The sequence below is a fragment of the Leptopilina heterotoma genome, unplaced genomic scaffold (genome assembly GCF_015476425.1).
Source record: "Leptopilina heterotoma isolate Lh14 unplaced genomic scaffold, ASM1547642v1 Lhet_51, whole genome shotgun sequence".
NCBI lineage: Eukaryota > Metazoa > Arthropoda > Insecta > Hymenoptera > Figitidae > Leptopilina > Leptopilina heterotoma.
Window position 1 is genome coordinate 1752001 of NW_025111110.1, and position 71232 is coordinate 1823232.

A 71232-nucleotide genomic window follows, 5' to 3' on the forward strand; every position below is an offset into this window, starting at 1 on the left:
CCAGAGAAGTTAGTGATAAGAATTACAGATATAACTGAAAATATTATTCCTAATCACAATTATAGCTTCATTCATCATTAAATCTTCAATTTACAATCTAATAAATTATTGTAAATTAAATTTATTATTATATTAACTAATTAATTTCGATTAACTATAATTAAAACAAATTCAATAAAATATAACTATTATATATCTTTTTTTCATACAAATTTTTTCCAGTAAATAATTTTCGTTAAAAAAAAATACTGGAAAATTATATTATGTAAACAAAAATAGTTAATTTTTATGAACTTTTAATTTTTTTTATTGCCTGCTATAGGAGAATGGAATTTTCATCGTCGTCCCTGAGACCCAGGTATCTATCGGTCTGAAAACATCAGGCACAACCCAGACATGTCAACTGGAAGTGGTCTTGTTTTTTGAATCCCCTCAGTGTGTCAGTCAGTGTTGTCTCATCAAAAGTTAAACTAAGGAGGTTCAAAAAAAAAAAAAAAATATGGCGCTTTTAATCAAAATTGCCCAATTAGAGGTGCGTTCAATATTGTCAAGAATATTTAACACTTTTCACATTGATTTTTATTTAATTGTTGTATAAATATTCCCTCAGTTTGAAAGGATCGATACTCTAATAGAATAATAAATATTATTTCATTCTTGTGGAGCTGGAAATTTATTTTTTACCTTTAAAGCAATTTTTTTTGCATTTAAAAATAAGTTTTTAAATTTGAAAACAATTTTTCCAGTTAAAAATTAATTTTTTAAGTTGAAAAATAAATTTTTACACTCGGAAATAAATTTAAACGATAAAAAATAAATTTTTTTACTGCAAACACAAGTTTATAAAATTAGAAAATTAATTTTTAAATGTAAATAAATTTTTAGAAGTAAAAAATAAATTTTTACATGCAAAATTAAACTTTTTCATTCAGAAACAAATTTTTACATTCAGAAATAAATTTTTACATATAGAAATAAATTTTTACAATCAGAAATAAATTTAGACAATAAAAAATAAATTTTTTTAAGTAAAAATAAATTTGTAAAAGTAAAAAATTAATTTTTAAAAGTAAATAATAAATTTGTAAAAGTAGAAAATTAATTTCTACATGTAAAAATAAACTTTTACACTCAGAAACAAATTTTTACAATAGTTATCAAATTTTTACACACAGAAATAAATTTCTACAATCAAAAATGAATCTTTTAATGCAAAAATAAATTTCTGAAAGTGAAAAATTAATTTTTAAAAGCAAATAATATATTGTAGAAGTAAAAAATAAATTTTTACATTCAAAAATAAACTTTTACATATAGAAATAAATTTTTGCAATCAGAAATAAATTTAAACAATGAAAAATAAATATTTTAGAGTAAAAATAAATTCCTAAAAGTAAAAAATTTATTTTTAAAAGTAAATAATAAATTAATTAAAGTAAAAAATAAAGTTTTACATGTGAGAATAAACTTTTACATTTATAACCAAATTTTTACAATAACAAACAAATTTTTACATACAAAAATAAATTTTTGCAATCAAAAATACATTGTTTAAAATTAAAATCAATTTCTAAATGTAAAAAATAATTTTTTAAAAATAAAACATAAATTTCGTTACCTACTTTAATTCAAATTCTCTTTTAAAATTGTTAATCAAATTTATTTTTACTCAGTTTTAATATTAAACTTCACTGAATTTATTTATTTATATAAATATTGTTAAACATTATTAACATATTATTAACATTAATATTATATAAAAATTTGTAAATTGAAATAAGATTTAATTTATTAATTTCCCAATTGTAATAAAAGCTGACAATAGTTGGTAATAATTATATTTTGCTTCTTGAAGTTAATTTTTAAAAAAGGTTGCAAACAAAAAGAAATTGTTAAACAAATTCAAAAATATGTTAATTTACAAGATATTTTTATTCATATGATTGTAATTCAAGGCCGTGGGTTTAAAATTTGATTAATCGCTATTAAAGTATTTGCATCTCTTACAATCTCTGAGTAGATTATAATCGTCACTTTCAATTTCAATCAAATATCAGTGCTTAATTTTTTTTAAATAAAAATACTAAAAACAGAATTAAATCCTTAGAAGAATTCTTTCTTTCTTTGTTAATACAAATTACAAATTATTAATACTTCAATTAAGTAATTTATTAATTAATTTTAGTTAATTTTAATTTTCATTAAGTATAATTAATATTTGAGAATATTAATTGTTCTTTATGTGAAAAAAAATATTTTGCAAATTAACATATTTTTGAACTTGTTTAAAAATCACTTTTTGTATTTGAAATATTTTTTTTTTTAATTTTGAAACTATTTTTATAAGGTAAATTCAAGAAGAAAATTGTAATTATTACGCTAATAATTTTCGAAAATAATTATAATTAGGAATTAAAATTTCTAATATTAATAACTAAATCTTATTTTATTTTCTAATAAAAGTTGAATTATTCAGATTAATTTTATTTTTTTTTAATTTTTGTAACAAATTATGCAAATCGAATAAATATTTGTTCAAAAAACAGTAATAAATATTTATTACACTGCTATGAAGTAATTACAAATGCAATTATCATTCATCATTTTTTAAAATATTTATTTTTTGTCCTTTTTTTTCTTTTTCTTTCCAGAATAATTCACTTTCTCGAAAAAAATATCATTGAAAATATTTACTATTTTCGTAACTTGTAATTTAATGTAAATTTAAATTTTTTTCTTTTTCATTTTGAATTGAAAATTTATTTTTCGCGAAACCTATAAAAGTGTTACATATTCGACAATGTTTTTTTTAAGTCATCTCTGACCTACATTTTAAAAATTCTTTTTATATTTATAACTCCTTCTTGACGATATGGTAATTTATAACTTTCTGAAAAATTCTCTCTATACTGTTTAATATTTTATTTTTTTCCAAACGAAATGTTTAAAAGAAAAACAAACCCTCTACTTAATTTTATTTTAAATGTTGCAATTTCTTATCGCCTCCGGATGTACTGTAAAAATATATTTTCGTTAAGCAACATAATGATAAATCATCTGTATAATAATTATTATTAGCTTTCGAGAAAAACCATTCGATAGCACAATAAGACATATTATACGAAAGAAAAAAAATCATCTACGCTCGTAATATAATGTAATAATACAAATTGTGTAATTTGATTATTGGAGTAATCGATATTTTCCAATGAAAATCGAAAAACATGAAATAAAAACGTAAAATTATTTAAATTGCATAAATAAATAAATATATGTAAATATTTATTGACGTAATTTAAATAATTGTCCGAATATTTGTTGTGGAATTTTATCATTGCTAGTTAAGAGGAAATTTTTCTTTTTGCGTAACATCAGTTTAGAGAACAAACAAACTGGTTCGATGGCTTTTGATTATAAGCACGGTTGTCAGTGCAAAAATAACTGTGAATGAGAAATAATATCTCAAATCTAGTGTGTTATTCAAACAGTACAAATAGAAAGCGAATTTTCTTTTTAAGTATTTGCAGTGTACCAAAATGAAAAGTGTTCGGTTTCTAAGAAATGGACAATTATTACAAGTAAAGGGTTCTTTTTTCTTAAAATGAAATTAATTAACTGAATAATAATAATATTATTCTGTTTTTGTAAATAAATAAATAAATAATAAATTTTACTGTAAATTAACTTTTAAATTAATTTTACTGCAAATTAACTTTACAACTGTCAATCAATTTACTGTAAATTAATTTATTACCAATTAATTTTACTGTAAATTAACTTTTCTGTAAATTAATTTTATCCCGAATCAATTTTATTTTATTTACTGATTAATTTATTAATACAGTCGACTCTCCCCTTTAAAAAAACTGTTGAAACTTAAAAAAATCTTTATGCGGATCGGCCAAGTCAATTTCTAAACATTTTAGTCGAGATACTACTTCCCCTTTTTTGAATTTTGAAAATCTGATATCAGATTCGTAATCAGCGACCCCAAAAACCCCTGAGTAATAAATATTAAGCGAATCCGTTAAGTTTCTAAAAATTCGTCCGCCATATTGACTCCGCCATTTTGAATTTTGCAATTCTGACTCTAAATACGAAATCGTTATCAAAAAATCTAAAATGTGTCTGTGTTATCAAAGGTTTTATTTGTCAAATATTTTTAAGCACTATAATTTTTTCTAGAGACACAAAATCCATTTTAACTAACCTAAAAATTAAATTATCGAGAGATGACTGTATTATTTATTTAATTGAATTATTTTCGCAGACAAGAATGTCAGCCAGAGCCTATGGATCTTCAGCTCCGGCTGTAAAAATGTTCATCGATGGACAGTTTGTTGGTACGTCTGTTTAAATTTTTGAAAACTCAATTATTTTTCCCAAAAGTAATTTAAAAATAAATAATACTTTCTAAATTATTAATATTTATTATATTGCTTTTTCATAGAGGAAGGAATGTATTTATTATTCTGAATTATTTATATTGTCAGAAGGTAAAAATAATTCTAAATATGTTTGTGAAAAATTTTCAGATTCAAAGAGTACGGAGTTTACGGATGTTCACGATCCAGCAACAAATGAATTAATTTCCCGAACACCAAAATGCACAAAGGAAGAAATGGAAAGTGCGGTTGCAAGTGCAAAAAGTGCCTATCACAAATGGAAGAATACCAGTGTTTTAACGAGGCAAACTTTAATGCTCAAGTATCAAGCACTAATTCGTGAGCATTCGGTTAGCTTCAAATGCAATTTTAAACTATTCCCTTTTGTCACAAATAAACGAACAAATAATTTTCACCTAAAACTCTCTCTCATCTACAATAAGGAGAAAATCTAACCGTCTTTCCTTTTATAGAAAGAAATTGCTGCAAATTTAGTCAGGGAAAATGGAAAAACAATGGCTGACGCTGAGGGAGATGTTTTAAGGGGCCTCCGTAAGTAATCAAATTAGTTCTTAATTTAATAATTGAATTAAATCTTAATTCAGCTGGTACCACCAACTATGTAGAAACGAGGCGTTCCAATGGAACGTGAATTAGAACCCATGTAGTTAAATTAATTTTTAAGTTAAGTTAATTCAATAATTAACCACTTTGGTAGCAAGGTGTTCCAATGGAAAGCCAATTAAAACCGAAGTAGTTGATTCCTTAATATTATTAACCACTTTGGTGGCGAGGCGTTCCAATGAAACACCGATTAGAACCAAAGTAGTTGCATTAAAAACCCATTTTTAAAAATACTTACCCTTCTTTTCTTTTCAGAGGTTGTTGATGCATGCACGGCAATTCCGTCCCTCCTTTTGGGAGAATCTATGCAAAATATCGCCACAGACATGGATACAATTTCTCATAAAGTTCCACTGGGCGTGACAGCGTCAATTTGTCCATTCAATTTTCCAGCAATGATTCCACTATGGTCATTTCCAATCACAATTGCCTGTGGGAATGCTGCAATTTTAAAACCATCCGAAAGAGTACCAGGAGCGTCAATGATATTGGCCGATCTCTTCAATAAAGCCGGAGCTCCTCCGGGACTTTTAAATATCATTCACGGACAACATCAGTCCGTTGATTTTATTTGTCAACATCCGGACATCAAAGCTGTCTCCTTCGTTGGCTCCGATCAGGCCGTGAGTTTGCAAATTAATTTACTGTTCGAATCCAAATCGGGGCTAGATCTGGCGTCCCTATTATTGGCATGAAACACCTTTTCAGATCGAGGCCAAGTCTGACCCCGATCTGGGAAGGTGTTTCATGGCCAAAATATGACAATTTCTACACGGGTACCTTTGTATAGTTACCCAAGGAGCACGTAAGCTTATCTTGACATCACTGTAATATTACATTGGAGATTCGTTATATTACACTGTAATATTACAGTGATCTTACTGGGATATCAAAATGTCCGCCTGGAGGTAATATTACGTTGTTATATCAAGAGAATATTACCTGGTAATATTAAGGTAATATTAACGTAATGTTAAGGTAATATTCAGATAAAATTAGAATAATTTTATAATTTAGAAAAAAACATTTCACAAAGCTGGACTTGAACCCTGAACCTTGCGCACAGTAATCAAGAGTCTTACCACTGAGCCAAACTTACTTGTAGTGTATTAAGATTTTTGATAAAATATGAAGAACTTTAAAAAACTTACAAAGATTATATACCGTCGAGAATCTTAATACACTACAAGTAAGTTTGGCTCAGTGGTAAGACTCATGATTACTATGCACATGGTTCTGGGTTCGAGTCCAACTTTGTGAAATGTTTTTTTCTAAATTATAAAATTATTCTAATTTTATCTGAATATTACCTTAACATTACGTTAATATTACAGTGTAATATTACCTTAATATTACCAGGTAATATTCTCTTGATGTAACAACGTAATATTACCTCCAGGCGGACATTTTGATATCCCAGTAAGATCACTGTAATATTACAGTGTAATATAACGAATCTCCAATGTAATATTACAGTGTTGTCAAGATAAACTTACGTGCTCCTTGGGTAGTGAAATTTTCGCGTCTCGGTAATTAGACACAGTGAGTACAACTGCATAGAAGTATTGCCTGTGATAACACGGAGGATAAAGCGTGTCTAGGCTTCCCCACTCCGAGAAGTAGCGCGTTCTAGGATTCCCCCACTGTACGGTACCCCTTCCACTTTTTCGTGCGCGGATATAAAAGCCGGACTCCTGAGCGGCAGAGGCACTTCGTCGCCGACTTCCGACGAGACTCGACCTCTCCCTCTATAAAACGTCGCGCGTTCTATGGTTCCCCTACCGTTCGACTCAGAATGCCCCCTCTACTTCTCCGAGCGAGGATATAAAGACCGGGCTTCTGAACGACGAGCACACTTCGTCTTCGACCTTTGACATGAGTTCTACTCTTTATTTTTCACACATAGGACGTTTATCTCCATTCGAAAAATGTCCTAAAGACACCTTATGCCATAAAATCGTTTCTTGGTCCCAATATGTGTTTAAACCGTTCTTAGGGCATCCCTAAAAAATCTATATTACAATGAAACGCTGATAGAGTACAGAGATTGGTGATGAGGTGATACTACTGTTGACACATGGGGCCCCGCATTCTTGTAAACTATGTCTAAAAACTTTATACTAAAGGTATGTCCTGAAGACGTCTTTTGGACCCAAATTCTTTTTAGAAAGTCCTTCAAAAGAACATAACTCTCCTAATAATCCCCGATAGAGATCATAAAGACACTTAAAGTCCCAGTACCCACTGCGAGCCAACAATCTCTTCCCTAAAATCCAACACCAATATTTATTCAACAATCGAATACCCAACTTTTTTTCCACTTTCAGGGGGAGTACATCTACAAACAAGCGAGCGCTCACGGAAAACGAGTCCAATGCAACATGGGAGCAAAAAATCACTGCGTAGTGATGCCGGACGCCAACAAAAACAAAACAATTTCACAAATCGCTGGTGCTGCATTCGGAGCTGCCGGACAACGTTGCATGGCACTATCAGTTGCAGTTTTCGTAGGCAAATCACAAGACTGGATACCAGAACTCGTCGAGGCTGCAAAAAGACTAAAAGTAAACGCCGGACACATTCCGGGAGCTGATCTTGGTCCCGTAATTTCGCCCCAATCAAAGAAGAGAATTTGCGAACTCGTTGAATCGGGTGTTAAGGACGGCGCTGGTCTTCCACTCGACGGAAGAAATATCGTCGTGTCCGGCTTTGAGAAAGGAAATTTCGTCGGTCCCACCGTTCTCACGAATGTTAAGGTAAACTTTTTTCCTTATTACATTTTAACTTTAACAAAAATAAAAAGATGCATCATTTTTGTCGATATTTTCCATACTGACTCTCGAGGAGAAATTTTCAATACTTTCAGACGTCGATGCGTTGCTACACGGAGGAAATATTCGGACCAGTTTTGGTGTGCATAAACGCGGACACTTTAGACGAGGCAATTAATATCATTAATAATAGTAAATATGGAAATGGAACGGCAATTTTCACGACTAATGGAGCCACGGCGAGATCTTACGTTAATAGAATTGAAGCAGGTCAAGTAGGTGTTAATGTTCCCATTCCCGTGCCATTGCCTATGTTCAGTTTCACTGGAAATAAAGGTTCTTTCCTTGGTGACAATCATTTCTACGGAAAATACGTAAGGATTTTTTTCATTTTCTCTTAGAATAGAAATTTTTTAAAAAATGTTGTTAAAGAACGAGAAAGAATAGAAATTTTTTTTCTGTTTAGCAATTTTTAATAAATTTTTCTCTCAAATTTTTGTTTTCTATTTTTTAGGGAGTTAATTTCCATACGCAGACGAAAACTGTCACACAATTATGGAGAAGTGGAGATGCTACTGATATTACATCATCAACTGCAATGCCCACAATGCAATAGTAATTTTAATTAAGAGAATGTCGAACAGTTTCTTTTTTTCGAAATACGCTACTTTTAACAGCTCAAAAAAAAACGAACTTAGTATTACAATCATAAGCATAATTTAACGTTTTTTGTTCAAAGAAGGCAATAATTTTCAGAAAAATGTAAGAAAAGCGCCAAATGCAATTTTTATGTCTCCTAAAAATTTTTACTAATTAACTTTTACTAAAAATTTATTTTATTTAGATTTATATAAATCAAAATATCTTTTAGTATAATTTTTTATCTTATTTTTCTACTTTCTTTCAACATAAATAATTTAATAAGTATTTAATTTTTAACATTGCAAATAAATTATTTAATTTTTACTAAATTGAAATCAGATTAAAAAAATAAATTACAAAAAGAAGTATTTACTTTCTTTATTTTTTAAAAACTTTTTTGCACTTTTCCTATATTTTTTACTCAAAAAAAAATTATTGATTCTATCAACGAGGAGAAAGAAAACTAGAGCTGCTAAAAATATAGATTTGTAAGAAATCTAAGAAGAAACATATACATTACGACAGCTATTTACGCCCTCAGGTATATTCACATCAAAAAGTTATGAAAGTTTTATATTCACAAATTCTGTTAGAAAGACAAAAGGAGATTAAGCATTTTTTTCTTTCATGAAAACGTCTCCGTATCATGCAATGTCTTCCACTATTTATAACTGTTACCGAGTATTTTTACTTTAGTCCAAAAATTATCTCTGCAATGAAATAATTCGTTTGAATCAAATAATGAAAAATTTGACAATTAAAATTAATTTTTAATTATATTATAATTAATAATTATATTAATTGAAAGTTTATTTGGATATATAAAGAAATTAATAATTTTAGAAAGCAAAAAGTAATTATTTTCTAGTTGATTAAATAATTCTAATACTAATTTTAATGAAAGTAGAAGAACTGAGAAAAAGAGACACTACTTTCTAATCTTATTAATTTATTTCCAAATAAATTACAATTTCTGACATTAGTTTCTATTAATAAAATTTTTTATTGACAAAAAGTTATTTTTTTGGTTAATAAAATTTTACATTAACAAAACGATATTTTTTGTAAATAAAATTTTTTATTAACAAAAATGCACTATTTTTATTTTTTGTTAATAAAAAATTGTTTTATAAAATTAAATACAAAATTGCCAAATATTTCAATATTTGACTCAAAAATTCCTTCAGTATACTCTTGTTAAATGTTAGACCGCAGTACAAAGATTTAAAGAGAATTAAAAAAATACAAAGTGTGTTAAAAAAATGATACAATTTAAAAGGCTGAGTTACATTTTTTATAAATAGATATTTAATATTTTTAATAAACATAAGAAATACGTGAAAATAAAATAATCGAAAATATTCTAAATTACTTTAAGAAATTCAAAAAAGAGAATATCAAATAATTTTGATAAACACAAAAAAAAAGAAGATAATTGTTTAAAAGAAAAATTGTAAGATAATATTGTATGTATAAAGAAAAAATAAACAATAATAATTTTTTAAAAGATTTAATTATGAATTTTCAGTTTTTAAAATTAATTACTTCTTACTAAACTCATTAAGAAAATAAAATTCATTTATAATATTTCTATTGAGAAAAAAAATTAGTTTTTCATTTCTTACTAAATTTATTAAGAAACAAATATTAAATTATAATTTTCCTACAAAACTTGTTAGGAGAAAAAATTATTAATTTACATTTTCTCACTGAACTTACAAAGAAAAGAGAAGAAAATTAATTTCTAAGTTCTTACTAAAGTTATTAAGAAAAGAAAATTAATTTATAATTTGTATTATTATGACCTTTTGAATTAAAATAAATAAATAATTTCTTACTAAATTCGTTGAGAAAAAGAATTATTAATTTTTTTACAAAATTAATTAAGAAACAAATATTAATTTATAATTTCTTAATAAACTTGTTGAGAAATAAAATTTCTATTTTTTAATTTCTTACTAAATTTATTAAGAACAAAAATTCATTTATAATTTCTCACAAAACGTATTTAAAAAGAAAAATTTTCTAATTTGCGAAACACTAAAAAAATCTCAACTTATTAAAAAAAATATTTTTTTCTAAAAGTAGAAAATCGAAATTGTAATTATCACTCATTTCTATTTTTAATAATTAAGTTTTAAGTGAAGAAAAAAAAACATTTGAAAATGAGTTCATACTCATATTCCTAAAGGGAAATTGGGGTGCGCATGCGAAATGAATTTCACCCCTTAGCACGCAACTGCGCGTTTTTCTAAGGAAACCCTTTAGGTTTTACTTGTCCCGGATTATTGCTCCGGTACAGCTTGCCCGGAAGAGGAAACAATAAAGGAAAAAAAATAATAAGAATTATATACAAAATTATTATCATCATTCTCAAAAATTGTCACACACAAATACACAACCACACAGTAAGTACTTGAAATCTTCTATTAATGTCAAATTAATCCAACTACGATCAATAAGACATAGGTGGGAATAATAATTTTAAAAAAAAAGAGAATAGAACAGAATTTTCTTCTACCAACCAGAAATCGTCATGTCAAACGTACATTCAGTGCACAACATTATTGTTTTTACTTTGAAAAAAATTAAATATACAATTTTTTTTTATTTTTGACAAAAAATTAATTACTTAATGGGGAAAATTAAATTTATATTTAAAAAAAACCATAAAATTAAAATAATCGAAGAGACGTCTCTTTGAAAAATCGATTCTAAAGTTTCTCTCTTGGGAGAATAATACCTAAGCTTTCAACGCGATTGCATTTTGATTTTTATTATTTAATAATTACTTTCGTTGGGTGAATTTTAATTTTGAATATTCATTTTTGTGAGGTGGATTTTCCTTTTATATATTTTTTTACTTATTAATGTTTAACTGTATGTAAATTAATGTTTCAATATGCAATGACAATAGGAATCATAATACAGATTAGATGACTAAAATTACAATTTCAGTAATTGATAATTATCATCCCTTTCATTATAATAATAATAATTATTATAATTACTATTGTTGTTATTTTTATTACTATTATTATTGTTACTATTATTTTTGCTATTATTACTACTATTATTATTTTCCTATTATTACAATTGTTTTTACTATTATTACTATTGTTATTACTATTATTACTATTGTTACTATTGTTATTATTATTATATTGACTAATGTGTTTGTTTTTATTATTATTATTTTTATATAAAATTCATAATCAAAATTATTTTTATGTTTAACTTATTTAATTTTTTAAAACTAATTTTCAATATTAATATAAATAAGAAGAATAAAAATGTTAATAATAATAAGAATAATATAATATTTCTTTAATATTACAAAAATATTGTTAACATTAATGTACTTTTAACGTAATGCAAAAATTAACAACACAAATTGAACAATAATATTTATTGTAGTTTTTTGACTTTAAGATGATTTTTAAAACATTTTTATATTGTTAATATAATTTAAATTGTTATTGTAATTGTCACAATTATTGCTTTATAATTAACATTTATAATACAATAATTTGTAATGCATTAACTTGCATTACAGTAATTTCTGCAACAATAATTTTGTATCAAAATAATTTGTATTCAATAATTAATGATTAAATTATTTCAATAAAAATTATTGTATTACAAATTATTGTATAACAAATTATTTTATTACAAATATTTGTAGTACAATAATTTGTATTACAATAATGTGATTGTTGATTATTTTAATACAAATTATTGTAATACAACTATTGTAATACAACTATTGTAATTAAAATTATTTTAATAACAATTAAATTAACAAATAAAAAAAATTAACAATTAACAATTATTGCATTACAAATTATTGTCTTAGAAGTTATTGTACTACAAATTATTTTATTAGAAATTATTGTATTTCAAATTATTCTAATGCAAATATTTGTAGTATAATAATAATTTGTTTAAAAATTATTTTTTAAAACAATAACTTGCAAAACAATAATTTGTAACACAAAAAATTTGTAACATTGTTAAAAAAACTTCCATAAAATGTAATATTGCAATTTTCCAATATCAACAAACATTAACTTCGAAGCAAACAAAAATAACCATTACTCCTCAAAAATTCTCATCAAATTCATAAAAAAAAACGACTGTTATTTGAAGAAAAATTTCCACTATTTATAAACGTGTATTAAAAAAAAAGAAAATCACTCTTTTAAAGAACTAATAAAATTTTTCGTTACGTGCCTCACAGTTTTTCGTATGAATTGAACTTGAGAAGTGCAATAAAAGTAAGAGTAAAAAAAAAGAGATGAAGTGCAAGAGGAGGTACTTGTGTAACTATCCAACCAACTTTTTTTTTTCCTGTTTGAGTGTGAAGAGTTGTTTTTTCCTCTCCTCTTTTGCACACTCATTCAGAAGGGTGGTTTCAAAACCAACTTGGGTTTTACGTTCAGCGTTGCCTTCCGCCTCACACAGTGGCTATACGATGAAAAGGAGTCTCTCAAAATTACACGGCGTGAATTCGTTAATTAAAGTCTATGTCAATCTTTTTTTTCCTGCCGTTTTTAAAAAACAAAAGAAAAAAAATAACTCAAAATGAATTCTTACATCTCTCTGTGTGTGTGTGTGCGTGTGAATATTTTCCACGTTTAAAATTCTTTTATTATTCATACCTAAATTCCAACAATTTCCCTAATTGAGCACATTTTTTATGGCTTTAAGGCATTTAAAAAAAAATTTTCTTTTAATGAAAATTCTCTCTCGATGAAACGAAATGGAAAAATTATTGTTTGGCCAATTTTATAAAATGTTTTATGTACATTTATGAATTTTTTTTTGGGTTTTTTTTATCTGATGTTTTTTTTATTCTAATGTTACTTCAATTATTATAATGTTAATTTTGTTGCTATATAATGTTATTTCTGTTGTTGTACTGTTACTTTTGTTGCTATTGTGTTACTTCCGTCGTTATTTTGTTGCTATAATGTTACTTTAGTTGTTATAATTTTTCATTGGTTGCAGTAATTTTATTTTTCTTCTTATAATGTTAATTTTGTTGCTATAATTTAATTTTTGATGTTATAATGTTAATTTCATTACTGTAATGTTATTTTTGTTATTAAAATGTTATTTTTGTTGTTATAATGTTACTTTTGTTGTTATAATTTTACTTTGGTTGCTATAATTTTATTTTAGTGTGGTTATAATTTTATTTTTGTTGTCATAATGTTACTTTAGTTGTTATAATACAGTTATTTTGCCATATCATTTTATTTATGTTGTTATAATATTAATTTTGTTGCTGTAATGTTATTTTTGTTGTTATAATTTTATTTTTGTTGTTATAATGTCAATTTTGTTGCTATAATTTAATTTTTGATGTTATAATGTTAATTTCATTACTGTAATGTTATTTTTGTTGTTATAATGTTACTTTTGTTGTTATAATTTTACTTTGGTTGCTATAATTTATTTTTGTTGTTATAATTTTATTTTTGTTGTTATAATGTCAATTTTGTTGCTATAATTTAATTTTTGATGTTATAATGTTAATTTCATTACTGTAATGTTATTTTTGTTGTAATAACTTTACTTTGGTTGCTATAATTTATTTTTGTTTTTATTATTTTACTTTGGTTGCTATAATTTTATTTTTGTGTTGTTATAATTTTACTTTGGTTGCTATAATTTTATTTTTGTTGTTATAATGTTACTTTGCTTATTACATCACAGTTATTTTGCCATATCATTTTATTTCTGTTGTTATTATATTAATTTTGTTGCTGTCATGTTATTTTTGTTGTTATAATGTTATTTTCGTTGCTTTAATTTATTTTTGTTGTCATAATGTTAATTTCGTTATTATAATGTTATTTTTGTTGTTATAATTTTACTTTGGTTGCTATAATTTTATGTTTATTGTCTTAATGTTACTTTCCATGCTTTAATGTTATTTTTGTTGTTCTAATGTTACTATTGTTGTTATAATATAATTATTTTTGCAATATCATTTTATTTCTGTTGTTATAGTATTAATTTTGTTGATGTAATGTTATTTTTGTTTTTATAATGTTAATTTTGTTGCTATAATGTTACTTTTGTTTTTAATTTCAGTTATTATTACTTTTGATGTAATTTTGTTCTTTGTTTAATATTTTTCTAAACTTGTTTATTATTTTTTGTTACTTTTTTCTGTTGTGGTTGTTGTTATTATTTTTTCGGCATTTAATTATCAAAAAAAATCAACAGTGTAAATAAACCTTATAAATTTAAATGTAAATAAATATTGTCAAAAAAGACAAAAAAATAAAGCTGCAACAAAATAATAACAAGAAGACTACAAAAGTAATTTACAATAAAAAAATATACAAAAACAAACGTGACACAGAAACTAAAAACTGTAACTAAAACAAATATTTTATATTTTTACTTATAACTTTGCTTCTCTTATTTTCCTTCTTACTTGTTTACTTCATTATAACTTCTTCATTTCTGTTAAGAGCAACTTTTGTTCTTCTATTAATATTTTTCTCTCACTTTACAACTTTAAGAACAAACAAAAAAAGTTGAAAAAAACTCCTTTATTTATTTTCGTTTCTTTAAAAATTCAATAATTATTACTTACTTTAAAATATTTTACTGTTTGCAGTAATGTTATAAGCATAAAATATAATGTATTTTATACCTAATAATAAAAGAAAAAGTGTATCTATAAATTAGCTGTCAGTATATAAAAAGAAAAAAGTGCATCAAAATTGAGTTTACGATTCACAAAAAAGAACCATAAAAAGAAAAAGAGCAAATCATTTTTCGTCATCTCTTGAACGACTCTTTAAAAGTCTAAAAATACCAGTTCGTAATCCGTGATACCTCAATATTCGGAAAAAAAAGTGCAAACGCTCTTTTTATGACAAGAAAGATTAAAGAAAGATGACTCTCCTATACATATACATCAGATAGAGGGAGAGAGAGTGAGTGAGTGAGTGACTGAAAACTCAAATAGAAAATGACCTTCTTTTTTTTCCCTCCTAATTTTATCGGAATATTTTTTTCTTCTCTCCTTCTTTTCAAAACTTGAATGAGATTCTTGAAAACATAAAAAACTCGAAAAAAATTTCCATCTGTCGATAGGAAGGGGGCAAATCGTTGGCAAAGTGCGGGTCGTGTCTTTTACATTTACTTAAGTTTCTTGAAACTCTTATTCTACGAGTTTTTACTTTTTAAAGCAGTTTGAAGATTGAAGAACTTCCTCAGCAGTTATTGAGGGCTTAGAAAACGTCTTTTAGCTTTTGCGACTATATATACCTATAAATTTCAATATCACGAATATTATTCTCAAAAGAAAGATAATTTGTAAACTCTGACTTATTAAAATAATCACAAATCAGAAAATTTATTATTATTATTATTATTATTATTATTATTATTATTATTATTATTATTATTATTATTATTATTATTATTATTATTATTATTGTTTTTATGAAAATAATGAATAATTATTTATTAAAATAATAAAATAATTATTAGCAAATATTGCGTGCACGAAACGAGGAATTTAATTCATATTATTATTCAGATTGCAAAAGTTTTTATTTTATTTAATTACGAACTTTTATTTTTCAATAATTTCAGAAACAAAATTTAAAAAAATTCACTTACTAACTAATTAACTAATTAAATATTATTTTTCAAAAAACAATTTAAATATTTTCACAACTAATAAATTTGTTCACAGGAGTTCAATTATTTTTAGTACAATTTTAAAAACTTTTTTGAAGAATTCAATTAATTTAAAAAATTTTTATAAAATTCTTCATACGAATTAATTATTTTTAATAATTAACTCCTTAAAGGAATTCAAGTATTTATAAAAAAAATTTAATAAAAATATTCGACACAATTAAATTATTTTCGAAAATTTTAATTGAATTTTTCGCAATGATTCAATTATTTTCAATACAATTTAAAAAAATACCTTCAAAAAATTCAATTATTTACTAAAATTTTGATAAAATTCTTCATAAAAATGCAATTATTTTTATAAGTAATTCTTCAAAAAAATTCAACTATTTTCAAAAATTTAATAAAAATCTTCAAAACAATTCAATGATTTACGAAAATTTTAATAAAATTCTTCACAACAATTCAATTATTTTCAAAACAATTTAAAATAATAATTCCTTGAAAGAATCCAATAATTTTCAAAAATTTTTATAAAATTCTTAGCAACAGCTCAATCATTTTAAAAAATAATAAACTTTATCAACAGATTTTGCAACGAATTTTATTAAACTTTTAAAAATAATTAAATTTCTGAGAAGAGTTTTATTATTCATGAAAATAATTGAATTCTCGTGAAAAATGATATTATTTGTGAAAATAATTGAATTTTTGCAACAAATTTTATTAAAATTTTAAAAATAATTTAATTTCTTAAAAGAATTTAATTATTCAGGAAAATAATTGAATTTTAGTGAAGAATGTTATAGTTTGTGAATATAATTGAATTTTTGCAAGAAATTTTATTAAAATTTCAGAAATAATTAAATTCCCGAGTAGAATTTTATTATTCATGAAAATAATTAAATTCTCGTGAAAAATATACAATAATCTTCGAAATAATATTCAATTATTTTCGAAAATTATAAAATTCTTAGCAACAGTTCAATTACATTAAAAAATAATAAACTTTTTCAACAGGAAATAAATTATTTTCATAAATAATAAAATTCTTCGCAGAAATTCAATTATTTTAAAAAAATTTTATAAAAATCTTCGAAACAATTTAATATTGTCAAAAATTTTAATATAATCCTTCGCAATAATTCAATTATTTTCAAAAATAATAAACTTTTCCACGGGAAATCAATTATTTTTATAAATAATAAAAATCTTTGCAGGAAGTTAAATATTTTTAAAAAATTGAAAAAAATTCTTCGAGACAATCCAATTATTTTTGAAAATGGAAGTAAAATTCTTCCCAAAAATTCTATTTATATTCAAAAAAATACAATTTTCCAGAGGAAATCAATTATTTTCATAAATAATAAAATTCGTCACAAGAATTCAACTATTTTGAATGGATAATTTATTTGTCTTATTAAATTTTTTTTAAAATTGTCAAGTAATAAAATTCTTTCAATCAATTTAAATATTTTCAAAATATTTTATTAAATTCCATGCAAGAATTAAATTATTTCATATTCAAAATTATAAAAGTAATAAAAATAGCATCACAAAATTTTTTTCTAAATTAAAATTAATAAAAATTTGAAGTAATTAGAGCAAAAATGATATGAAATTTTCTAGTTAAACATTTTTTAATTCTATATAGAACAAGACATTAACCCCTTAACAGTCCATGGCCCATATATGGCCACGAAAAGTCGTGCCACCTTCGCGTCTGTGGCCATATATGGCCATCTCAAAAAAAAAATACTAAACATGATTTGATTTTAGTAGCGAAGTACATACTACTGTTTTTGGGGTCGCTGAATCCGAATCTGAAGTCAGATTTAAAAAATTCAAAATGGCGGACTCAAAATGTCGACTTCAAAAAATAAAAAAATTTCAAATTCGCTTTAAACTCGTTACTTGGGGGGTTTTCGGGGTCTCTGATTACAAATATCAGGTCAGATTTTCAAAATTCAAAATGGCGGATCCAATATGGCGGATAATTTCAAGATTGATGCGATTGGATTAAAATTCGTTTCTCAGGGGTTTTTGGGGTCGCTGAATTTGAATTTGATGTTCGTTTTACAAAATTCAAAATGTTAGATCCAATATGGCGGATAGTTTCAAAATTTATGCGTTTCGATCGAAATTCGGTTCCCGGGGTTTTTTGGGGTCACTGTATTCGAATTTGATGTTCGTTTTTCTAAATGCTAAATTGTGGATTCAATATGTCGATCAAATTTTTTGAATGTTGACAAATTTGTCTAAAATGTTTACTCAGGGGTTTTTGAGGTAACTTCATATTTTTTTCGCATCAATCTTGAAATCATCCGCCATATTGGATCCGCCATTTTGAATTTTGAAAATATGACATCATATTTGTAATCAGAGACCCCGAAAACCCCCGAGTAACGAGTTTTAAGAACATCTGAAAAAAAATTTTTTTTTGAAATCGCCATTTTGGGTCCGCCATTTTGAATTTTTTAAATCTGACTTCAGATTTGGATTCAGCGACCTCGAAAACCCCCGAGAAATGAATTTCCCTTAAAACTCTTTAATTTTAAAATTATCCACCATATTTGGTCGCCATATTGGATCCGCCATTTTGAATTTTCAAAAACTAACCTCAAATTCGAATTCAGCGACCCCAAAAACCTTATATATGATGAAATCATATTTTTTTGTAAACTTTTTTTTCGGACCGTTTTTGGACCACAAGCGATTTTCAACTAGACTGCGAAGGGGTTAAAACAATAATAATTATTATTATTAATATTATCTACAATATTAATAATATATCAATAATTAATATTATCAATACTATAAATAATAATAATAACTATTATTATTTTTATTATCCAAGTGTTTGCGATAATTGAAAATTTTACTCATTTCCCAAATGTCCATTCAACCGTGAAATTACCGAAATTAATTAATTAACTCGATTTCAATTTAATTCGATGAGTTTAAAAATTTTAATACCCACGCACAGAAACATCAAAGAGAATTTCAATTATAACTCAATTTTTTCAATCACATTATTATTTGCAGCAAAAAAATTAATTAATCTAAAAAATCATTTAATTTTCGCCCCCAAAAAGAAATACTTAAAAAAAAAAAATGTTTTCAATATTTTTCCTTTCCTGTTATTTTACAGATTAAAAAGCAACGAGATGTACAAAACAGTTCGCAAGGGAGATGCAAGTCTTCAGTATACAATACTTCCTCAGACAGATCAATTTACTACGAGTGGAATGCCACAGCAGCAACAGCCGCAATCGACTCGAAAAAGTAAATTGAAAGTGGCGAAATATACAATTGTCTTTATTCTGTTCATTCTCTCGTGTATTGTCACGCCATTTCTGATTAATCAAAATGAACGGAACATTTTTCTCAACAGTATGTTATCAGTTGGTAGAAGTACATCACAAAATCAAAATCACAATACTGTTAGAAATTCAACAAATAATAAAGAACTTTCGCCATCGTCATACGATGAGGCAAATACAAATCGTGAAATGAGTTTAATTGTCTCAAAAATCTTCTCTAAATTGGACGCTTCAAGAGAAAGAAATTCCATTGAAGAAACATCAACTCAATCGGAGAGCTCTCGAAGTATTATCGATAGACAGGATTCTGATCTTTCGATATCTGGTGAGTGATAAAAAGAAATGTAGTTTTTTAATTTTTTTCTTTCTTATCATTACAATTAATTAATTCTTGATATATAATTTATTAATAAAATTCTGGCTTCGCACTAGATCATTATATCTTAAAATATAAATATAATAAATTATAGCTTAAAAATAGCAAAAAGTAGCTTTAGGACTGAAAAGAAGTAGTAAAAATGTAGCTATCGAAAAATTAACCTTGATAATAAAAAAAAACTCATTTTAGTCGATTCACAAAAATCATAAAAATTTGATTCTGTATTTTATTTCCTTGACTTTTTCCTAATTTTCATCAAATTTACATACTTTTTTTCTTATCCTGCTAATAACTTCAATTCTATAAATTTTTAAATAGAAAAAAAAATTTATTTGATTCAAATAACCAATTACTTGACTATATTTATCAATTAAATAGCATTTAAAGCAAATACAATTTAATTGATTCAAATAAATATTATTTGATTCAAGAAAATATTTTAATTGATAATATTTGAATCAAATATTTATTTTTTCAGTGTACAATCTTCAATTATTATTTTCTAACTTTTATATAATTTAAAATCCTTCAGATATACGATTACATTCAAAAATAATTTTTAAAAGTAAAAAATAAAACTCATAAGAATATAAAAATTTATTTCAAATAAATACTTTTTTGTTGAAATTTTGAAATTAATTTTGAAATTAATTCTTATAATAAAGTTCTTCAAGATTTCAATTATTCAAATACAAAAATAAATAATTCATTGAATAATTAAATATTTCTTAAAATTGAATTCATATAAAGATTATTGTAAAAATGTTTTTAAATAATTGAATTCTTTCGAAGAATTTGAATAAAATTTTTAAACAACTGTATTAAAAATAATTGAATCCTGCGATTAGTTTTATTATTTATGAAAATAATTGAATGTTTAGGTAGAATTGTATTAACATTTTTTTTCAATAATTAAATTATTTTATAAATTTTATGAAAAAAGTAAATATTGAAAATCATTGATTAAAAAAAATTTTTTTAAATAATTCAAATTTTGCAAAGAATTTTATTTAAATTGTTGAAAATAATTGAATTTTTGTCGAAAAATTTTACTATTTATAAAGATAATTAAATTTTTGACGAGAAATTCGTTCAAATTTTTAAAAATAATTGAATTTCTGAGAAGAATTTAATTATTCATGAAAATAATTGAATTCTTGTAAAAAATGTTACTATTTGTTAAAATCATTGAATTTTTGCAACGAATTTTATTAAAATTTAAAAAATAATTGAATTTCTGAGAAGAATTTAATTATTCATGAAAATAATTGAATTCTTGTGAAAAATGTTACTATTTGTGAAAATCATTGAATTTTTGCAACGAATTTTATTAAAATTTAAAAAATAATTGAATTTCTGAGAAGAATTTAATTATTCATGAAAATAATTAGATTGTTGTAAAAAATGTTATTATTTGTAAAAATAATTGAATTTTTGCAACGAAAAAATTAATTTTATTAAAAAGAATTTAATTATTCATGAAAATAATTGAATTCTTGTGGAAAATGTTATTATTTGTGAAAATAATTGAATTTTTGCAACAAATTTTATTAAAATTTTTAAAATAATTCAATTTCTGAGAAGAATTTAATTATTCATGAAAATAATTGAGTTCTCGTGAAAAATGTTATTATTTGTGAAAATAATTGAATTTTTGCAACGAATTTTATTTAAATTTTAAAAATAATTGAATTCCCGAGAAGATTTTTATTATTTATGAAAATAATGGAATTCTCGTGAAAAATTTTATTATTTGTGAAAATAATTGAATTCTTGTAAAGTATTTTATAAGAAAAATTTTTAATAATTGGTTTCATCGAAAACTTTCAAGAAAATAATTGAATTCCTATGAAAATATTATTTTTTAGGAAAATAATTGAATGCCTGAGAAGAATTTTATCAATTTTCCTTAAATAATTAAATTCTTTTGGGAAGATTTTATTAAAATAGTATATATTGAAAGTAATTAAATTTCAAAAAAAAGTTGAGAATAATTGAATCGTATCAAAGAATTTTGTTAAAATTTTTTCAGTTGTTTCTAAGAATTCTATTAAAATTTTTGAGAATAATTTTTTTTATTTCAATTATTAGCCAATTTAAAGTAGTGCAGATTGTCAAAATTAAAGAAAAAAGTAAAATTTTTTAATAAATATTTTGTATTACTTAAAATATTCAATAAATATATTTTTTAAATAAATTATTTATAATTTTTTTTGTTTTAAAAATTTTATTTCTTAAAATTACACCAATTTTTATTGTTAAACAAATTTTTCAATAATTATATTTTTTAAATGAATTATTCAATAAATATTTCTTTTTAAATAAATTGTTAAATAAATATTTTCTATTAAATAAACTTTTTAATTTAATTGAATATTTAGGGGAACATAGTCTAGGTCGGCCACCTTTTTGACTTTTGTTTATAACTTTTTTTTAAAAATAAATTTGGACAATTGAAGTATATGGTTGGAAAGTCCTGTTTAATAGGAACATTTTTTCTGTACAAAGTAAATTGACAGGTTTAAAAATGAAAAAGTTATAAAGATTTAAAAAAAAAAAAATTTGTAGTCCAGGTTGGCCATTACAGTCAAGGTCGGCCATGTTTAAAATTCAAAGGGCATTAATCGTTAAAAAATAAAATAACATGTTTGGAGTTACGGAAAATTGATTCTTTATTGTTTACAGTTTGTAACTTAATGAAATAACAAAATAATAAAAATAAACAATATAAAAAAATAAATATAAATAAAAAAAAATTTTGCACTAAAATATTAATAAAATTAAATGAAACTATTAATAAGATGATCAATTATATTATGAGTTATACAGAATTGCAGTTTTTGCAAATGAAGTAGCTCGTCCTCATCTTTGCGCATTTTAAACACATAGTGGCCGACCTTGACAGTAAGTAACATTACCGAATTGTTGTAACCATAAAGAAATACGTTTCGGGATTCGATTTTTTACTTTGTTTTCCTTTCAACCATGAGTCCCACAAATTTTCTGCATACTTGCCTTGACGATTCAATTTGTTTTTTATCTTTTATTAATGGTTTTTCACATTATGCACAAAACTTTTTTTGAGCTTTTTTTGTACCGACGTCACAGAAAACACAATTTTAGATTTTCCGAAAATGTAATTGAACAAAAAGTTAGGTTTCACTAAGACAAGCTTCGACAAAAATGCGCGTAGGTGGCGCTAGTGAACTTGACAAAAAAACGCGAGTGGCCTACCTAGACAGTAGGCCAACCTTGACTACATTCCCCTATTTAAATTTGTATTTATTTATTGAATAATTTTTTAATAAGAAACATTAATTGAATAATTTATTTAATACAAAAGCACTAAATATATAATTCAGCAAATATTTGTTTCTAAATTATTCAATAAATTCTGTTTAATAAACAAATTAAATTTTTTTTCTATAAATTACTATTAAATAAATTTTTTCTTCATTTAAATTATTAAAGAATTTTCTTTTTCAATAAATTATTATTTTTATTCATTTATTTATTTTCGAATAAATTTATTAATAAATAGATAAATATCATTTTTCCTTTTTTTAGAAATAAATCTGGTGACAAATCGACCACCACCGATTCCCTCGACAACGTACGCGACGAACTTTCGAAAAAGTTTGTATTCAACGATGCCATTGACGTCGTCATCAATTGTGTCGGCGTCATCGATCGCGTCAGTGTCATCGCCGGCACCAATATCATCATTGAGTTCATCGACCTTTGCCTCGTCTTCGTTAGAATTAAAATCGTCAATGGTGACGGGAATGCCATTGAAGCCGAAAATGCCACGAGTGACTTTAAAATTACGGGAAAATGAAACGATACCGCAAATGTACATGAAAGCTGGAATAGCGTCGTACAAGAAGGGAAACATCACCACCAGTGTTTTGGCGAGGGGTTTAAGTTTAGAGGGTTTGATCTTCAAAACACCGGAAGGCACAATTAAACCTTGGCCACAAAAATGGCCCTTTGAGTGGATGCCATCGGACCCGAGGTGGCAGGTGAGTTTCCTTTTTTTAAATATCAAATCTTTTATTTTCTAGGATAACATTTCAGATCCCTGAAATTGGCGCCAACGCTCAGCGTCGAAAACTGTTTTTTTTTATTTTTATTGATAAAAATGGCACTAATTTCACCTTTTTCGATTATTTAGGGAATCAAAAAAATGTTAACAGTTCTTTTTTACTGTAAAACTATTTTGAAAATTTTTTTTTCAGTTTCGTGTAAAAAGTTTTTCGGCGCTCAGCGTCGAAAACTATTTTTCTTTTATTTTTATTGATAAAAATGGCACTAGTTTCGCATTTTTCAATTATTTTAGAAATAAAAAAGAATGTTAAGAGTACTTTTTTACTGTAAAACTATTTTTAAAAAATTCTTTGATTCGTTTCAAGTTTCGTGCAAAATCTTTTTCGGCGCTCAGCGTCGAGAACTATTTATTTTATTTTTATTGCTAAAAATGGCACTAGTTCCGCATTTTTCAAATATTTCGGAAATAAAAAAAATGTTAAGAGTACTTTCTTACTGTAAAACTATTTTAAAAAAATTCTTTGATTCGTTTCAGTTTCGTGAAAAAATGTTTTTCGCCGCTCAGCGTCGAAAACTATTTTTTTTTTATTTTTGTTGCTAAAAATGGCACTAGTTCCGCATTTTTTAAATATTTAGGAAATAAGAAAAAAACTGTAAAACTATTTTGAGGCCAAGTCAATTTTATTTCGGCTTAATTTTCATTTAACCTTTTATTTAACGTAAACCACTTTTTATTTTCTTTCATTTTTAATTTATTTTTTATTTAAATAGAATATTGTTAACTTTGTTTCTATTTTATTTTATCATTCTTCGAACCGAAAGGCAAAATTAAAAAATCAATTTCCCCACTTTTTAAAATTCAATTACACGTCTAATTGCTAAAAGGTCGCAATTATTTTTTAAGAGACCATTTTAGCAGACAGGTTATCATTAAAAGATGAAACTAAAACAGATTTATCAGTTTGAATTAGGATCTGACATAAATATTGATCACGGTGCAGTAAAAGCTTCTGATCGATAGACAAAGCGTGTTGGTGAATCTAAAAGCAGAACAGAAGCGGTATTCGCGCTCTTGCGATGTTCTTCTCCATTTTTTTCGTCTTTTTTCTTTTTTAATTAGAGCTCTTCATTATTTTTATCAATAAAATAAGGAAAACTAAAGTTTTCAATTTTCAAAATTGCAGAGATTGTTACATTTCAAGGATGTTCTTTTCAAACTCTTTTAATTTATTTATGAATATATCGATTTTCTCTTCAAATTTTCTATTCATATTTATTTAAAATTTATTAACTTTTTGTAATGCAGGGGAAGTTTGAAATTTTCAATTCATACTTACATTGAAGAGTTTGAAAATTGAAGAAAAAATTTGAATTTCTATTTTGAGAGTATATTGAAAAATGAGATTTGGAAATTATACTGAGATAAATGCGCAAATAGTTGAAGTATTTTTTTTCTCTAAAAGTTGAAAAAAAAATAGTCCGACTTGATTATTTATTTAAATTGTAGGAGTCTATTAAAAATAATACAATAAACAAGAATTAACAAAAAAAATATTTAGAAAATTTATTTATTTATTTAATTACTTAAACGGACTTACGAAAATATAAAAATTAATTTCCCTAAAGTTTTCAACGTTCAAATCAACGAATATTTTTTTAACATATTCTCAAAAAAATATTCTTAACAAGTTTTTAAAATAATCGTGTTTCTTAATCATTCAAATTAATCATTTATTTATTTAATTTTGTTAAACTGTTTTAAAATGATTAAATTTATTCAAGGAATTTTATTAAAATATAGAAAATAATTAAATTCTTTCGAAGAATAAAAAGGTTTTTGAAAATAACTAAATTATTTCAAAAAAATTCTTAAATTTATTGAGTATTATCGATTTTGTATTTTAATTAACAGTTAAAAACTATTAAAATTTTATTAAAATGATTGATAGAAAATTAAACTCTTTTAAATAATTACATTATAGTTTTTGTAAATAATTAAATTCTTTTAAAAAATTTTATAACGAATTAAGAAAAAAATTGAATTCATTCGTGAAATTTTCTTGGAAATAATTGAATTTTTGCAAAGATTTTACTATTTAAAAAAATAATTGAATTGCTTCGAAGGATTTATTAAAATTTTAGAAAATAATTCAATTCTTTCGTGAAATTTTAAAATTTAAATAAAAATAGCGTGACATAGTTTGTAAACAACCTCTTAAATTATTAAATAACATTAATAAATTAATATTATATTTATTTCTAAAAAATAATTTCTTATTTTAATTTCAGGGCACAGGATTTACTCTTCCAATGTTAAACACAATTTTCAGCATTTTGGGAGTCCTCGTTGGTCTACTGTGTCTATCGTCCCTCGTACTTTTATTTTTATTGCGATTGTCTCGAAGAAAGCGACCGGTAAATATTGAAGAACCAGAAATTGAAGGACCCGAAGATAAATCCACACTATTGGGAACGGAAAATCAAGAAAGAACAAGTGATCGAGAGTAAGCACAAAGTCATCATATTTCCTTTTTTGACTTCAAATTTAGAATCATTCATCATCACAAAACTTCACTGTATTTATAAACAAAAAAATAAAATCAAATTCACTATCTATGGGCAGAGAAAATATTCTAAAAAAAAATAACTTCTTTTACTTTTGCATTATTCATTTTGCTTCCTCTTTTATATTAGAGAGAGAGAGAGAGAGAAAAAGAGGAAATTATTCATTTTTTTTTAAAATAGAAGAAAAACATTTTTGATTAAAAACAAAAATTTAACATTAACATTAAATAATATTATTAATAAGGAAATAAATTCGTCAGTGATCTTTGACTATAAACAAAAAAAAATTCTGGATGTTACTCGTAATTTTTGGAAATATCATCAGTGTATATAATTTGAAAAAATTGTATCAATAATGCTAGAGCAATAACAGAATTGCTTGTTTTCGATCTTTTTCGAGGACTCAGCAGAATGCTGATTAGAAATCAAAAAATACTGATTGTATTGGAAAAAAGTAGGTTCGCCTTTTATTTGTACGGCATGAATCCTAAAACGTGCTTGGAATTTTTCTTATAATCTTATATTTTAAAATACTTCAAAGTTCGCATTTTCTTAATATAAAATAATCATGTTTTTGAAAATCCATTTTTCTTTTTCTTTTTTTTTCTTATTCCTCCTCAGAAAAGTTTTAAAAATTATGAAAAATTCGAAATTTATTAAAATAATTCTTTAATTTTTATTTACAGTACATTAGCATCACTATCAACAACATTAATTGTAATTAAATTAAACGTTAAAAAACAATAATTTGTTTATTAAATAATAATAATAATAATAATTTAATTTAATAATTAATTAAATTTACTTAAATTTTAATTTTTTTATGATTTTTTTCAATTTTAATTTTTGCTATTAAAATTTTAATTGCAATCAGTAATTTATGCAAATACTTTTTAAAAAAGTATTTCGTTCATTTGAGCGTTTAAAACTTGTGGATAGTGTTTTTTAATTTTTTTTTTCAAAATATTTTGAAATGAATTATTTCAAAATGCAACAAGAAAAATTGCAATTAAGACTAATTTATTTTGATAATTTTTTATTTTTATATTCTACATTAAATTTTGTTTTCCCGAAGCAACGAGAAAAGACTAAAAATACATTAAATTAAAATGCATTTATATAGAAATATAATTAATTAAAATATCATTTGATTGAACATCCGGAGGTGGTAGTCAAGAAAACAATAATAAATGACTGGAATTGATGAATAAATATACTTAGTGTCGAAATCTATTTTTTTAACCTTCGGATAGTCATAAATAAATTATTTATAACACCTGTAGTTAATATCAAGATCCATTTAAATTTAAATTTATATCTGTAGGGTATTTGCTATTATATTTTTTCAAATTAATTTTTTATTCATAAAAATCAAATTTTTCATCCATAAAAGTTAATTTAAAAAAATTAATTAAAATTAACTTTAAAAATGAATTTATTTTTTTATTCATAAAAATTAAATTTTTCATCCATAAAAGTTAATTTAAAAAAATTAATTAAAATTAACTTTAAAAATGAATTTAACAAAATTAATTAAAATTAACTTTAAAAAAGAATTTAACAAAATTAATTAAAATTAACTTAAAAAAGTTAATTTAACAAAATTAAATAAACTCTTTTTATAAAAAATTAAATTATCCACAAAAAGCAACGCAACATTTTTCAATTATGAAAGTATTTAGAAACATAAAATTTCATACAAAACATTAAAAAAAAAATAAACGATTTTAAAATCGATTATTACGTTCTTGTCAATTCTTTATTTTTAAAATACAACGCACAGAAGTTCCCTGAATAAGTAATTTATTGTTTTCCTAAAAATTATCAAATAGTGTGTTTTTACTTGGTAAAGTTTTACGAAATATATGAGGATATTTTTTTAATATTATAATTACAATTGAAAATTATAAATTTATCAACTAATTATCTCTAGGAAATTTATAATGAAAAGTGAGAGACTATTTATTTTCTTAATTAGCTGTTTAATTTGATAAATTATTATTTTACGAGTCATTTTACTTGTGAATTAATTAACAAAATTAATTTAATTTAAATGAATTCAATATTCAATAAAAAATTTTTAATTTAAATTAAATTTTTATTTAATTAAATAAATTTTATTCAACTTCAAACTAATTAATGAATTAACTAATTAACTTAGCAATAAATCAACTAATTAGTGAAAAAAATTAATTACTTTTTAAATTAATAAATTCTTTAATTTAATTAATTGACACGTGAATTAGTTAATTAATTATAATTAATTAGTTAATTACAATTAATTATAATTAATTAGTTAACCTGGTGAAAAAATCTAAAAGATTAATTAAGAAATTTATTAGTTAAGTAAATGATCAACGAACCAATTCAATAACAAAAAATCCAGTATTACCATTTTAATGTAATGTCAAATTTTATTGTATTTTTACTATTTACTTATTTATTTTATTTATTTTACATATTTTAATTTTTTTTACTTATTTCATTGATTGTATTTATTTTATTTATACTATTTTATTTACTTTCTTTGTCTTCTTATTACTTTATGTTTTATTATTACTCTTTAAATATTTGTTTCGAAAAGTTTAAAAAATTAAATTCTTCGCAAGTAACCAGCAAGGACTTGAAAAAATTATTTCGCAAAATAATAATAGTTTTTAGGAAATAAAGCGAGCGCAAAAAAAGTGAACGAAAGTATAAACGAAAATTGGTACTTTCGAGCTTTCGTATTATGCTAATTAAATCAACCATAATTAACCCCTTCGCAGTCTAGTTGAAAATCGCTTGTGGTCCAAAAACGGTCCGAAAAAAAAGTTTACAAAAAAATATGATTTAATCATATATAAGGTTTTTGGGGTCGCTGAATTCGAATTTGAGGTTAATTTTTGAAAATTCAAAATGGCGGATCCAATATGGCGACCAAATATGGTGGATAATTTTAAAATTAAAGCGTTTTAAGGGAAATTCATTTCTCGGGGGTTTTCGAGGTCGCTGAATCCAAATCTGAAGTCAGATTTAAAAAATTCAAAATGGCGGACCCAAAATGTCGACTTCAAAAAAAAATTTTTTTTCAGATTCCCTTAAAACTCGTTACTCGGGGGTTTTCGGGGTCTCTAATTACAAATATGATGTCAGATTTTCAAAATTCAAAATGGCGGATCCAATATGGCGGATGATTTCAAGATTGATGCGAAAAAAATATGAAGTTACCTCAAAAACCCCTGAGTAAACATTTTAGACAAATTTGTCAACATTCAAAAAATTTGATCGACATATTGAATCCAAAATTTAGCATTTAGAAAAACGAACATCAAATTCGAATTCAGCGACCCCAAAAAACCCCGGGAACGGAATTTCGATCAAAACGCATAAATTTTGAAATTATCCGCCATATTGGATCCAACATTTTGAATTTTGTAAAACGAACATCAAATTCAAATTCAGCGACCCCAAAAACCCCCGAGAAACGAATTTTAATCGAATCGCATCAATCTTGAAATTATCCGCCATATTGGATCCGCCATTTTGAATTTTAAAAATCTGACATCATATTTGTAATCAGAGACCCCGAAAACCCCCCAAGTAACGAGTTTAAAGCGAATTTGAAATTTTTTTATTTTTCGAAGTCAACATTTTGGGTCCGCCATTTTGAATTTTTTAAATCTGACTTCAGATTCGGATTCAGCGACCCCAAAAACAGTAGTATGTACTTCGCTACTAAAATCAAATCATGTTTAGTATTTTTTTTTTGAGATGGCCATATATGGCCACAGACGCAAAGGTGGCACGACTTTTCGTGGCCATATATGGGCCATGGACTGTTAAGGGGTTAATATACACAGCTTAAGTATAATTATACATATACCTATACAATATTAAGATCTAAAAAAAACTGCTTTTTAAAGCTATTCTCACTTCATGAAAAAAAATACATTAAGAATTTTTTCCCCAAAGGAAAAAAAATTGCAACATTTTTTGCTGCAAGATTCATTTTTCAATTTTCCAAATAAATTCAAACCAAAAATATATATATCATACCTAATTTGATACAAAATCAACATTACAAATAGTAATCGAAAATTAAAATTTTTGATTCTTTTTGAACTGGATTTTGTAATCAAATAAAATGTTAAAAAGAAAATAATTTACAGAGTATGTCTATATATTCCTTAAACATTGCCCATTTTCTATTATACCAAAGGAAAAAAAAGTTGTTAAATTTTGTACCCGAATTTAAAAAGAAACAAAACCAAAAATATGTTTTTAGATCTACTTTAAATCCCAAAATTGCAATGTTTATTAAATTTATAAAGATACATATTTATTAGCAATTATAACTGCGTGTAACTTAATAAAAAAAATTTACAAAACAAAAAATATATATACAACAGGACCGACGCTAGCTGCATTAATAAAAAAAAAATATTATTTACGAAAAGTGACATAATGTAACAATAAATACATAATAATTTCTGTACAAAAAAAAATGAATGTTCGATGCGTTTTTCGAGAAAAAAAATAACAGATACAAAAAAAAAAGATGAATAATATTGTACGTGCGGTAGCTGAAGAGTATTGTATTTTTTTAACTTTATTAATTTTTCCATTTCTACGTGTTATATATAATTGAGAGTAAGCAGGTAAATAAAATGTAAATCATTCTGCGTTATATAAAGATATAAAAAGATACGAAACAGGGTGGCATAACTTTTGTTACAATTTTACTAATAAAACAAATTGGTAAAACTATTGAATGGTATTTGAAATAAAAAAAAAACCAATAGTTTTATTATAAATGAAATTATAGTGAAAAATAAAATATTCTAAGGAATTATATATATTATATAAATATAAAAAAAAAAGAGAAGCAAAGAGGGAAGAGTCTCGAGAGTCGCTCTGTTTTGGCGCCACACTGTAGCTAGCCTAGGTAGGTAAAGAAAGAAAGAAGAAGAAGAAATCTGAATGTGTACATACAAAAAATATATTAACAGTATACTGTATGTCGCAACAAATATTGTAGCATTTATTATTGGAAATCAAATTGTTACTTTTCAAGTTTAAAATGGATTTAGCTCATGCCTAATTAGGGCCTATTGAATGTATAAAACAAAATAATAAGTGGTTTGAGAAGTCTTTACTGTGTTTTTTCTGTATTTTTACCCCATTTTTCTAAGTTTCGATTTTCACTGAAAAAAAAATTTAATTGACTATTATCAATTAAATATTTAATTGAATCAAATAATATTTATTGGAGTCAATTAAATGGTATTTGCTTTGAATACTGAAATTATTGGTTCGAATACAGTTTAATTGACTCCATTAAATATTATTTGATTCAATTAAATATTTAATTGATAATAGTCAATTAATCGGTTATTTGAATCAATTAATTTTTTTTTCAGTGTAGAATTAAATTAACACCAGAAAGGATTAAAATAATCTATTTTGGTGTTATTTTTAACTATGAATAAAATTTTACATTAAATAAAACACCAAAATCAACGATTTGTAAAAATTCAACGAATTTAGCTTCTCCAGGAAGAATAGTAAGTTAATAAGTTAGTTACTAACTTATTAACTAACTTAGTAACATAGTTACTAAATTCAATTGTGTACAAAAATTTAAAAAAATTATCGTCAAAATTTCAATTCTCTTTATAAATAATAAAATTCTTCTCTGATATTCAACAATTATTTTACAAAATTTTAATCAAATTCTTGTCAAAATTTCAATTATTTTCAAAAGTTTTCTAAAATTCAATGATTTTCAATATCTACTATTTCAATAAAATTTTCCAAAAGAATTCCATTATTAAAAAAATTTGAATAAAATTCTACGCAAACATTCAATTATTTTCAAAAATAATAAAAAATTATACAGGAATTCAATTATTTACAAATTTTTTTATAAATTTCTTCGCAATAATTCAATTATTTTCATAAATAATAAAACTCATTGCAGAATTTCAATTATTATTTATTTTTAATGCAATTTTAATCGAATTCCTCGCAAAATGTAATTATTCTTAAAAATTTTATTAAAATTCGTCCAAAGAATTTAATGATTTAAAAAATTTGTTGATAACACTTTTTATGAGAATTTAATAATTCAAGAAACATGAAATTAATAAATTATTTATTTTTGTATTTAAATAATTGATTTCTCGTAGAATTTACTGATAAAAATGGTTTTAAAAATGAATTTCAGTTAAAATTTTAGATTATAATTAAATATTAAAAGCATTATAACGTTGATTTTTAGAAATAATTAAATTTTGAAAAAGTTTCAAACTAAAATCATTGAAATTCTTAATTTTTCATATTTTTGACAAAAAATTCTGTAGAATTAATTCTTTTTAAAACTTTAATAGGATTTTTATTGAAATTATCTCAAGTTTTTATTTTTCAATATAGTATTTAATAGCAGAATTTCCGAATAATTGAAATTTTTTAAAAGTGAATTGTAAACGAATGAATTTGAAAATTCTCATAAAACTCATCGCAGCGTTTCAATTATTTTTCATACAATTATAATTGAATTTCTTGAAAAAACTAATTATGTTCGTGCAAATTTTAATAAAATTCGACAAAAAGAATGCAATTATTTAAAAATTTGTTACTAAAATTCTTTATGAGAATTGAATTTTGAGAAACATTCAATTATTCAATAAATTATTTACTTTTGCATTTAAATAATTGAATTCTTGTAGAATTTTCTAATAAAAATCGATTTTCATTTCATAAAAATGAATTTCAGTTAAAATTTTAGATTATTATAATTGAATATTAAAAGCAATAGAGCGTGAATTTTTAGAAATAATTGAATTTTGAAATTAATTTTTTTGAAAAAGTTTAATTGAATTTTCTTTTATATTATTTGAAGTTTTTATTTTCTAATATGCGTTTAATTAAAGAATTTAGGAATAATTGAAATTTCGTGAAATTGAATATTGTAAACAAATGGATTTGAAAATTGCCAAAGAACTTTTTCGAAAATTATTAAAAATAATTGATCTAAAGTAGAATTTTAGTTCAAATTTTTTGAAAATAATAATTGAATTGAAATGATGAAAATAATTTGAAAGATGTACAATATCCTTATAATATAAAATAATGATTTTATTACTAGGTCATCTTCAATTATTATGAAACATGAAGAAATCGATCACTCCGAGTCGAAGACTCGGAGTAATCGATTTCTTTATGTTTTATAACAATATTTTTAAAGTTGATTAATTTCAAAAAAATTTGAATTTGAATGTTTTGAAGAATCTTAATTCCTATGGAATTCTTCAGAATTGTATGAAAAATTCAAATTTTCAAAGATGTTAACTTGAAACTTTTTCAAAATTCAATTATTTCTAAAAGTTCATGCTGTAACGGATTTAATTTTCAATTAATTAAATACTTATTCAAAATAATAATAATAATTTTTTGAATAATAATTTGAAAGTTTTTAAACTTGAATACTTATAAAGAATGTTAACAAACAAATTTTTAAATAATATTTATTTAAATTTATTTATCTTTAAATGAAATAATTATATAATAATTATATCAAATTTACACACTGAATAAATAATTGATTTATGTGTCTGGTAAGTAGTAATATAAAGGTTTTCAAATAATTTCATCAATTAAGGTTTCAAAGTCTCGCCTATTAACGGAAGAAAATAAATTTCCAGAAGTGATTTACGGAAAATTTCCGGAAAAAAATTAACTTCCAAAAAGAATCAATTTCCGGAAATCCTTCCACATGGAAAAGTAAAAATTTAATTTTTTATTCATTCAATGCTTACAGTTATTAGAATATTTACGTCTCGATGATAATGGAAATAGTCTGTCCCACAATTTCATACGTTCAGGATTAATCACTCCATTTTTCATAATCATACAACTATTATTTATTTCTAAATAACGTTTTTGCAATGGTGTGAATTTTTTCCAAATCACATTATTAAATAATGAATTTTCCTTGGGAATTGGTTTACCAGTTTTGGCAAAATTTTCAAAAATTGCTGTCATCTTTTCCACCATCAATATTTCTGGATCGCCTTTGACGAATTTTGGAAATTTCGACATATAAAATATGTACATTAATTCATCGTGATGTGAAACACCTGTTAAAATATAATTATCACATATATTTACATCAACTAAACATACATTTATTTACAACTCAGAAATAAATATGAGAAAACTGTAAATTATGAAACAATAAATTATATGAAATAAATAATAAATTAAAAGGAAAATAAAATAAAAAAAGAAATTAAATAAAATAAAAAAATTAAATTATAGCAAAAATAGTACAACATTAAAAATTTTAAATTAATGAATTTTAAAAATCATTAGCAATACCAAACGGTTTTTTAGTGTCGGTCCAGACAACGTGACTGTATCTTCCTTGATAGGTGAAATGATAATAATAAACCGGATATTTCGACGATGCTGATAGTAAATTAATAAATCGATGCTCGGAGAACATGATGATAGCATCGGAATAAAGCTGAAATATAGAAAATAGAAAATTGCAATAAATTATTTTTCTTTAAAGCTTTAAACAAAAATTCATAGAACAGTATTTAGCAATTGAAGGGAAATTTTCTAAAAAAAGCTTACTTCTCCTATTCCTCCAATATTTTCCAAAGTGACATGATTATTTATGTAAAATCTTTTTAATTCATCGCTAACGCATTGAGTTCTTGATGTATTTCTCTCGTATTGGAAACTTATCGGAGCAATATGATTCCAATCGGAATTCCATTGATCGAGAAAAGTCGAGTTTCCTGCTCGGGTAAATTCAGTTGGAACTGGAATAGAAGAGAAAATAATAACAATAAAAATAATAATAATAATAATAAAAAATTTCATTTTTATTTTGTTTACTAACACACAATTAAACCGGCGAATTCATCTTTATTAACACCCCCAATAACGGGCACTGGGGCAACTCTTCCTTCTCTTATAGAATTAATTGGTTGCTCTGTAAGAAATCTTTCGACACCATTTACTTCCGGTTCTATAACTGGGGTCCATTTTAGAATAGGATCTCTGTACCATTCCTAAAAAGGAAAATTGGTTGAAAACTATATTGCAAAATATTAAAAAGTAAAATAGAAAAATCGAGTTAAAATAAATTAAAAATATTAAAAAGAAAACAAAAATAAAATAAAAAAAATTAAAAACATAAAAAATAGTGTAAATGTCATTTCAAAAAATAGAAATTGAAACGTACGAAAAATATAGGGATTGAATTTGCAATATCTTGAGCTGGTATTGTTTGCAGACAATCGACAATTTCGTCAACGGAATTAGTTGGACAATTGAAATATTCTGCTTGCTTGATGGCCATTTCTTTTTGATTGGTATCCAATAATCTTTGATAAGTGACAGCTCCGCTCATTGAAATTGCTCTATGAAACAATCCTCGGGACATTGGTGACACCAAATGCATTGTTACACTACCTGATCCTGCACTGTATCCAGTAATTGTCACCAAATTTGGATCTCCACCAAAGACATTAATATTCTTTTTAATCCAACGAAGAGCAATCACTTGATCCTTAAGTCCCATATTTCCCAGCAATCTCGGATGGTCGGCACTCAAAAATCCTAATTTTAATAAAGAAACATTATTCCTTTCAATTTAATCTGGGTTGCCATGCTTTTGCTCATTTTAAATTCCCTGACTTTTCCAGGTTCTCCAGGTTAAAAAACGAAATTTTTCCAGGTTTTTAAAACTACATTTTACAAAATTTTTAATTCAAAACTTTTTGAAATCAAACATGTTATAAAACATGAAAATATCGATCACTCCGAGTCTTCGACTCGGAGCAATCGATATCTTCATGTTTTATAATAATTAAAAATGTTGGACTGATAAAATCATCATTTTATAGTTTATACCTATTGTAAGAATATTGTTACTCTAACTTATTCAAAATTACATTCATTATTTTAATTCAATTATTGTTTTCCTCAATTTTTAACAAAAATTCTTCTTTATAAAGTGTAAATTAATTATTATTAATAATTTCTTAAAAATTTCTTTCAACATTTTCAAATCCTTTTGTTTACAATTCAATTTTACGAAATTTCATCGATTATTCAGGTATACGGAAATTCTTCAATCAAATATATATTAGAAAATAAAAAATTGAAATAACTTCAAGAAAATTCAATTCAACTTTTACGAAAAACATAAATCTACACAATTTTAAGTTAAAAGTATGAAAAATTCAAACATTCAAATCAAAAGATTATAATTTGAAACCTGCTTTTCAAAACTCAATTATTATCTAAAGTTTTAACTCAAATTCATATTTGAATCAATTATTATTAGAAAATTCTACGACAATTCAATTATTTAAATAAAAAAAAATAATTTATTGAAGAATTGAATGTTTTTTTAAAATTCAACTCTCATTTAAAGAATTTTATCAACAAATTTTTAAATATGTAATTAAAATTCTTTTGACGAATTTCAATAAAATTTTTAAGAATAATTTCATTTTTCGAGAAATTAGATTAAAAATGTATTGAAAATAATTGAATCTCTGTAAAAAAAATTTTATTGAATTGAGAAAAGTTTTTGAAAATAATTGAAATTTTGTCAAGAATTTTATTAAAATTTTTTTTAATAATTGAAATATTGCCAAGAATTTTATTAAATTTTTTTTAAATAATTGAATTTTAGAGAAAAATTTTAATATTTATAAAAATAATTGAAATTTTGACTATAACTTTTATTAAACTTTTGACCATAATTGAATTTCTGCTAAGAATTTTATTACTTTTGAAAATAATTGAATTCTTGAGATGAATTTTTTGATAATATTTCTTTTCAAATACCTAATTATTTTTAATACAAAAATAAATAATTTATATAATAATTGAATGTTTCTCAAAATTGAATTCTCATAAAGAATTTTATCTATAAATTTTTAAATAATTGAATTCTTTTATCGAATTTTAATAAAATTTTAAGTATAATTTTTACATTTTTCGAGGAATTCGATTAAAATTGTATCAAAAATAATTGAAATTCTGCAATGAGTTTTATTATCTATGAAAATAATAATTGAATCCCTGTAAAAAATTGTATTACATATATTTATAAAAATAATTGAATCTCTGTAGACATAAATTGAATATTTTTGAAAATAATAGAATTATTGCGAAGAAATTTATAAAAACATTTTTAAATAATTCATTTCTTTTGGAAAATTTTATTAAAATAGTAGAAAAAAAATTAAATTTGTTAAAAAGAATTTCATTAAAATTTTTGAAAATAATTGAAATTTTGCGATGAGTTTTATTATCTATGAAAATAATTGTAAATCTATAAATTTTTTTATTATTTATGAAAATAATTGAATTATTGCGAAGAAAAATTGTAAAGGCAACTCTTTTAAAATTGAGGCCTTGGATCCAATAACTCGCCCGACGCTCGAAGGCACGCGCTAATACCAGTCGGGTAGCAGTGAGTGTCCCAGAGGCGCTCACTGCTCACTGACTGGCAGTTACGCGTTCCTCCGAGCGTCGGGCGAGTTATTGGATCCAAGGCCTCAATTGAATTAAGAAATTTGAATTTAGAAAATTGAATTAAAGAAAAATTAGATTTCAAGAATAAGCACAATAACTTTTAAAAACAATAATTTTCCAGGATTCCAATCAAAATTCCCTGACTTTTCCAGGTTTTTTCAAGGTTTATAAAAATTTCCTGACATTTCCAGGTTTTCCAGGTTTTCAGATTGCGTGGCAACCCTGATTTAAAAAATAATTACATTGCAAATTATTTCAATTGAGTGAAATAAATTACAAATTAAATTGCAAATTTTACCTAAATTGTAATTTATCTAAAAAATAATTACATTACAAATTATTTCATTTGAGTGAAATAAATTACAAATTAAATTACAAATTACCTAAATTGTGAGTCAAATAAGTAATGAATTAATTAAATTCCAATTTCAGTACCTAATGAGCCGATTCGATAATTAATGGTAACCAAGACAACATCTCGATCTAGTAAATATTCTGGTCCAAATTGGTCGCTTTGACCAGAATAAGAGAAAAATCCTCCTGGATGAATAAAAACAATAACTGGTCTTTTCACTTTGTCATTTTCAGTTGGTAGCTAAAAAACATTGTAAAAGTTAGAAAATAAAAATTAGAAAAAAAGTTAAATTAAAAAAAAAATAGTACGGAGATATCTAAACAATTTTTTTTATCTTTAATTTTTTCAATTTTTAGAACAGTGTAAAAATATTTAAATATTAAAAATTCATAAAAGCTATCGATAAAAAAATTTGAATTTAATTTTTAATTAAAAATTTCTTGATTTTTCTGCATATAATTACCTTGGTCGTGTACACATTTAGCCGAAGACAATCTTCTGACATAATTGCATAATTTAGCTGAGGACATGCTGGACCCTCTTTGGAGGCATCGAAGACTTCATTCCATGGTTTTACAGGCACAGGTGGCTTTTTTAAAAAACAAGATAATTATAATACCAAAATAAAAAAAAAATATTTGTTCTGCTTATAAATAATTATTTATTTATAGTTAAGTATATTTCGTATAAATAACATTAATTTTTATTTAAATCAATTAAATGGTAGGTATTTGAAACATTAATTTCAGTATTTAAAGCAAATTGATAATCAATTAAATTAATTATCAATTTATCAAATAAATCTTTTTTCGAGTGTAAAATATTAATTATTAAATTAATTTTGGAAAATTAATTTAATTAAAAAAACTCTTTCTTACCTGAAAGCTAAGTTTTCCAGTCGGTGATTCAGCATATCTCACACCGCGGAAGGAAAAAATTTTTTTACCCAATCTCGTTGTTTTAAGAGAGCCTTTAATTCGACCGAGGTCATTTATTTTGACATTTAAATTTTCTTGCGCATATGCAGCATAAAAATTCGAAAATAAAACAAGAATATATAAATTAAATGCAATTTTTTCCATTTTAATTTTCAGTCTCGAAAGTAAAAATACACGCATGTAAATGTTGGCACAATTTTTAATTTTTAATTTGAAAAATTTAGTACTTTTTACAAATTATAATAATTTAATCAGTTATAAAAAGAAATTAAACCGAAAAAAATAAGAGAAGAAAATGAAAGTAATCCGTCGAGTGATGTAAAAATGGAAAAAATAATAAATATCAAGTTGGCAGATTATATACTTTTTTCAACAAGGAAAACTTTGTGGACGTAAATTTCTACATAATTGTATTTAGTCAGAATTCAAAATAATATTTAATTACATTTTTTGTACGTTAAAATTGAAAATATTGAAATTAATATTAATATTACTAATAATCATTAACATTATTGATTATTATAATATTAATAATATAATATGTAGTTAATAATAAATTTATTTACGCATATAAATAATTACAATATTATTATATTAGATGTAATATAATATTATCATTAATTTTAATTAGGTCACAAAATTTTTTTACCAAAAATTTAATCTGATCGAATTTATAAAATGTATACAGATTTCGAAGAAAAAAGTAAAATAATTCCATTTATTATAGATACAATAAAAGTGCGACTAGGAACTTTTATTTGATTATTCTTTTTATAGACAAAGAAGTTTGTATAGCTCATTAAAGTGCTAATTTAAAAAATAAAAAAACAATAATAAAAACTGTTTGCTCTGCTTTTGAAAAATATATATGTACACGATTTATCCTCGTTTGACAGTTGCTTATACCTATAGGAGAATAATTGCATAAAGACGATGATTCACAATAAATGTGTGGCAAAATGAAGAGGAAAAATATTTATTTTAAAAACATTATCACATGATTTCTTGTTCAAAATAAATATTATAATTCAATTACATAAAATATTTAGAAATTAAGTACATTTTTTTTGAAAATTACTCTGCTTTAAAAATTTTACCCAACAAATTTGTAAAAATTAGAAAAATGATTTTTATTATTATTGAATATTGAAAATATTATCATTATGATATTATTATTATTATTATTATATTATTTTTATATTATTATATTATTATTATATTTTTTTATATTATTATTATATAATTATTATTTTATTATATAAAATAAACTTTTTTTTTTCTTTTTTTTATAAAGAAACTTGTTAAATAATCTCTTTCCTTGACTTCTTTCAATTACTTAATTCTCCTTCGCATTCAGATTCGAAAATTGGCTCATTTACTTTTATTATATGAGAACTAGTAATTTTCTTGGGTCACAAGGTCGTAATTGTAAAATTTCATCAATCATTTTTTTTTATTCATCGTCTGAATTATTTTTTATTTTCTGTGTTTACCATTTTGTTTATTACTATCTATAAGGTGTACGATATTTATAAATTTTTCACTACCTTCTTCTCTTTTAATTCTCTTATTCATCTTCTGATTGCTCGATTTCTTTCCACTATGGAAATAAATTAATTGAATAAGCAAATAATAAATTAAAATTATGACCTTTAATTTACGTTTTTAATTTTTACAATTTTCAAGAAAGTAATTTTTAAAAATCTCTATCCAAATATCTTAACGAAATATTTTTCGTTCATTTGAACGTTTAGAATTTTTTAAATATAATTTAAAAATTGTAAAATAAAAAAGTAATAAAATAAAAAAAATAACAACTTAAAAAATAAATTTAAAAAAAATTCTATGGAAAGTATTTAAAAATAAATTCTATTTTCATCTTTTTTTTCGACAAATTTATTTTTATTACAGTATTCATTTATTAAGTGTGGAAAAATTGATTTACTTTTATCTATTATTATAAAATAGTATTTTTTTACATAACAAATAATAGTATATCGAAAATATAAAACAATATATACAGAAAGCGATGCATTTAAATTATATGTAATTATCAGTGTAGGTGAATTTTTTTTTTTAAGTTACAAGGGGAAAAGTTTGTCCCAGAAATTCATTCTTTCAGGATTAATGACACCATCCTTCATGGTGAGCTCATTACTAATTTCCAAATAACATTTATTTTCCGAAGTGAATTCATTCCAAGTTACGTTTTTAAATAAGTCATTGCCTTCGGGAATTGGTTTGCCAGTTTTGGCGAAATTCTCCCAAATTGCTGTCATTCGCTCGACTGTCATTAATTCTGGATCATTTTCTTTAAAGAATGGAAATTGCTTTATGTAAAAAAGATACAGCAAATCGTCGTGATGCGAGACGCCTGTAAAACAAAAGAAAAAAGTTAAAAAAAATAATTAATATTTCTATTAAAAAAAATATTAATATTATTAATATTTATTATTTGTAATAATTTCAGTATTTATTAAAAATATTTAAATAGTAACATTAGAACTCTTATTAATTAATTAACTTAATTAAATTAATTAAAACTCTTAAAAATTATTTATTTATTAAATAAAAAAAATATATAAAAATACAACAATTTACAAAATAATATTTCGCCAAAATCGTAATTTATTTTGCACTGTTTCAATTTTTTCAAAACAATTTTAATAGTAAGTTTTTGTAGAAAAATTACCATAAGGTTTTTGTGTTTCCGGATCAATTACGTGACTATATCTTCCTTGATAGGTAAAATGATAATAATAAATTGGCATCTTTGACGATGATGCTAATAAGTTGATCAGTCGATGTTCAGAATACGCAATCACGCCATCGCAGTAGAGCTAAAAATATAAATTAAATCTAGAGTAAATAAATAAACAGAAACAAATATATAAATTTTAGTTATAGTTGCTTTTTGTTAAAACTGATTTTAAAAATAATTTGTAATAAAAAATAAATAAACTGGAAAAATTAAATCTGAAACAAAATTTGTTTAGACAAATAATAATAATTTAAAGTTGAATTGAAATTTTAAATAAATTAAAAAATATTTTTCAACTTAACTTACATCAGCAATTCCTTGAAGATTATCGACACTAATCGGTTTGTCATGATTGTAAAATTTGTACAATTCCTTACTAATTTCCTTCGATCTATTTGTGTCTCTCTCGTATAAGAAACTAATGGGCGCAATGCTGTCCCAATTTGTATTCCATTCGTCGAAAAGTGAAAAATTTCCCTTTTTAGCCTCAGCTATGGGCACTGGCAAAAAAAAAATATATCCAATCATTTTTTGTTCTAAATGAATGATTTTTGTGGAAAAAAGAATTTTTGATTAATTATACAGTCGACTCTCGATAAAAATTGAATATCAAGAGAAGTAAAAAAAAATTAAAATTGTCCAATGTTCTGATAGTATCTAAATTATTTCTTTGGACTTATTTAATAAAATTTATAATTTACAATTTATTTAATTTAGTAAAAGAATTTACTTATTAAGAAATTCAAGTTATCGCGAAAGTTCAATTATCGAGAGATAACTGTATTTTAATAAAATAAAATATCAATATTAATTAATATTTATGACGAGCACATCTGAAGTAGAAAACAGCAAAAAATAACACATTTTTTCTAAGGATGTCAAATTGAGACAAATTGCAACAATTTTGTTACGTTTTTTTGACTCAATTTGATATCTTTAAAAAAACTGTAAATTTACGTTTATGGTAGTATTATTTTTAATTTCTCTTTTTTATTTTATTACTTCAATCACTTTTTAATTTATTTTTTTGTTTTCTTTACATTTAAAAAATTTTCCATGAAAATTGTTTTTAATTTTACAAAAGTAAAAAATCTATCTTTAATCAAAGTGAAACTATGATCATAAAAATAATTTCTTATTTTTTGCTGCTTTAGGCCCCTTTTTCAGAGAGCGTTAAATTTATTTATTCAAAAAAATAAGTAAATAAATAAAAATACCAAAAAAAGGTAAATTTGAAATTATTTACACAAACTAACGCCACCGAATTCATCTTTATTGAATCCGCCAATGAAGGGCACTTGTGAAAAATTGCCTTCTTTTATCAATTTCACTGGATCGTCCGGAAGGAATCTTTCGACTCCATTCACTTCCGGCTCTATAACTGGGGTCCATACCAAAATTGGATCACCATGCCACTCCTAAATTTTTTCCAAAAATATTATTACGTTCGAAATCAAAATATTAATTATTAGTAGAAATTAACTAATTATTAGTAAAAATCTCGACTGATTTTTTGCTTCAGCAAATACTAAAAAATAACTAATATAACTAATTATATGCAAAAAAAAACTAATTTTTAGTTAATAATTAATTAAGAAAACAGTCAAATTTGACTATTTAGGAAAAATTTTACTAATATATTAGTAATAAAAAATAACTAATTATAAATTAGTAGAAAGTTACTAATAAAATAATGAAAAGTTGTCCACCAAAATTACATGGTAATAACTTTATTAATTGCTAGTAGAATTGTACTATTTAAAATTATTATTATTTATTATTTTTTATTATTTTTACTAATTAAAATTTAGAGAGTTGTTTAGTAATTTAATCACAATAATTATTCTCGCAAATAGTAATAAAAATGAATAAAGTAAATAGATTTTTTTTTAGATAACGATAAAAATAATAAGAATTTAAAATATAATTTTAGAAAAGCGGGAAAAACTTACGAAAAATTGTGAGAGGGAATTGGCGAATTCTTCGGCTGTTTTTGTATTCATACAAATTAGCATATTACCAACGGTGTCAGTGGGACAATCCAAAATTTCAGCTTGCTTGATTGCCAAATTTTTCTGCTCCATTGGAAGGGGTTTTTGATAAATAGCCGAACCACTCATTGCAATTGCCCTGTGAAATAATCCTTTAGACATTGGCGACACCATATGCAATGAGACACTCCAACTTCCGGCACTGTAACCAGTTATTGTCACTGAATCAGGATCACCGCCATATTCCTTGATATTGTCCCTAATCCAACGCAATGCCACCACTTGATCTTTAAGTCCAAGATTTCCCGGAAGAAGTGAATCTCCAGTGCTCATGAATCCTACACTCGATTTAATTTTAAATCATTAGAAATTAAAATTGAATAATTGGAATTCAAATCTTTCAAATCTTATTTCATTTTCTTATTTATTTTATTTTTTTATTTATTTTAATTTTTTTTTGTATTTAAATTTAAAGTAGTCAAAAAAAAATTTAGGGAGTAATAAGGAGTAAAATTTTTCGATATTTACCTAAAGAACCAAGACGATAATTTACAGTAACTAAAACAATTTCTTTATCCAATAAATATTCAGGACCCTCCAAATGACTCTGTCCAGATCGAACATAGAAACCACCTGGATGAAAGAATACAATTACTGGTTTCTTCACTTCTTTATCCTTGTCGGGCAACTGAAAATTAATTTCCTCTTATTATATCAAAATTTAATTAAATAAAAATTGTATTTTAATTACATATTTAATTTACATAAATTTATATATATTTTTATTTTTAATATATTTATTAACAAAATATTTTAATTATTTATCTTTATCTATCAATTTCTATAAAATTTTCTACCTCATTTGTATAAACATTTAATCGAAGGCAGTCCTCCGAAATTGTTGTATCTCCTGGTTGAGGACATGCTGGTCCCTCTTGTGAGGCATCAAAAACTTCTGTCCATGCTTTCACTGGTTCAGCTGGCTGAGAAAATAAATTTCTATAAATAATTAAAATTCCAATTATTTTGTATTTAAAAAAGTAAAACACTTAAAGTTAATGATAAATAAACAAAATTTAAATCTGAAATTTAAATAAACTAATGAAATTTAAATCTGGAATTTAGAGAAATAAATAGAAAAATTAAAATTTGGAAACTAAGATAAATAAATAAAATTTAAATCTGGAATTTAAATAAACTAATGTAATTTAAATCTGGAAATTTAATTAAAAAATTACATTTAAATCATCAAATTAAAAAATTATAAAAAAAGGTAAAATCTGGAACTTACCTACATAAAAAAAAATTAAAATTAAATTTGGAAATTAAAGACAAACGAATAAAATTAAAACATTATGAATATTAAAATAAATATATCAAATTTAAATCTGAAATTTAAATAAACTAATGATATTTAAATCGGAAAATTAAAGAAATAAATAAAATTAAAATTTGGAAATTAAGATTAATATTCAATATTAAATTAATTGGCTTTAGGATCCATAATAAAATTTAAATCTGGAATTTAAATAAACTAATGAAATTTAAATCTGGAAATTAAATTAAAAAATTACATTTAAATCAGGAAATTAAATAAATAAAGAAAATTAAAATCTAAAACTTAAATAAAAAAAAATGAAAATTAAATTTGGAAAATAAGAACCAACGAATAAATTTAAACCCTATGAATATTAAAATAGAAAAATTAAATTTAAATCTGAAATTTATATCTAGAAATTAAATAAAAAACAAAATAAAATTTAAATATGAAAATGAAATAAACTAATGAAACATAAATCTCGAAATTAAATAAATAAAAAAAATTAAAAAATGTAACTTGCGAATAAAAAAATTAAAATTAAATTCGGAAATTAAAGACAAACGAATAAAATTAAAATATAAATATTAAAATAAATAAATAAAATTAAAATTTGGAAACTAAGATTAATAATAATAAAATTTAAATCTATAAGATTTAAATAAACTAATGAAATCTGGAAATTAAATAAAAAAATGACATTTCAATCAGGAAATTAAATAAATAAAGAAAATTAAAATCTAAAACTTAAGTAAAAAAAAATTAAAATTTAATTTGGAAAATAAGGACAAACGACTAAAATTAAATCCTCTTAATTACAATTTAAAAATCAATAGTTGTTAATAATAATTAAATGGAATAATATAATAATTAATATGTCACAGTTGACTAACTAATAATAATAAACATTTAATCGATCGTTAAATTAAATTGTTAACAGTTGAAAAAAAATTTGTTTCCAGGAAACCATTACTCTTATCTTAAATTACTCATTTCAAACAACGAAAGAATTAGTTGTCGCAACTCTTCGCTTTACATTTCATAAATTGAAATACCTTTTTACAATTATCACCTGGAAAATTTCTTTCTGCTTGCTTTTAGAATATGATATTTAAGTTTTTGACGTATTCGACAAATTTTTTTTCGCTTTCAAAATAATAAATAAGAAATTATCAAATGTTATATAAAAATATATGTATATGTATTATTAAATATTAGTAATCAATCAAAAATACAAAAAAATATAATTTTTTCTTATTTCTAATTAAAATAATATAATAAATAATAATTAACCTAAATAATTATTTATTGTTTGCGATTATTTTTATGAATATAATCCTTGTGCCTATTTTTTAATAACCTTCAACGATTACAAAATGATGATGAAAAAAAAAATTCTAAGTACAAAGTAACAAATGAAAAAGAATAAAAAAAAGAAGAAAAAAATGCGCACGACGCTAAACAATTATTGACCTATTTTCAATTCTTTTTGGTCATGTTCATTCAACCAAATCAACAATAATACAAATTTGTTCATTGGAAAACGTGAAAAGAATTGTGTTCCCTTTGAAATTGTTACCATTGCTTGCGTATATTGCATAAGTCTACTCGTTTAATGATATGTTAATTATTTTTTATTCAAAAAAAAAAAAAAAAAAAAAATTTACCGACGAGAATTTTTTTACAACAAATTTTTTTTCGGGGATTTCCTTTTATCAAACGTCTAATCAAATATAATGTGCACCAAGAGGAAAATTTTATTTCAACCAAATATAATTTATTTGAGTTAAATAAATTTTTCTTTGAGCCAGCTAAATTTTATTTTATTCGGTTCAATTTATAATATTATTATTTTTTTTCAGTTCAAATAAATTTTATTTGGTTCAAATAACATTTTTTTTTTGTTCAAATAAATTTTTTCGGTCCAAATAAATTCTATTCGGTTCAAATAAATTTTATTTGATTCAAATACATTTTTTCGGTTCAAATAAATTTTATTCGGTTCAAATTAATCTTTTACAGTTAAAATAAATTTTTTTCAGTTAAATAACTTTTTTTCAGTTAAAATAAATTTTATTTGGTTCAAATAACTTTTTTTTTGGTTCAAATAAATTTTTTCGGTCCAAATAAATTCTATTCGGTTCAAATAAATTTTATTTGATTCAAATAGGGGAATGTAGTCAAGGTTGGCCTACTGTCTAGGTAGGCCACTCGCGTTTTTTTGTCAAGTTCACTAGCGCCACCTACGCGCATTTTTGTCGAAGCTTGTCTTAGTGAAACCTAACTTTTTGTTCAATTACATTTTCGGAAAATCTAAAATTGTGTTTTCTGTGACGTCGGTACAAAAAAAGCTCAAAAAAAGTTTTGTGCATAATGTGAAAAACCATTAATAAAAGATAAAAAACAAATTGAATCGTCAAGGCAAGTATGCAGAAAATTTGTGGGACTCATGGTTGAAAGGAAAACAAAGTAAAAAATCGAATCCCGAAACGTATTTCTTTATGGTTACAACAATTCGGTAATGTTACTTACTGTCAAGGTCGGCCACTATGTGTTTAAAATGCGCAAAGTTGAGGACGAGCTACTTCATTTGCAAAAACTGCAATTCTGTATAACTCATAATATAATTGATCATCTTATTAATATTTTTATTTAATTTTATTAATATTTTAGTGCAAAACTTTTTTTATTTATATTTATTTTTTATATTGTTTATTTTTATTATTTTGTTATTTCATTAAGTTACAAACTGTAAACAATAAAGAATCAATTTTCCGTAACTCCAAACATGTTATTTTATTTTTTAACGATTAATGCCCTTTGAATTTTAAACATGGCCGACCTTGACTGTAATGGCCAACCTGGACTACAAATTTTTTTTTTTTAAATCTTTATAACTTTTTCATTTTTAAACCTGTCAATTTACTTTGTACAGAAAAAATGTTCCTATTAAACAGGACTTTCCAACCATATACTTCAATTGTCCAAATTTATTTTTAAAAAAAAGTTATAAACAAAAGTCAAAAAGGTGGCCGACCTAGACTATGTTCCCCTACATTTTTTCGGTTCAAATAAATTTTATTCGGTTCAAATAAATCTTTTACAGTTCAAATAAATTTAATTTGGTTCAAGTAAAAATTTTAATTCATTTCGAATAAAAATTTTATTTTTAACAAATAGATCATTTAGTCAATTCTTTGACAACTACATACTTTTTCTTGACTGAAATAAATAATATTTGCTTGAAATAAAAAATTTCTCTGGATGCATAAAAATATTGATATATTGAAATATTATTTCCCATTTTTTTTTCTCCAACTAAAAATAAAAATACAGCGAAAATAAAACGTGAAGGAATAAAAATTGCAAAATTATGTGAAAAACTATTAAAAGTCCATTTTCATCGCGTGTAAAAAGTAATCTTGTTAATTGTCGGAACTAATCTCGCGCAGTAATTAAATGTTTGATCCTGTTGCATATTCTCTTTATATGTATATACGTATATATATGTTAGTCACTTATTTGAATGAAACGCGTATTTTTCACGTAAATTCCTATTATTGCACTAACTGAAGCAAACATCAAAACTACTTAGCGTTGTTTATAAAACATATGTAAATCTCGATTTACCTCAAGGCGAAATTAATTCATATATTATGTGTGCACATATAGATATATGTATGTGGCATTTATTGTACATTGACACTAGGTGATTCATTGAAAGAATCCTTAAGAACCACGACGGAAGAAGTTGTTAAGACAACTGCTGTCATGAGACTTTGAAAACTATTACGCATCTCGTCCAAGTCATATGACTGTTACTTTTTATTATATAGCATTTTCTGCCAGCAGTCAAGGTCCTCATTATGCAATAAAAATCTAAATCTAAATCTTAATCTTAATTCTGACCACTTTCTTTTGATTTTCGAAAAAATAATTTTATTACTAATTTTATCGATAAATTTTTACTTTAAACTTAGTAATTTAATGCTTCTTTGGTAAACTTTTTGGTTAAAACCAAAAAAAAAACTTTGATTAATTGATTAAAAAAAATTTACTTGATTAAAATAACCGATTAATTGTCTATTATCAAGTAATATTTACTTGAATTAAATAATTTTTACTTGAATCAAATAATTTTTACTTAAATCAATTAAATGATATTTGAAACAATAATTTCAGTATTTGAAACAATACTTTCAGTATTTGAAGCAAATATGAATTAAACTAATAAAATTTTATTTGAACCAAATATGAATTAAGCAAACAAAATTTTATTTGAACCAAATATTTGTTTTAAGTAAAAGTTTTTGTCTAATCTAATTATTTTTATTATTTTATTATTTTTTACTATTATTTAATGATAGAAATTAATTTTTTCGAAAATTTTTCTTTCACTATAAGGAACTATTTAGTATTCATTCTATTATTCAAAAGCATTAAAAACAATTATCTTCTACAATTAAAATATGACTTTGAAACATAATTTTTTGAATGAAATTAAAATAATTACCGAATTAATTAAAAATTACATTACTTCATTCTATTTCTTTAAACACCGAATGTTCAATATTCGTAAGAAAATTTCTTTCATGTTTCAAATTTTGTAATTATTTTAAATTAAAAATTAAATGAAAATTAATATTAAAAATATTTTGAAATTATTAATTATTATTATTAATTAAATAATTAATTTAATCGACTATATTATTAAAATTACTATTAATAGAATACTTAATTAAATTATTAATTTAATTGTTATTACACTGAAAAAATATTGATTTGATTCAAATTACTAATTACTTGTTTGTTATGAAATAAATATTTACCTGAATCAAGTAATTTTTATTTGAACCAAATAATTTTTAATTGAAACAAATAATTTTTATTTGAATCAAGTAATTTTTATTTGAATCAAATAAATTATATTTAAACCAGTCATATCAGTATTAGCAGCAAATAGCATTTAATTGATTTAAACAAAATTTATTTGATTAAAGTAATTATATTCATTTGCTAATTGACAAGTAATCGGTTATTTGAACCAAATTCAATTTTTTACAGCGCAATATTTTGATTAAATTGAAAAATCATTTTCATCTCCTTGATCAAATAGAGCTATACTCGGAAATAAGGATAAAAGGAAGGTACATTATACAACTTCCCTTGCATTACATAATATTTTTTCTTCACAAAGTAATCAAACAATATAATTTTATTTGCACATCATTTCGTTTTGCGGACAAATGTAATTAAATGCAAATTCAAATTAACACGAACTTGATTTCAAAGCTTTATGATTTTATTAGTATTATACTATTTTTATTACTATTATTATGACAATTGCTACTTAACCTAAACTGTGAATTTTACACAGAAAAAAATTATTTGAATCAAATAAATGATTACTTGTCTATTATCAAATAAATATTTGTTTGTATCAAGTAATTTTTTTTATTTATGTCAACGGGATTTTTCTGAAAGTACTGAAATTATTAGAACAAATACTGAATTTGGTTCTATTATTGGTTCAATAATAAAATTTATTTGATTTAAATAAAAATTACTCGACTCAAGTATAGATATTTATTTGATAAATGATTATTAAACTAAATAAATAAAAATAAAATAAATAATAGACAAGTAAATATTTAATTGATAAAAAAGTATTCGTTTATTTGAATCAAATACATTTTTTTCAGTGTATCATTATTATTTTTGATATTTGTACACTGAGGAAACAATATATTTGAATTATCTTTGTCATACAGTCAACTGAAAAGTATTTTTGAATTAAACAGAATAATTTCGATTCAATACTTAATAAGTTTGATAAAATAAAAATTACGTTTAATTCAAACATATTTTCTTGGTTTGCTATACTTATTTTTAAATTAAAAAAAATTTCTCAGTGTAATAAAGTAAATAAATAATTAAGTGAATAAAAATTGTCACTTACCTGAAATCGTCGTTGACCAACAGGTGGTTCAGCATATCTTACACCTCGAAAAGAATAAATTTTTTTACCCAATCTACTTGTCATTAAAGAACCTTTCACTTTACCAAGGGATGAATTCAACTCGTGTGTCTCTAAAGCTTCATCTTGTGCCGAAGAAATATTCATACCAACGAGAACAAAAAATATGCACAAATATTTTTTTGTAAATCGTCCCATTTTTAGGACGAATTTAAAAATTTATTCCTAATATATTTTTTATTAGATTCTATTTTCCTTTTGATGGTGAAAAAAAAACAGAAATATTGAAGAAAATCAAAGATATAATTGAATGTGTTGCGCACTAATGTCAGTTGTACACTGAAGCTTGAAAGAGTTGAGTGAAACATTTTATATGAGTCAGACAAGCGAGATATAGAATAAGTGAAAAACAAGAATAGTAGAGCACGCGGTAATTTTTATTATAAGTACGATTTTTTCCTTTTTCTTTGCAATTAGAAAAAAAGGTAATAATTCATTTATTTTATTTATGAATCATTGAATATTTTCTTCCTCATCATTTTTTCATGTACCATTGTCCATTTATTCAAAACTAATTAAATTCCTTTCGGAAACTTTGAAAATAATTTTTCTCCTATCTGTTTTTTGCAGTTTATAATTTTTTTGAAAGTATAATTAAAATGTTTATTTCATTTACAATGCTGTTATTTATTTTGAAATTCAATGAATTTCAAGCGAATTTACTTTCCAAAATTTTTTAAAATTTTTTTTGCAAAAATAATATTTTGAAATAAAGAGTTTAAAAAGAATGAAACATTGACGAACTTTGAAATTTCTTTTTATGCATAAAAAAGGGCACAAGACGATGAACTAAATAGGAAATTATGGAGTCACAATGAAGCTGAAAAATACAAACAATATCCAATTATCAAAATTTGGGAATAATTATTATTAAAACTAATAAGAAAATGTCATATTACTCCCGAAATGCCTCGAAGATGATTGACAGTAATTGGCTCATCATGATTGTAAAATGAGTTTAATTCTCTACTAATTCGTCGAGATCTAGCAGTATTTCTTTCGTAAACAAATATAATAGGTGCTATTTCCTCCCACTTTGTATTCCAATCGTTAATTGCAGAAAAGTTCCCTTTCTTAACTTCCTCTCTCGACACTTTAAAAAAGAATTCTTATTCTAGTTTACAGCTGAAAACTTTAATATTAAAGGGACATGAGACTGAACTAAACATACAGAGTTACCTACAGGGAATTGTTCCAGACTATTAGTAATTTCGTTCTCTGATTTTTGCCTCAAACAATTGAGCATATTTCGTGTATATTCTGAATATTTATTCGAAAGAAAACCTATTACTATAATTATAAAAATAATAATAATAATAATAATAATCAAAATAATAATTATTATGATTATATTCTTTTCAACTAGAAATTTTACTACTTGGATGTACCTGATTTGTATAGACATTTAAACGCAAACAATCCTCAGAAGTGTACGAGTTATTAGGTTGAGGACAAGCTGGGCCTTCAACGGAAGCATGAAACATTTCCGTCCGCGGTTTTACTGGCTCTGCTTACTATAAAAATATTTCATTTTTATTTTTTGTAATTAAAAGAAAAAAAAACACCACAAAAAAGCAAAGATGATTCTACAAGGCTATATTGACTACATATTTTAAATTTTGGTGTATTAATGATTTATTCTTCATGTGTGTAAAAGTATACGTTTCCGCACTGTTCTTTTTAAAACTTTATCGACGAGATTGTGTTAAAATTACATGTCCATATAGTGCTTGACGAATTTTTATCAATTTCTATTGTCTGATAGCATACGGGTGGACCTGCTACTGCTTTAAAGTTACAGCAAAATAGTCTATACTTCAGGATAATGTTCAGCAACATTCCAGCAACAATTTTGGTGATTACCAGCTCATATAAATTATTAGAATTAGAAAGAATAAATTTAAGCGTCTTTTTTCTGAAGTTTTGATTAATTTAATCATTCTAAAACATTATTACATTATATTTACAAAATTTTGATTATTTCGACGATTTTCGAAATTTTTATTAACAATTTTTATTTAAAAAATTTTTACCAAAATATTTCATATCGATGCCGAAAGAAAGAAAACAATCGTAAAAAATATTTAAAAGAAATTTCAGCTACAAAAGCAATAAATGCAATTAAATAACCATGAAGTGCAACAAAAAGAAGAATCTGAAGAAGATTTTCCACATAACCAAATTCATCTTCACCAGACGAGTCTTGACTCTTGCCACGTATTATAGTATCAGCAAACGAATACGGTTCATTCCACTTATCACGTAAACCCGATTCAATCAATCGTATTATTAATTTATTAAATCTCTCCTTATACGGTGAACCCCTACCCAAATTCATAACTGTTCGAAAACCAAAAAATTTCTCCTTCAATGCCGTCAATGCTGGACGGCCACTTTCATTTTTCGACAATTCTATTGCAGCAACAACATTTGTACCCGGCTTTAAACAAGAAATATTTCTATTCACATTCTTCAAAATCATTGGTAAACAATCAGTTGTCACCTTTCGTGTTTTTTGTTTCAATCTCAATAAAGGACCATCATCAGCGTCACCGAACGTAACCTCAAACATATTCGCATGAACTAAAGGAACTAAACCCGAACGATCAAGATCATTGAATGTATTAAATTCCATTGTCGACATTACTTGCATACTCATATCCGTAAAACCGGCAAAAAATATCGAACCACACAAAAATCCCAAAAAAATTATTGAAATAAATAATAAACGCTCGTGAATTGACGACGTTTCATTTTCAACACTTACACCCGAGAGTATTGCAATAATATTTATAAATCCCAATTGTTCATAGCGAAATAATCCAGTTATAATAGAGAAAAAAGCTACTACCAGTAAAAATATTGTAAACGTCTTATAGAGCGCAGAATTCTCAACAATTTTCTTCTCGCCCTGTATTATTGGTACAATTGCATAGACATTCTCCCAATTAACCATTCTCGTGAATTCTGAAACAGTTCTTTTTGAATCACGTGAAAATAATATTGTCGTCAATAGAATATCAATTTCATTTCTTACACACATACCAAGCATACTTCCCGCCGTATTATCCTTCAAATTAATGACACCAATTGATGCATTCGCAAACGATACAACAATAAACGAAAAATTCATTGCCTTCGCTAAAACATCGAGTGCAACAAAATCCGCTCCCCAGTATTTTATTAAACTACCACTCGAATTGAATTGTAATTGACTGTAAGGTGGACTGGGATATGCACCAGCTATCAACTTGTAACCATTCATATTTTGTAATTTATTTGGAAACCATTGATAATAGTTTCTTTGTGCAAATTTCTCCATTCTGTATTCACCAGTGAATGGATTAAACGAATGTAACGAAGCATCAAGTGGTTTAGAATAAATATTAAATAACCCCTTCCAATTTTCATCCAATTCCTTCAATTCCAACTGGAAAATTGTTGTGTCAAGAAAAAATTTTAACCACATAAACTCAAGTAGTTCTTTGTAAAGAATTTTTTCTTTACCTATCGAGAATGTTATTATCAAACATTTTGGACGAATTCTATTTGGTGATAGTGCTCTCATAAAATTAATCGAATCAATAATATTTAATTTCGATGAATTATTATTTTTCAGTTCATTGTCAATTATTATAAAAAAACTTGTTGCTCTTGGTTCATCAAAAACGGGTAGGGACACTAGTTTCTTATTTTTCGTTGAACTATTTATCACTAAACAGGGGAATTTTGATAAAATTCCATTAACTATATTGTCATTAGTCAAATATTCCGTTTCATTGTTTATTAATATCACCACTTGATAATTAGTTGAATTTTTTTCAATAAATTTCATTAAAGGTGATAAGTAATTTTTGAAATTAATTCTTCTTGTCGAATCACAATTCACAAGGAACAAAAGCAAGAGCCAAAATTTCCATCCATTCATGCTCATTGTTTCGTAATTTAATTGCAACTTTTTAGTTTATTAATTTTACATAATTGTAATTTTATAATTTTTTTACTACATTGCTCTAAATTTTCTGCCCGTACGTCAAAAGTAAAAGAACGTTTTTTCTCTTTAAAAAGAAAAATGTGAAAATTGGTTTTTTCACCTATAATTTTTGTATGTTTATTTAATAACAAATAAAATTATCGTACAGAGAATGGTTTACGAAAGGAAAGTAATGATCTATTTAACTGACAATTTACTATAGATTTTTGATAGCATTGTCCTTGATTTTGTTATTTCAATTGATTTTTCGCTAATACCGAGTGGTTTCTAACGAATTTAAATTTAATCAATTTTTAATATCAAAATGTAAAATAATAATAATAATAAATAATTATTATTTATTTATTATTTTTATTATTTAATTTATACCTAACAAAAATAAAAATCTTATATTTTGTTGCAGAAATCAGTCCCGTGAAGAAATTTAACCATGGCCGTATTCGGTGCCAGATCTTTTGATCATTGTGTAGGCCATAACATGGTAATTTCTACACGGGGTTAGACTCCGAATTATCAAAAGGAATTCAATTGTTGAAGATATAGTAGATTGAAAAAAATTGCCAAAAGAGAAGCGGCCAATTTGTCAAATATAAAAAAACCTAACCTAATTTTTCCAATTACTTGTTATTTATTTAGAAAATTTGTTAGTAATTTTTCAATTTTCCACTATTTTTTATCATGAATTTGTTATTAATTATAAATAGATAATAATTAATAACTAAATAAATAATTTTCATGTAATATTTATTCAAAGTTAATTAAATTCATTGTGGAAACTTTGAAAATAATTTTTCCCCTACCTTTTTCTTTGCAGTGAGAGCATTTACAAATGATGTCACATTTTTGGAGGTAGGGGGGGGGGGGGTATTTACTAAACGTGACACAATGTATTTTTCACATGTAAATGTTTATTACAATTAATGCTGTTATTTATTATGAAATTCAACGAATTTCAAGTGAATGTACTTTCCAAAATTTTTTAAAATTATTTTGCAAAAATAATATTTTAAAATAAATAGTTTAAAAAGAATTTAATTTAAAAAAATTTTATAATAAGCTTTAATTTCTTATTCGAACAGACAAAAAGAGTACAGAAAAAAGAAGAATTTAATGTTGCATGGCTGCCATAGAGCCTGGAAATAGTATGGAATTTAAAAAATTTTCTCTAATTTTGCTTGTTTTTAAAGATTTTTGAGGAAATATTGTTCTAGTTATTGCTTAGGAACAGTATATAATTTCTTTATTAAGAATTAACAAACCAAACATAAAGTTAGCTCAAAAAATAATCTTTCATCTTCTGCTGATTATCGGCTGCGGTTACTTTTTATGAATTGTTAATTAAATTAATTTTGATGACCCAGATATTAATTGGAATTGTTCTAGCAATAGTTTAGGTCCAGTAAACAATTTTCGTACTAACAATTGTTAGTAAGCAGAAGATAAAGTTCGCACAAAAAAATATTTTTCATCTTGTGCTGATTATTGGCTGTGGTTACTTTTTATGAATATTGTTAATTAAATTAATTTTGATGACCAAGATATTAATTGGTATTGTTTTTGTCATACTTTAGGAACAATAAATAATTTTTTAAAATTAAACCAAAGAAGAATAAATTAAATTTTGTAACATTGGATTCATTTTATTATTGACAGTGTAAATTTACAAAAGTAAAATGATGAAAATTCTCTTTTTTTGAATTTCCTTTTTAGTGAAAATACTGTTTTCTTTAAAGAGTGACTGCGTTATAAGTAGTCCCCTCGTAAAATTATTTTTTTTATTTTCTTCTGTCATTGTAGAATAATTTTTAAAATTATTTATTTTATTATTTTATTTATTATTATTATTATTATTATTATTATTATTATTATATTAAAAATTTATTTTTTTAATTTTTAAAAGCCGAAATTATCGTTCGGAGTTGATCGATATTTAAGTACGATTCGATATATAAAAAAACAAGTGAATGAACGATATTTACTTTGTTAGTATTTTTTGAAAACGATCAATATGAAGTGAGATATTTGAAAATCTGCTATTGTTATGCATCACTACAACTTTCAATAAAAAAGTTTTTGATATTTTCGAGTAAAATACATGTTTTGTCCATTTTTAAATATTTTGATTTTTTAACATTTAGCCCCATGCTGTAGCTAAATGTTAAATTCTATTTCTAGCCTACTAAAACTACTTTTTGATAGGTGTTAAGTAGTGAATAATTTAAGTTATGCTTTAAGTTAAGGTAATTTAGTTAATAAAACATCTGTGTTTATTTAACAATAGCTTTAGAACAGTTATAGAGTTAATAAACTAAAATTTCAAAATAAAAAAAAATGTTGAGTTTATTTCACGTAACCGGTCTTGTTTTTCGACCGCATACTTTCCTAATGTAAAATAAATAATTTTTAAACAAAAAACCCGAAAAACAAGAAAAATGTAAAAAAAACATGGAAAAAATACACTTAACATTTATCCCCAGGGTGCGTTTTGGCTTTAACAACAAATATACAAAATATGACTAAAAATATTTAGCAAATACCTTTAGGTACATCTTTAGGGGACCCAACAACATATTTGAACAATCTTACAAAAGCCACAGAAATATAATTCACTTAGAATTTTCTTTGTAGATTGGCGGGGAATGTAAAGTAATCCAAATCACATTTGTCACAACTCACAGTCTATTAATAACACATAAACGAACTACACAAAGCAACGATTTTAATAAGTTGTTTATAATATATTGAGTTGCATAAATTAATTAATTAATATTCAGTTCAAAAACACAGTATTTTTACTTCACATTCCTACACGGAGAAAAATTTATTCATAATGATTACAATAGTCTATATTACTGTTCGGATATGTGACCACTTTTTGTGATGATTACTGTAGCTGTTGTAAGGAGTACAAACATGAAGGTATCCCTTACAACAGCTATAGTAATCGTTCCTACTAAATTCTTAACACATTACATAGTCTTCGTAATCATTCCAAAAAGTGGTCACATATCCGAGCTGTAATGTAGACTATTGTAATCATTAAAAATAATTTTTCTCCGTGCAGATAACAACAGTTTCATGAATTAAAATTAAATAAAATTATTACAATTTAAACACACAATTTCCAAATAAAATATAAATTTCAATAAATACAAGCAACTAATCTAATCATAGCGACGGATCGAGGACTGATTCTCAAAATTTGGTTTCTCGTCGATATAATTTGTGAATGACTCACACGTCATTGTTCTATTACTACAATAGAATTGTCGAAACACATTTTCAATTTTAATTAACAAATATAATATTCATTTGCGCATCAACAATATTAAAAGTTGAAATTTTCTGCTACGTAAAAATTTAAAATGTAGGGTCAAAACACACTTCATATTATGGACACTACTAAAATGAACAGAATGTCACATAACTAAGACTACTAAGAGACATTTATTTAGAGTAATAACACCTTTCTATAATCAAAATTGCAATACTCTGACTATTTCCATTCAAAAAATAATGAATTTGAACTGTTTTGAAAGTTTTACATTTAGCCGCAGTCTCCCTACAGCTGAAAACTTTAATAATACTAAAAATAATACACTGAAAAAAAATTTGACAGAATGTGCTTTTTACTTAGTCAATTTTTACCTACACGGAGAGACCGAGATTACTAATTTTTGTATAAAATCACACTAGAATTTACTATTTTCACATTGCAACCACCGGAAATAAGGGGACTTTTTGTATTTTTTACTATTTTCTACACTAAGTCACTAATCCCGACAAATGTTCACCAAATTAGCAAAGTTTCTTACTATTTCGTCCAATAGTTCCAAATAACTGTAGTAAACTCAGAAGCATTGTGTACGTAAAATTACTACAGTCGTTTGTAAATGCAGAAAGAAAGAGTGAAAGAAAAAATACGGATTTTTGTCGCCGGTTTCCCGTCAATTCTTGACTAATGGAGGTAAACTGGAAGGATTTTTACATACACAGACACACACACACACTTATATATTTGTTGGATAAATATTTGAAGACACACACATGTTTATTTCACTTATATGTATAGACGCAGTTAATTAATACACTAATACACAACTGCACGCACGATAACGAATTTCACTGAAAGTATACATCTTTGTTTCCTTATATATTGAATGATGAAAATTTACAGCACTTACGAGAAAGCAGTTTACTTTTAACAACTTATTATAAGACATATAGTTCTTGGGACAGGAATAAATGCAAAATTTATTAATTTATAATGGTCAATTTCCGAGATAACGAACGACCTACGTTTCACTTTATATTTAATTATTGTAGATAATATCCAAATTTATTTTACATACGCGAAACATAGTCACTATCAATGATCGGATGGCATCGGCTCATTTACGGAGATTGACGAAGTTAGCAACCAATAGAAATGCAGGCGCCATATGACTGCACTCGCTAGCCACACTTGCTCACCAAAAATTACTACAGTGGATAGAAGGTTTTAGTGGAAAATGTTTTCATTTGTCAGATTTTGTCTAATTAAATTAGAGAAAACTATAATCAATTTTTGCTACATTTACAACTCTTACACAAAATATTAAAACTTGCTATTTCAATGTAGCAAATTTATCTATTTCTTTTGTAAATTTATCTAATTCTGTAGCACATTATGCTAAAAGTCCCCTTATTTCCGGTCATTGCAACCATTTTTAGTAATTTTTACGAATGTGGGTCTCTCCGTGCAGTTATGAGACAGTCAATTTTTTTTAACATGCAATATTAAAAAGCCGATTGGTTTATATAAAAACATTTCTTTTTATATGAGCCAACTTTTTCGTGTACGCCGAAGCGGATATATAAACTGTTTTTGTTAAATACCAACACTGTGTGTGATAATCGACTAAAAAGCGTTTTTTCAATAAATGCAAAGTACTTTTTTTACAAGTTAATTAATTGGAAAAGGTAAATGTAATGCATTTTCCTTTAGTGTTTTCCTTATATTGTGTGATGCAATATTGCATTGTTCCAATCTACGGTTGAAAATAATTTAATTTTCCTTTTTCAAAATAGCGCCGATTTCTGGGTGTGAGACACAGCATATCACCAGTTGTGAGACGGTGTCAACACCCATCTGGGCAGCATAAAAAATACTACTTTGCAGGCATACTATTTAAATGTTGTTTTGATTTTTTTTCTAGTATTTTTGGGCATGTCAAGTGGAAAAAAGTCAATTGATTCAGAAGAAATCAATTTTAATGCTCTTGTTGAAGCTATTTAATTGTGTTTATTTGATAGTCATATTTTGGCGAATAAATATTATTATTTAGTATATAATAATATATATTATTAATATATTTAATTATTTCTACTGAACATAACGTTTTATGTCAAACTTATTAAATTTTAGCAATTTTTAATGAGTGTCTCACAACTGGAGACATTTTTTTTTTTTGAAAAAAGCGATGTGCTCGGAAAATGTATCGTAAAATTTTTTGAGTTCATCGAAACACTACACTTTCTTTTAATAAAAGTTGCGTATTTCTGTTACCTTTCGAACGGTGTATTTTATTTACAATTTCGTTTACCCGTTTACAATTTACGGGTCAAAAATAAAACCCGTCTCACAACTGGAGACTCTCCCCTATAATAATAATAATAATAATCAAGAAAATAACACAGGCCGACAAGATTTACTTTCCAAGAATCAGACAATACTTTTCCGAAGGATTTCGACGTGCTGAATCCGAATTCGGCCTTAAAATAGACCCATCACGTCAGGTTTTCGAGATATTTTAACCTAAAAGTGCAAAAAACCTGTTTTTAGTCATATTTGATGTCATGTAACATCAAGAGATAATTTTTTCATTTAAAAAGTCAATATTGCGTCTAAAAGTGCTACTCTTCCCCTTTAATATCCATTTTGAAAATTTAAAAAATCTTCATTTGTCTCTGAGTAATCGTTCATTGAATTTTTTGAGTTTGGCGAATTCTTCGAAAACTAAGTAGAAACAGACAAAACTTCGATAATAAAGCAGATTTTAACTACAAACATCTAAATTTTAAATAGTTCTGAGGATTTTCGATATAACTGAATACGAATTCGATATTAAATTCACAAAATTCAAAATGGCGTATACAATAAGGCAGACGATTTATTTCAAATTGATTGTATTTTCCTCAAATATGCCATTTTGAATTCTGTTAATCTGATATCGAATTTGTATTCAGTTATATCGAAAATCCTTAGAACTATTTAAAATTTAGATGTTTGTAGTTAAAATCTGCTTTATTATCGAAGTTTTGTGTTTCTACTTAGTTTTCGAAGAATTCGCCAAACTCAAAAAATTCAATGAACGATTACTCAGAGACAAATAAAGATTTTTTAAATTTTCAAAATGGATATTAAAGGGGAAGAGTAGCACTTTTAGACGCAATATTGACTTTTTAAATAAAAAATTATCACTTGATGTTACATGACATCAAATATAACTAAAAACAGGTTTTTTGCACTTTTAGGTTAAAATATCTCGAAAAGCTGACGTGATGGGTCTATTTTAAGGCCGAATTCGGATTCAGCACGTCGAAATCCTTCGGAAAAATATTGTCTGATTCTTGGAAAGTAAATTAAATCAAATTTTGTTGGCCTGTGTAATTATTATAATTATATTCTTTTCAACTTGAAATTATACTACTTGGATGTACCGGATTTGTATAGACATTTAAACGCAAACGATCTTCAGAAGTGTGTGAGTTATTAGGTTGAGGATAAGTTGGGCCTTCAACGGAAGCGTCAAACATTTCCGTCCACGGTTTTACTGGCTCTGCTTACTATAAAAATATTTAATTTTTCTTTTATGTATTTAAAAGAAAAAAAAACACCGAAAAAAATAGCAAAGACGCTTCTGCAAGGATATATGGACTGCATATTTTAATTTTTGGTGTATTAATGATTTATTCTTCCTGTGTGTAAAAGTATACGTTTCCGCACTGTTCTTTTTAAAACTTTGTCGACGAGATTGTGCTAAAATTACATGTCCATATAGTGCTTGACGAATTTTTATCAATTTCTATTGTCTGATAGCATACGGGTGGACCTGCTACTGCTTTAAAGTTACAACAAAATAGTCTATCCTTCAGGATAATGTTCAGCAACAATTTTGGTGACTATCAGCTCATACAAATTATTAGAATTAGAAAGAATAAATTTGAGCGTCTTTTTTCTCAAGTTTTGATTGTTTTAATCATTCTAAAACATTATTACATTATATTTACAAAATTTTAATTATTTCGACGATTTTCGGAATTTTTATAAACCATTTTTATTTAAAAATTTTTTTCCGATATAATTCATATCGATGCCGAAAGAAAGAAATCAAGCGTAAAAAATATTTAAAAGAAATTTCAGCTATAAAAGCAATAAATGCAATTAAATAACCATGAAGTGCAACAAAAAGAAGAATCTGAAGAAGATTTTCCACATAACCAAATTCATCTTTATCAGACGAATCTTGACTCTTGCCACGTATTAAAGTATCAGCAAACGAATACGGTTCATTCCACTTATCACGTAAACCCGATTCAGTCAATCTTATTATTAATTCATTAAATCTCTCCTTATACGGTGAACCCCTACCCAAATTCATAACTGTTCGAAAACCCCAAAATTTCTCCTTCATTGCCGTCAATGTTGGACGTCCACTTTCATTTTTCGACAATTCTATTGCAGCAACAATAGTTGTACCCCCCTTCAAACAAGAAATATTTTTATTCTTCAAAATCAGTGGTATACAATCAGTTGTCACCTTTCGTGATTTTTGTTTCAATCTCAATAAAGGACCATCATCAGCGTCACCGAATGTAACATCAAACATATTCACAAAAACTAAAAGATCTAAACCCGAACGATCAAGATCATTGAATGTATTAAATTCCATTGTCGACATTACTTGCATATTCATTTCCGTAAAACCAGCAAAAAATATAGAACTACACAAAAATCCCAAAAAAATTAATGAAATAAAAAATAAACGCTCGTGAATTGACGTAGTTGGATTTTCAACACTACCACCGGAGAGTATTGCAATAATATTTATAAATCCCAATTGATCATAGCGAAATAATCCAGTAATAATGGAGAAAAAAGCTACTACTAGTAAAAACATTGTAAACGTCTTATAGAGCGCTGAATTCGCAACAATTTTCTTCTCGCCCTGTATTATTGGTACAATTGCGTAGATATTCTCCCAATTAACCATTCTCGTGAATTCCGTTACAGTTCTTTTTGAATCACGTGAAAATAATATTGTCGTCAATAGAATATCAATTTCATTTCTTACACACATACCAAGCATACTTCCCGCCGTATTATCCTTCAAATTAATGACACCAATTGATGCATTCGCAAACGATACAACAATAAACGAAAAATTCATTGCCTTCGCTAAAACATCGAATGCAACAAAATCCGCTCCCCAGTATTTTATTAAACTGCCACTCGAATTGAATTGTAATTGACTGTAAGGTGGACTGGGATATGCACCAGCTATCAACTTGTAACCATTCATATTTTGTAATTTATTTGGAAACCATTGATAATAGTTTCTTTGTGAAAATTTCTCCATTCTGTATTCACCAGTGAATGGATTAAACGAATGTAACGAAGCATCAAGTGGTTTAGAATAAATATTAAATAATCCCTTCCATTTTTCATCCAACTCCTTTAATTCCAACTGGAAAATTGTTGTGTCAAGAAAAAATTTTAACCACATAAACTCAAGTAGTTCTTTGTAAAGAATTTTTTCTTCAACTATCGAGAATGTTATTATCAAACATTTTGGACGAATTCTATTTGGTGATAGTGCTCTCATAAAATTAATTGAATCAATAATATTTAATTTCGATGAATTATTATTTTTCAGTTCATTGTCAATTATTATAAAAAAACTTGTTGCTCTTGGTTCATCAAAAACGGGTAGGGACACTAGTTTCTTATTTTTCGTTGAACTATTTATCACTAAACAGGGGAATTTTGATAAAATTCCATTAACTATATTGTCATTAGTCAAATATTCCGTTTCATTGTTTATTAATATCACCACTTGATAATTAGTTGAATTTTTTTCAATAAATTTCATTAAAGGTGATAAGTAATTTTTGAAATTAGTGCTTCTTGTCGATTCACAATTTGCAAGAAACAAAAGCAAGAGCCAAAATTTCCATCCATTCATGCTCATTGTTTCGTAATTTAATTGCAACTTTTTATTTTATTAATTTTACATAATTGTAATTTTATAATTTTTTACTACATTGCTCTAAATTTTTTGCCCGTACGTCAAAAGTAAAATAACGTTTTTTCTCTTTAAAATGAAAAATGTGAAAATTGGTATTTCACCTATAATTTTTGTATGTTTATTTAATAACAAATAAAATTATCGTACAGAGAATGGTTTACGAAAGGAAAGTAATGATCTATTTAACTGACAATTTACTATAGATTTTTGATAGCATTGTCCTTGATTTTGTTATTTCAATTGATTTTTCGCTAATACCGGAAGGTTTCTAACGAATTTAAATTTAATCAATTCTTAATGTCAAAGTGTAAAATAATAATAATTTTATAATAGTAATAATTATAATAATAAATAATTATTACAACTATTATTTGCTTTTTGAATAGTATTATTATTAGTATTAGTATTAAAATTATTTTTAAGGAAGAGAAATTAGTACAAAATTAGTTAATAACATACAAAAAAATTTGGAGCAAATGATGCAACAATATTAAAATCAATATTTCTCATTATGAAAGATTGAAAGAGGTTAATATCTTATGAGGAGATTTCTCAATAATTGAAGTTTATATTATATTTCTTTATGCTTCCTGACTCTCAATGAAAGTTTCTCGCGACAAAAATTATACTGATGTCAGAGAAATTGGAGACAATAGTGCATGGGCGAATATAAAATAAACAATTTATATACTCTTAATTGTCACAAAGTCTCCACTATTTTTTCTTCTTAGTAAAAATTGAATGATTATTAAAAGAAAAAATTAATACCGGAAATTTATAATATAACAATTTAGGGAACATTGAGTATCATAAATATTTTTCTTCCACCTAATAAAATATGTTTTGTAAACAAAAATTTGTTTAACTTTCTAATTATTATTCTTGATTTCCTATATATATTTGTCTATAAACATATAATTGCATTTCTCTAATAAACTGAATATAAATTTCGAAACAGCATCCAATAACCAGGATATTTCGCAATGATATAAAGACAAGTGTCAATTAATTTCATTTTAATCAGTCTCTCGAATACTTCAAGCCCAATAACTTCTGTCAGAGGAATATTATATTAAACTTGAAGTTTCTTTAATTTAATGTTGTTTTCGATTTAATTGGGAAAATTTGCAAATCAAATAGAGAAGAAAATATTCTTTATGATTGTTAATTCCAAAATTAAAATATTGAAATTAATTTCAAATTATAAAATTGAAATTAATTGAATAAATATAAAATCGAAATTGACTGTTGAAAAATTAAATAAAAAAAGAACTTGCAGAATAATTATTTACTCTGCTAATGTGTAAATAATTTGTAAAAATAATTAAGTTTTACAATAAATTCGAGTTAATTAAAAATAGTGTGTGAAAACTGCAATAATTGTTGATTAAATAAGCAAAAAAGTGATAGAAATTAAAGAAAAAATAATTTTTTATTAAAATAATTGAAAGAAGATGTTAAAGTAATAAATAAAATTACGATGAAGTGCAAATTATTCTATGTGCTATTGGTTGCATCGACTGGAAATATTTTTCTCACAAACGTTACGAATGGAATTGTTATTAATCAATCATCACGCAATGTAACAAGGTAACACTATAATTTAACTAATTTAGTGATAAATAACATTATGCAACTATTAGTAATTTATTTTCTCTAAAACATATCAAAAAATAGTATTCAATTTCTATTTTATTAAATAAACTTAGCAAATAATTTTTCAATCAATTAATATTTTATAAAATTTGTAGATTCATTTTTTTTTCAATTTTTATTTTACGAAATCGACATTTTATATAATTTGTAATACAAATTTTCATTTTATAATAAATAAAAATAAAAATCTAATATTTCGTTGCAGAAATCAGTCAAACTCCGAATTATCAAAGAGGAATTCAATTGTTGAAGATAGTGGATTAAAAAAAATTGCCGAAAAAGAAGCGACCAATTTGTCAAATATCAAAAAACCTAACGATGATTATAGTTTTCATAAAAAATCCCAATCCTCAAAATTTTTGAATAAATCATCAAAAAATGAAAAAAGAATTGAGCGTCATATTCACAGAAATAATAATCAGAAAAAAAGAGGTTGCAAAAAAATTTGCTATCCTATTTGCTGTAATTACGGTCATCCGTATTATTTAAACAATATCTATAATTCTCCTTATGAAATTTACGATTCTCCAGAGGAAGGAGAAGAAGAAGAAGAAGAAGAAGATTTTAGTGATTATGAAGAGAATTTTTGTTCAGAAGACGAAGACGATAAAACCCAAGAAGATGAAGAAGATAAAAAAAAGAAGACTGAACCTGGTGAAGGTGGAACTAACAAGTCAAACGAACCAACTGGTAAAGCTTCGGGAGGTACAAATAAATTTGGACCAGGAATTTCTGCAACAAAAGAAAATCATTTACAAAAACTATTTTCCGAATTGAAAATCAGTGAAAAGCATATTTTACTACAAACAGTAAGTAAAATTCTTCGAGAATATAATTCCACTCTAAAAGAAAATTATAAAATAACTAATTTAAAAGAAATTTTTCAAAATTCCCACGTTGAAACAATGTTAATTAATTCGATCAGAAATGTACTCAAGAAAGACTATGAAGAACATTCAATAAAATGGATAACAGATGAAATTATTCAATCCGCTCTCATAAATTTCGTGATCAACAACGATTCATCTACAAAAAATTCCCAAAAAACTCTAATTCCAATTGCCGAAGGAAGTTTCAAAATTGGACAATGGATTCACAATAATGAAAATCACGAGTCCTGGAAAGAGGAGAAAAATGAAAAAAATCAATTTAATATTGAAACGCAAATTACTCCAACGATTCATAATGATAAATTAGGAAATGAAATATCATTAACGGTAAATTCAGGAACAGATCCATTGAAAACAAAATTTTCCATTGAAATTGAAAAGAAAAATACAAAATCATTTCCCAGTGAATCGGAAGTTATTGATAATTTACCAACCCAATATTATTCGCAAGAGAGCAAAATTTTAGGTTACAGAAAAAATAATGAGAATTCCGACCGCAATTCATCCAATCAAAATATCCTCCTAACTTCCGAACGTGAAACCAAAGAACAAGATCAATTTTCTCAAGTTTCAAGCAATAAATCAAATTCTCAATTTGAAAAAACCTTCCACGGTGTTTCGAACGGAAATATTAATAATCCCCAATTCTCAAGTTCATTAAATCATCAAGAAATCGCCGAGAAAGACTTGAACCAGTCGAAAAATCGTCATTTCAATGAAAAAATACAGTATCACGAATTACATCGAAATAAAAAACACACCAATCCTGAAACAAATACCAATCAAACATTAATTACCACCGAAAGAAATATTTACAAAAATCCTCAAATTATCCATCTACTTATGAGTGATCAGAAAAAATTTGCATTCGATAAAAATTCTTCTTCAAAACTTCAATCAAATTCTCCATTACCAAAATCAACGAGAAGTGCGAATTCAAATTCAGGTAAAAAAAATAATAAATTTATCGGAGTACTAGGTGATAGAAAAAATATAGTAAATGATGATAATTTTCAAAAAACGACCGGAATTGAAAAAATTGGACAAATCGGCTCGCGGATAATAGATAAAATTAGTAATTCACATTTTAATTTGGAAAATAATGTGAAAGAGGGAAAATTAATTGACAATGATTTACCATCATTGGAGGCATTAATTGTATCTAATACTTCTGTGGCGGTGAATGGGAGTAACATTTTAAAAAAGAATAAATCAAAATATCGAAATTCTTATGTTCTCGGAAAACTTGTTCCGAAAAATAAAGAAAATTCGGAATTTTTGTATAAAGGAAATTTACTGAGATTACCTATTAAATTGTCAAAGTTGAACGACGGTTCCTTCTTGGTAACACTTTTGAATAAGATTCGTAACTGCACACACAAAAGCCATTCTGGAAATCAATCTGGAATTAATAAAAGAGACAGTGGTGAGAAAATGCTTCAAATTTAATTTTTATATTATTAAAATTTAATTTCATTTAAATAATTAATATCTACTAATACTAATAGAAAAGTCATTAACTTTTTCCTTTTTCCTAATAATAACTTCAATTCTACTTTATTTTCTCTGTATGAACGTTTAAATAAACGAAATTTATTTTTTTCTATTTGAAATTCAAATTCTTCTATAATAATACTAGCAAATGTTACACAATTATTTACATAAATAATAAAATTCGTCTAAAGAATTGGAATTATCAATACAATTTTATTGGAACTTCACGAAAGGATTCAATTTATTATGTTAAAAAATTTTTATAATACAATTTTTCGAAGGAATGAAATTATTTTTATAAGTAGTAAAATTCTTCACAAGAATTAAATTATTTTTAAAAATATAGGTAATAAAATACTTTCCAGGAATGTAATTATCTTCAATGCAATTTTAATTAAATTTTACGAAAAGATTCGATTATTTTTAAAAATTGTAATAAAAATCTTGTAAAGAATTGAACAATTCTCAAAAGTTATGATAACATTTTCTATAAGAATTCAATTATTTTCATAAATAATAAATTTCTTTGCATGAATTTATTTTTTTTTTGTCAATTTTTATAAACTAGAAAGAATTTTTAACAATTACAATTAAAATTATTTAAAAAAAAACTCCAATATTATCAAAAAACTTAAACAAAATTCTTCAAAAGAATTAAATTATTTGCGAAAACTTTAATAGTAATTATTCTTCGAAATAATTCAATTATTTTCAATATTTTAATAAAATTTCTTGAATGAATTCAATCATTTAAAAAAATTGTAATAAAATTCTGCAAGAAGAATTTCATTTCCAAAAAATTAAAACAAAAATTGAAATTTGATTTTCTAAAAATTGTAATAAAATTCAATAATCAAATGTTTAATTATAATTATTAACAAACATGAATATTTAAAAAAAACTTCAAGGAAATTCTGCATAAAATATTTTTTTATTTTTAATATTATAGACAGTAATTTTTGAAAATATATTTTGGTCGAAACAAATATTTTGTTAATTTTTCAATTAATTATTTTCAGGAATTCAATTATCTTCAAAAAATTTTAATAAAAATTCTTCAATAATGAAGATTCTCCAAAAATCTTATTTTTCCATAATTTCTACGAATTCAATTATTCAAAACTTTCAATAAACTTGTCAAATAAATTTTCATTACTTTTAACAATGGCAACTCTAAAACTTCAAAATCAAAATTTCTTAATTATTTTCTAGAATCTTTTACTAAAATTTTTTCTATATCAATATTTTTGAAAAAGTTCATTAATTTAATTTCACTAAATTTTGATTATTCGAAAATATTTTAATTGTAATACGTTCAAAAATTGCAAAAAATTACTAATGACTATTTTAAAAAAAATTTGAATCAAAACTTTTTAAAGAACTAAGTTGTTTAGAATTTTAATTAAAATTATTAAAAATTTAATTTGAAACCATTAGACAATTAATTATTTCTAAAATTTTCTACTAAAATTTGTCTACAATTCAATTATTTTCTAGATTTCTTTTCTAAATAAATTATTTTAAATAAATTTTGAAAAAGTTCTTTAAAAATTCAATTATTCAAAGAAAAAAAAGTTCACTTAAAATGCGTTTCAAATTCGATTATTTTCTACTTAATTTCACGAAATTTTGATTATTTGAAAATTTTTGCTATTGAATCTATCTTCAAAAATTCCAAAAAATTACTAATGAATAACTAATTAAAAAAAAATATATATATAATTATAATAAAAATTATAAATTAATTCTTACAGAAGGAAAAACATTAGAAAAGGACGAATCGCCTAAACAAAATTTCAATGACACCGAAATCGACGCAAAAAAACCAAAAGAATATTTAAAAGAAGCTAATTTGACAACCAGTCCCAAAGAAGATAAATTTGATGAACACGAACAATACAAACAATATTTAGAAACTCTGTTAGACGTTAATGACATTCCCACAAGTGACAGATCAGTCGTTATTACCAATATTTTGGAAAAAAAAATTTTTAATAGCGAAGAATCTAATTTAGAAATAAGCAAAAATAATGGAAGTAAAAAAGATTATTTGAAAAATAATTTAATAATTGAGAAAATTACTTTTAAACCAAATAAACAAAACAGAAATATAAATGAATATCGAGAAAGTAGTACAAATAATGTTAATGCGGCTGTTGATATTATAAAAAATCTCCTAAATTGGTTACAGGAGTTTATATTGACAACTTTAAATGTTGAAAAAAAGAATTAATTATGTAAAATTAAATTCTATTTTCTCCCCGGTAAATTCTTTCATTCTATTCGTATTTGTCAACAATTTAATTATTAATTAATTAATTATTATTTATTTATAATATTAACAAAACAGGACGTTAATTTGCAATTTGTATGACTGTATAGACGATTATGCTACAATGGCATATAACTATTAACAATTTGTAATTAATATTGTATAAAGTTTATACTCTTAATTATAAAAAATATATAATATTAATTATAAATGTGTTCTCTGTGTTGTGTACGACCGGTTGCACAATGTGCTACAATGTAAACATAATTATAAGTACCATTA

General features: G+C 24.4%; 5 protein-coding genes across 7 annotated transcripts in view; 3 read left to right on the plus strand and 2 right to left on the minus strand.

Moving 5' to 3' along the window:
• Positions 1–384: 384 nt before the first annotated feature.
• LOC122507691 (probable methylmalonate-semialdehyde dehydrogenase [acylating], mitochondrial) lies at positions 385–8535 on the plus strand. 2 transcript variants are annotated; one of them, XM_043620544.1, is made up of 8 exons: positions 385–532; positions 4271–4343; positions 4536–4735; positions 4859–4937; positions 5265–5632; positions 7337–7765; positions 7876–8154; positions 8295–8535. In XM_043620544.1, exons 1-8 carry the CDS (start codon positions 500–502, stop codon positions 8394–8396), a joined length of 1563 nt encoding a protein of 520 aa, XP_043476479.1. In that variant the 5' UTR covers positions 385–499; the 3' UTR covers positions 8397–8535. The 2 variants fall into 2 exon arrangements, with proteins under 2 accessions (XP_043476479.1, XP_043476478.1); XM_043620543.1 differs by lacking the exon at positions 385–532 and adding an exon at positions 3439–3578.
• A 2158-nt stretch (positions 8536–10693) lies between these two features.
• Positions 10694–26471, plus strand: LOC122507692. Its single transcript, XM_043620547.1, has 4 exons — positions 10694–10830; positions 19245–19741; positions 23363–23817; positions 26132–26471. The coding sequence occupies exons 2-4, from the start codon at positions 19261–19263 to the stop codon at positions 26348–26350; spliced, it is 1155 nt and encodes a 384-aa protein (XP_043476482.1). The 5' UTR covers positions 10694–10830; positions 19245–19260; the 3' UTR covers positions 26351–26471.
• Positions 26472–34011: 7540 nt separating this feature from the next.
• LOC122507689 (esterase E4-like) lies at positions 34012–39431 on the minus strand. Its single transcript, XM_043620541.1, has 8 exons — positions 39188–39431; positions 38773–38898; positions 38390–38549; positions 35646–36022; positions 35301–35472; positions 35030–35220; positions 34769–34916; positions 34012–34527 (listed from the first exon to the last, which is right to left on the minus strand). Exons 1-8 carry the CDS (start codon positions 39425–39427, stop codon positions 34196–34198), a joined length of 1746 nt encoding a protein of 581 aa, XP_043476476.1. The 5' UTR covers positions 39428–39431; the 3' UTR covers positions 34012–34195.
• Positions 39432–41139: 1708 nt separating this feature from the next.
• On the minus strand, positions 41140–51645 carry LOC122507690 (esterase FE4-like). The gene is made up of 8 exons (XM_043620542.1): positions 51277–51645; positions 44857–44982; positions 44528–44687; positions 43961–44337; positions 43255–43426; positions 42315–42508; positions 41940–42087; positions 41140–41621 (listed from the first exon to the last, which is right to left on the minus strand). Exons 1-8 carry the CDS (start codon positions 51490–51492, stop codon positions 41329–41331), a joined length of 1686 nt encoding a protein of 561 aa, XP_043476477.1. The 5' UTR covers positions 51493–51645; the 3' UTR covers positions 41140–41328.
• Positions 51646–66008: 14363 nt separating this feature from the next.
• LOC122507688 (putative uncharacterized protein DDB_G0282133) overlaps positions 66009–71232 on the plus strand; it is a 5352-nt gene continuing 128 nt past the window's right edge. Inside the window, exons 1-3 of one of the 2 annotated variants that reach the window (XM_043620539.1) lie at positions 66009–66228; positions 66500–68610; positions 70433–71232. The exon at positions 70433–71232 is cut by the window's right edge and continues 128 nt beyond it. In XM_043620539.1, coding sequence (XP_043476474.1) covers positions 66119–66228; positions 66500–68610; positions 70433–70911 — 2700 coding nt within the window. In that variant the 5' untranslated portion in view covers positions 66009–66118 and the 3' untranslated portion in view covers positions 70912–71232. The remainder of the gene's footprint in view (positions 66229–66499; positions 68611–70432) is intronic. The other variant, XM_043620540.1, reaches the window with a different exon arrangement.

Coding starts and splice junctions, on each gene's coding strand:
- LOC122507692 (XM_043620547.1), top strand. CDS start 19,261: ATGTACAAAACAGTTCGCAAGGGAGATGCAAGTCTTCAGTATACAATA. Junction 19,742..23,362: donor TTCTGATCTTTCGATATCTG/GTGAGTGATAAA, acceptor TCCTTTTTTTAG/AAATAAATCTGGTGACAAAT. Junction 23,818..26,131: donor CATCGGACCCGAGGTGGCAG/GTGAGTTTCCTT, acceptor TTTTAATTTCAG/GGCACAGGATTTACTCTTCC.
- LOC122507690 (XM_043620542.1), bottom strand. CDS start 51,492: ATGGGACGATTTACAAAAAAATATTTGTGCATATTTTTTGTTCTCGTT. Junction 44,338..44,527: donor TTATCGTCTTGGTTCTTTAG/GTAAATATCGAA, acceptor AATCGAGTGTAG/GATTCATGAGCACTGGAGAT. Junction 41,622..41,939: donor GGAAACACAAAAACCTTATG/GTAATTTTTCTA, acceptor TTTGTTTTACAG/GCGTCTCGCATCACGACGAT.
- LOC122507689 (XM_043620541.1), bottom strand. CDS start 39,427: ATGCGTGTATTTTTACTTTCGAGACTGAAAATTAAAATGGAAAAAATT. Junction 38,899..39,187: donor CTGGAAAACTTAGCTTTCAG/GTAAGAAAGAGT, acceptor TTTTTAAAAAAG/CCACCTGTGCCTGTAAAACC. Junction 36,023..38,389: donor TTATCGAATCGGCTCATTAG/GTACTGAAATTG, acceptor TATTAAAATTAG/GATTTTTGAGTGCCGACCAT.
- LOC122507691 (XM_043620543.1), top strand. CDS start 3,537: ATGAAAAGTGTTCGGTTTCTAAGAAATGGACAATTATTACAA. Junction 4,736..4,858: donor CACTAATTCGTGAGCATTCG/GTTAGCTTCAAA, acceptor TTCCTTTTATAG/AAAGAAATTGCTGCAAATTT. Junction 5,633..7,336: donor TCGTTGGCTCCGATCAGGCC/GTGAGTTTGCAA, acceptor TTCCACTTTCAG/GGGGAGTACATCTACAAACA.